At 40.4% G+C, this 72,089-nt stretch overlaps 1 non-coding gene across 1 annotated transcript; it reads left to right on the top strand.

The window, feature by feature from the left end:
* The first annotated feature begins 33,616 nt into the window (after positions 1-33,616).
* Positions 33,617-33,778, top strand: LOC123457564. Its single transcript, XR_006635049.1, has one exon. It is a non-coding gene; the product is annotated as a U1 spliceosomal RNA (small nuclear RNA).
* Positions 33,779-72,089: the final 38,311 nt, after the last annotated feature.

The raw sequence follows: 72,089 nt of genomic DNA, 5'->3' as shown, positions 1-72,089 counted from the left end.
ATGCATTTAAGAGGTATTTGGCATAATGATAATATTTCCTTGGATCTGATTCAGTTGCATTCAGAGATTTTGACTTTGCAAAATAATCATCTCACTATTGATGCAGCTAAAGCTGCTGATGACTTAATATCTCCTTTTAAGTCTGCCTTGCCTGGATGGAATTCTCTCACTTTTTGGATAGGAAGCTTTGCTGCTACAGGTATTTGTCTTTTGCTCATTCTGTGTCTGTTGCCCATACTTGTTAAATGCCTTTTGAGATCCATTATGGATATCCATGCAGAAGTACATGGGATACAGCTACAGACCCGGCCCTGGCTTCCTGAGACATTATCTTAAAGCCCCTGCAGAGGCTGGTAGTCAAAGATAGGTAATATTCTCTCGAGTTAGTTCAACCTAAGACAGGGCATGAATGATGGAATTCATGTACCAATGACGGATAAGGCCTAAATATTGTAGAGGACAACCTAAGACAGGCAGTCTTTCTGCACTGAGGCCCAGAAGGGCCTGGTTCATAAGAAATAAAAAAGGGGGAACTGTCAGGAGCCATTTGGCTGGCCTTGAATCCATAGCTCTGGGCCATTTGACAGCAAGACTTTAGCACCTACATGTAAGCAAGATTATGTGTATTCAGTGTTACTGATAAGAGCTGGCCAGTCCTTAAGATTTATGCTTGTATTACTGGGATCAAAGGATTTGTTTGCTTCCCACCTTGGGATAATCTTTTGTACTGAGAAGTGATTGAAGTGCAAAACCTCTGTAACAGAAAGGAGTTTTCTTGATAGAAACTTGTGTGAAGCTCATGGAATTGTCCATGGGCAAACTGTTTAGAAGAAGATATAAAAAGGACTGCTGAGAAATAAACGGTGCTTCCATCCTTGCTTCAGTCCTGGACTGGACATTCTTTCTCCTGTCTTTCTTTAATTCTCACTCCCCATCAGGTACAAACCCTTTCAGCTGGCAGGCTCTGGCAATGATGATCATGTCTTCCAAGGCTTCATCAGTAACACAATGATAATCATATTTCCCAAGACCTCATCTGAAACAGTCATGATCATGTCTCCCACGCTGATCTCTAATGCAATGATGATGACGTCTCCCCAGGCCTCATTTGTAACACATTGATTATCATGGCTCACCAGGCCTCATCTATCACAATGATGTTCATGTCTTCGAAGGCCTCAACTGTAACACAATGATCATTATGTCTTATATTCCTTATCTGTAAACACAGTGATGATCAAGTCATCTTCCCAAGCCTCTTCTGTAGCACAACCATGATCATGTCTCCTTAGGCCTCATCTGTAAAACAATGATGTTCATATTTTCTTAGGCCTCCCTCACCCTAGGAGTTAATGAAAGATTAGTTCAGTAACAGTTAAAACTCTTGATAAATATTTTTAAATTCCAAACTATTGGTGATTGCAGGTGAACACATGCCCAAGTTATTATTTTAAAATGATCATGACACAGGCTTCTAGTTACAGGGGCCTCAAAGATTGACCTTTGAGAACTATGAAGAGGATCAAAACTTGTGTCAAGTTTTTCTCTATCCATCAATTCCAGGACCCCTCTGCAGGCTACCTCCTCAGCTTCTGCTCTGTCCAAGAGCCTTCCTGAGCATCTTTCCACCCAGCTTAGGAAGTAGGCCTCTGTGGCTGGAGACATGGCTCAGCTGTTAAAGGCACCTGATTGCAAGGCTGATAGCCTGGGTTACATTCTCCAGTACCCATATAAAGCCAGGGTGAACAGAGTGGCCTATGCATAGGTCGTTTGCCTGCATTGGTGCACCCCCAAGCCCCACCATGATGAAGCTTCTGCTTGAAACTGTAAGCTGAAAGAAACCTTTTCCTTCCATAAGATACTTCCAGTCAAGTGTTCTGTGCCAGCAACGACAAGATAACTGCTTCACTGAGTTCCAAGAAGCCATTTCTTTGCATTATAGTAATTTGGAAAAAAAAAACAAAAAACTTGCTTTGCCATAAAACAGCATTTCCAGGATTTAGTGCCACTTAACATTGAAACAAAATGTTCAACAGATGTCAGGTGTCTCCATTTTATTCAAAATTGGTCATATGACTGTGAGTTTTCTTTGACCACCGTTTCCCATAACACGTGTATGCACCATTAATGAATAGCAAAGAAATGAGAGGCTAGAGTCCCTAGATACATGAAAATCACATATGGTGAAGATGTTTATAATGGCCTAAACCTTGGGAATCTTTAAAGCTATAGTTAAGTTTGGAAACAATCCAGCCCTCAAAAAACTGTTGAGGGCTGGAGAGATGGCTAAACATTTAAGGCTGTCTGCAAAGCCTAAAGACCCGGGTTTGATTTCCCACTACCCATGTAAGCTGGTGGCATAGGCATCTGGAGTTCATTTTCAGGGGATGGAGGCCCTGGTACACTCATTCTATCTGCCTGCCTCTCTCTAATAAGTAAATAAAATAAAATAGTTTCTTTAGATAAACTGTTAATTCCTCCTGGGAACTTGAAAGAAGGTTTTGACAAATATATTGAAACCCCCAAGCAGCTATAATGACAGTATTTGTAAACTCACTGGGGAGTGAGCTATGTGCTGAAATGTAAGTTATTAGAGTCCAGGAGACTCGGTACTCTATATGGCTTGAAAGTGTCTGAGATATAACTCTGATTAATTAATGCAGGAATGAAACATGGACTCATTGCCAGTTTGAACTCTTGGTGATTTTCATAGAGTGTCTGACTTTTATCCATTCCTCTGGATGTCTTTGACTTGGTCAGTGTCCTTCCAAATGATACATAAGCCATAGTGTGGCTAGAGATAATATATGTGTAAAGATGCCTGCCACCCCGATGTACTGGTACATGACACTTTTAACTTTCGTTTTTGAGGAGGATGGAAGACATAATATAGGCTTTGAAAAAGGACAAATCTTGAGTTTTAAGTGAATCATCAGTTCTTTGGGTTGTATTTATTTTCACAGAAGGGGGATCAAAGACAGGGCCTCAAGCATGCATGGCAACCACTCTATCACTGATCTACATCCCCAGTCTCTCTCTTTTTTTCCATATGTAGTAGAATAAACATATTAGCATTGGAAGGGTTAAATGAGAAAATGTATATAAAAACACTCAGTACAATCTATTACTGTAATAAGTAATTTTTACTTTACTTTCTGAAGGTGAGTTTCAAGGCACATGAATAGAAGTGTACATTATATACATCAGGAACCTTTGCATGAGTAGACATCCATTTTCTTCCCATAAGTTTTTGTTCAATTTTTTTTTTTACCTTCTCACTAAGGCCCACATGTTATTCCCTGTGTATACTTGTATGCTTCAATACCCTCTTCATTTTTCTCGAGTTATTCTTCACACTTAACACCTTATGGTTTCCTAGCATACTGTTCTCAGTCTGCTCTGACACAACATAGACTCCAGGAAGACCCTGGCTGATATTACATTTACACCAGAATTCAGGACCTTCCTCACTTGCCTTGCATTCCCACTGCTTTTGGCAGAATGTTCTCCTCTCTTGAACCAACTCTTCTTTCATTCCTTACCTCCTACAATGACATGGTTCTTTAGCTCCAATTCCTTTTCCTATGCAGCATTTAAAAAACATTTACCATGGAGTCCAAGTGGCTTCCTGAAGCTCTGGGCAACTCCTTGACCAGGCCAGGCCAGACTAAAGCTTTCATGTTTGAACAGTGCACCATGTTCTGAGAAAAATTGTCATGCAAAAAGGAAAATTTTCTCACAATTATCTTTATAGGGACTTAATGCAGAGCTATTTTACTACCACCATTTATCACATAACTTACTCTATTTTATATTAAGAGGTTTTATTTTTTTCATGTGTGGCCTTCTTAACATTTTGTGATTGTTCTATTCTAAAGAAAGACTACAGGAGATGGGAATATTGCTCAGTGGTTAAAGGTGCTTGCTTGCAAAGCCTGAGGGCCTGGTAGTGATTCTCCACTACTCACATAAAGCAAGATACATAAAGTGACTCATTCAACTGGAGTTCCTTTGCATCAGGAAGGGGCCCTGGAATACCCATGTTCATTCTCCACCCCCCCCACCTCATTTCTCTTTAAAATTAAATATTGTGTTGAAAAAGAAAGACTAATTCCATGTCATATACACCTTTATTTTTGCCATATAGCTAGTCTAGAAGTTTCCTCATACAGATGTGCTTTATGAACTTCATTTCTATCCAGAGTAGAAGAAAGTGGAAGGGTCATGCTGTTTTATCTCTGGCTGCCAAGTGGGCCTGCTTTATGCCACTAGTCTCGGGGAGGAAGGCTGGCTGCCAAGAGAAACCTGATGAAGGGTGGAGGGTAAAGGTCCACAGGATTACATTTCCCATGAATAAGGACTTTCAAGATGCCAATTCCACCATTATCTAGTTTTCTGGGAGTGTCTGTTTGCTATGTAGCCCTGGCTAGCCCAAACTTACTCCAGCCTGATCCCACAGTCCCTGAGGAGTCTCACTCATCTCTCCCCCTACATCCTCATCTCACCATAGAGCTCTGGAGAGAGCGTGCAGGAGCACTAGGAAGGAAGGGCAGATATGCAAGGCCAGTTTCTTCTCCATGCCTTTACCATTCCTTCCCTTTCTTTCATCATTACTGGATTCTTCTGTCTCCAGCTCCAAAAAAAGTATTGTTTCCGAAAAGTCAGTAACTTGAGGACCTCATTCACAGTATTATTCACTTACCCCCACTTCCCACATCCAAATTCCGCCTATAATACTTGGTAGCCAGCTGAATTTTTAGGTCTCCCATTTTTTTCACTTTCTTTTATGTCCTTTAACTGTGTTTGGACCCCTTCTATATTCTTATCTATTAGGTCTAGTCTAGTGATGGCAATGTCCACACGATTATCAGTCCTTTGCTGCTTTTATGCAAGTTCTACCAATAGTGTGGTCAGGGTTGCATTGCTCATAACTTCATTTTGGATTTCTGATCCTATTGTCTCTTCTATGTTTTGTTTAGAGACTTCCATGGTAGAATTGGGAGATCTTATTGGATATACTTGCATTTGATTTTTTATGTTATTTCTTTGGCCTTGTGGTATGCCCATCACATTGTGGGAACAGGGAGAATGGGAGTGTGGTTGAGATGGTTGGGAGTGCTGGTACAATTCGCCGCGGGAGGGGGGGGATGGCAAGAGGGCAGGGTAGAGCTTAGGGGCAGGTCGCGCAGGGTCTGGATAGAGAGTTGAGGGTCAAGACTCTCTTGGGGGCGGGGCGGGGTGGGGTGTGGCCAAGTTGGTCTGTATGCTCAGGTGCTGGGCCCAGCAGAGCGGAGCAGGTCTGAAGTCCAGTAGGTTGGGGGTGGAGCAGAGGGGAGGGGTCAGAAATCCTGTGAGGGCAGGGCCCAGTGGATGGATCTGAGTGGCGAGGGGGGGGCAGTAGCGTGGCAAAGCAGAGCAGGTGGAAGGAAGTTGTAGGGCAAGGCCTTTAGGTGGAAGTCTTTGGGGTGACAGGGCAAGGCGGAGAGAGCTGCAGCAGTGGACAGGGGTGGAGCGCGGGGCCGTGTCTCTTCAGGACAGACTGGGGAGGGTCAAGACTCGCCTGGGGGCCGAGCAGAGTGGAGCAGACCAGGTTTGAATTCTCAGGGGCGGGTGCCGGTCCGAGAGAGCAGGGCACAGCAGGCCTGAGGTCCAGTGGGCTGGGGTGGAGCGGAGGAACGGGGTCAGAATCCACGTGGGGGGCGGGACGAGCGCTGGTATCTGACCTACAGTGGCGGGCGGGGCCAAGCAGAGCGGGTGGGTGGAAGAAGCGGGCACGGCGGGGGGGTGGAAGTATAGGGGCGAAGGGGCAAGGTGGAGCGAGCTGCCGTGGCAGGCAGGGGTGTAGCGCGGGGCACGTCGCGTCAGGACAGAGTGGGGAGGGTCACGACTCGCCGGAGTGCGGGGCGGGGTGCAGCAGGGCAGGTCCGAATTCGCAAGGGGCGGCGGCGGGGCCCAAGCATTGCTGAGCACAGCAGCTCTGAAGTCAGGCGCTGGCGAAGTTGCATGCTCCAGAAAGGCGAGCTCGGGGTGGAGCAGGGCAGAGCGGATCAGAATTTGCATGTGGGTGGGGCTGAGTGGGTCAACCTGAAGTCCAGGGGCAGGGGCAGGCCAAGCAGAGAGGGTGGAAGTGGAGGGGTGGGCGGGGCAGAGTGGAGTGATTCCAAAGTCGGGGTGGGGTGGGGCAGGGTGGAGGGGGATGGAGTGAGGTACTGAGGGGGTTCTGAAGACACGCAGGGGGTGTGTGGGGGGAAACCTATGACCTTGCGCGGGGGGGGGGGGTGGGTAGCAGGGAGGTAGAGGGGATATGGATCCTGGAAATCGCCTGTGCCTAGGGGCACAGGTGGAACCACTGCCCTGCTTCTCCTTGTCTGCAGTTACTGCGAGAGTAGCCTGAGACTGGGACTCTGGTTAGGATGGCCTCTTGGGGTACTGGGGGTCAGGTGGGTTACCAGAGTCTGGGAAGAGGCCAATTCCCTTTTTTGCCCCTCTGCACCCTCCCACTGGTGATCTATTAGAGATTGCTCTCCCCAAAATGTCCCAGTGACCCCTTGATACCTTGCCTCTCCTTCCTGGGAGATGGGTGGATGCCATCTTGACTGGAAGACTGCCTATAACAACTTAAAATTAAAGTGAGGGCTTTGGCATTGTGTGACAAATTAGTCTATGGGTTCCAGGGCAGAATGTGGTGATAGAAATTAAAAATCTTTCCCATAGCCTCAAGTTGTAGTGACTAACCTTCCTCCTTAGTCTTCAGCTGACTGAACCTCTGGGAGGTAGCACTTTGCCTATGAAGGTGTGTCACTGTGTAGGTCATTGACAGTTGATAGTCCAGTATATTGGAATTTGCTTGCTTGCTCTTTGTCTGCTACAGATGTGTGATGCCATCTGTCAGTTACTTTTCTCAACCATGACAAAATTTCTCCTCAAAACTATAATCCTGAAATAAACTCTTTCTTTCCTTAAGCTGCTTATCATTAGGCAGTTTTTCCTCAGCAATGAAAATTAATTCCTACATAGGCAAACATATTACAACAAACTTAGGCTTCTCAGTAGAAAGTTCAATATACAGAAAAGAGGAATGCTGCATTTAAGTCGCAGGATATAAATGTTTGCTAACTAATATTATAGTATCAGCAAGATTATGATTTGATATCAGTAGAGAAATGTGGTAGTTTGAGTCAGGTATCCCCCATAAACTTAGGTGTTCTGAATGCTAGGCTCCCAGCTGATAGAGATTTGGGAATTAATGCATCCTGGAGGCAGTGTAGTGTTGGGGGTAGGCTTATGGGTATTATAGCCAGTGTCCCTTTGCCAGTGTTTGACACACTCTTCTGTTCCTGTTATCCACCTTAGGTGGGCTAAGGGAAGATGTCCAGCCTCTGCTCATGCCATCATTTTCCCCTGCCATCATGGAGCCTCCCCTTGAATCTGTAAGCCAAAATAAACCTCTTTTTCCCCCACAAGCTCTCTTGATTGGGGATTTCTACCAGCGATGTGAACCTGACTGCAACAGTCAAGTGGTACTGAGGAGTGGGATTGCTACTAGACACCTGATTGTGTGGCAGTGGCCTTTTGGAGCTGATTTTCTAGAAGAATGTGAAAGGATTTGAAACCTTGGCCTAAGAGATGCCTTGCAGTGCTGTGTGTACGCTGGATATACTATTCTGGTTAGAGTTGAAAAGCCTGAATGCAGTAAGAACTACTGGCTGTGAGGTTGGGCTTATGAGGGTGAGAAACAGCTTTGCCTGGAGTAGGCTAGTAGTTTGTGTGGGAAGCTTGCTGTTATGCCTGGGGTCTGAGAAGTTGTGCAGGGTTGCTTAGTGTAGAAATGAACTGGTATGAGCAGAGGGATATGGCACAGAAAGAAAAATCTTTGTGTGAAGCACTGCCGTTCAGCTGCAATTGAGAGATTACAACCTTTGAAATTGGACCAGCTGACCTGCATTGGAGCAACAGGAAGAATGTAGACTCTTTTGAAGGGGCCTGAGTGCTCAAGGAGTGTCCTGTTCTTCAAAGTCTGCTTTATTCCCCCTGGATTTACAAATTGACATCATACTTGGTATTGAGGAGTATACGAAGTGCAGGAAAGAGAGGGTCATTGTGTTTGCAACATGGTCTTGTGTTTTGAAAATGGCCATAGGCAATGTGAAGCAGGGTTGCTGGTTGCCTGCATGGAGACCCCAGGGGGCCATGAGGATGAACCATGGATTGCAATGGAGATGCCAAGACCATGAGATGGCTGCTAAGTAAAGCTACCAGAACAAATGAAGTTTCCCAGGACTGTGAGTAGCCTAGCTAGAGGGGTGGAATTGGAACTTCCTGAGACTTGTTGCGGGTTAGAATTATTGGACTTGGAGATTTGTCACTAGCTAGAGTTGTTGGACTTGAAGCTACAAATTTTTACGTTAGCCCTGGTGGTTTTAAATCTTGTATTGGTTGAATATTTCTTTTCTATGCCCAATGCTATCTTTTGCAGTGTGAATATTTATTCTATGCCATATTTGGGGTTTTTGAAGTTATTTTTTGGTAATATGGCTTAGTTAAAAGATCTTGGACTATGGGGATGTATGAACATCGTTGGAATTGATTTTAAAAAAAAAAACTATGGAGACTTTTAAAGTTGGATGAATGCACCGAATTTTACATCATGTATGGTTGTCAGTTTATGGGGGCCAGGGGCAGAATACGGTGGTTTGATTTAGGTGTCCCCCATAAACTTAGGTGTTCTGAATGCTAAGTTCCCAGCTGATGGAGATTTTGGAATTAATGCCACCTGGAGGCAGTGTATTGTTTGGAGCTGGCTTATGGGTATTATAGCCAGTATTCCCTTGCCAGTGTTTGGCATGCTCTTCTGTTCCTGTTGTCCACCTTAGGTGGACCAAAGGGTGATGTCCACCCTCTGATTGTGCCATCATTTTCCCTTGCCATCATGGAGCTCCCCCTTGAGTCTGTAAGCCAAAATAAACCTCTTTTTCCCACAATATGCTCTTGTTTGGATGATTTCTACCAGCAATGTGAACCTGTCTGCAACAAGAAATAAAGACAATTCAAGACCATGACATAGTAAATGAATTTTTAAGAGATGTAACACAGTCCAGAATGTGTGTCACTCAATGTGGACATAGAGGATTCATTGTCAAGTTCTTTCTCAGCATCTTACATGCCAATATGAACTCAGCTTTACACTAAGGCATGCCATCCATTCCTCCTCCTCAACATTATGACCTAAATAAAATCCTATTCCTTCCATATGTATGTTCTTGTCAAATATTTGTTCACAGCAATGAAAAACTGCTAATGTTACCAAAAACATGCATTGGAAATTATGGGTTTTTTTTAACAAATGATGATTGCCTGTGGAGATGACTTGATCATCATTGTGTTGTAGATAAGATAAGGTTTAGGGCTACTTTAATCATCATTGTATTACAGGTGAGGCCTGGGGAGACATGACCATCATTGTTTTACAGATGTGGCCTGTGGAGATGATTTGATCTTCATTGTGTTAGAGATGGGGCCTGGGGAAACATGATCATCATTATGTTAGGGTTCATGCGTGGGGTGACATCATCATCATTTTGCCTTAGATGAGGCCTAAAAGATATGATATTCACTGTGTTACAGAAGAAGCCTGGGGAGAATGATCTTTATGGTGCTGCAGATGAGGCCTGAGAAGACATGATAATCATTGTGTACACATGAGTCCTGGGGAGTCATGCTCATGATTTTATTACAGATACAGCTTGAGGAGACATGATCATCACTGTGCTACAGATGAGGCTAGAGGAGACTTGATCATCAATGTTTTTGAGAAGAGGCATGGGGAGTCATGAACATCATTGTGTTATCAATGAGGCCTGGGGGACTTGATCATCATTTTCTTATAATTTAGGCCTCTGGAGGTTATTTGATCATCATTGTGTTACAGATGAGGTCTGGAGAATCTTTATGATAATTGTTTTACAGGGGATACATGTTTTCTCACTATGTTAAGGTTGAGAACTGGGGACATTGATCATCATTGTGTTACAGATGAAACCTGAGAAGTCATGATCATCATTGTGTTACAGATGATGCCTAGAGTGTCTTAATCATCACTGTATTACAAATGAGACTTGAGGAGACATTATCTTCATTGTGTCACAGTTGAGGCCTGGGGAGACATGATGATCATTTTGTTACAGATATGACCTGGGGAGTCATAGTCATGATTGTGTTACAGTTGAGACCTTTGGAGACATGGTTAGCATTGTACTATAGATAAGACCTGAGGAGACATGATCTTAAATGTTGTAGAGAAAAGGCAGGGGGAGACATGAACATCATCTTGTTTGATATGAAGCCTGGGGAGTCTTGATCATCATATTGTTAAAGATGAGGCCTGTGGAGATGTCTTGATCATCATTGTGCTGCAGATTAGGCCTGGGAATACTTGATCATCATGGTGTTACACATGTGGTTTGGGGAAACAATAACCATTCTATTACACATGATGCCTGAGGAGACATGATCTTCTTTATGTTACACATGAGGCCTGTGGAGACATGATCATCATTTTGCTATAGAAGTGGTATGGTGAGATAGCTTTATCACCATTATTTTGCAGATGTGGTTGGGTGATATGATATTAGTGTGTTAGGGTTAAGGTCTGGGGAGACATGATCACCATTGTGCTACAGATTATGGCTGTGGAGACTAGATTATCATTTTTGTTAGAGATAGGTCCTGGGGAGACATGTTCATCACTTTGTTAGAGTTCAGGCCTGAGGCTTGATGATTATATTTTGACAGATGAAGCCTGAAGAGATATGAGCATAAATTTGTTACATATGAGGTCTGGGGCAAATGAGTTTTAAGGAGTAATCAATGAGGCCTTGGAAGACATGATTTTTCTTGTGTTACATCTGAGGCCTAGGTAATATGATCATCTTTTTGCTATAGAAAAGGCCTGGGGAGACTTGACCATCATTGTGTTACAAATGTGTTCTGGAGAGAATTTATCATCATTGTATTTCAGTGGAGGCCTGGGGAGACATGATCCTCATTGTTTTACAGATGAGGCCTGGGGAGACATGATTATGAGTGTATTACAAATGAGGCCTGATAAATATGATCTTCCCTCTGTTACAGATGAGGCCTGGGGATACATGATCATCTGGGTGCTACAGAAGTGGTATGGTGTAAAAACTTGATCATTATTATTGTACAAATGTGCCCTTGGGGACATGATCATCACAGTGTTAATGATGAGGCCTGGGAAGACATGAGCATCACTCGGTTACAGAAGAGGCCTGGGGAGACATCACTATTGGGTTACAGATGTGGCTTGGAAAGATGATCATCATTTTATTTCAGATGAGGCCTAGAGAAACATGATTACCACTGTGTTAGAGATGAGGCTTGGGAGACATGATCATCATTATGTTAGAGTTCAGGCCTGGGGAGACTTGATCATTGTTTTGTTACAGATGAGGCCTGAAGTGATATGATCACCACAGTATTAAAAATGCAGTCTAGGGAGACATGATGATTGTGGTGTTACAAATGAGTTCTGGGAAGACATGGTCATCATTGCATTACAGAAAGAGTCTGGGAAGACATGATCATCACTATGTTACAGATGAGGCCTGGTGAGAATGATCGTTATGGTGTTACAGATGAGGCCTGAAGAGGTAAGATCATCACTGTGTTAAAGATGAGGCTTGTAGAGACGTGATCTGATGGTGTTGCAGATGAGGCCTGGGGAGCAATTGTCTTCAGAGTCTTACAGCTGTGGCCTGTGAAAATATGATTGTGATTGTGTTGCAGATGAGGCCCAAGGGGATTTGATTATCTTTGTGTTACAGATAAAGCCTAGAGATATGATCTGTGTGTTACAGAAGAAGCCTGGAGACATATGATCATGATTATGCTACAACTGAGGCCTGAAGAGACATGATCAACATTGTGCTTAAGGTGAAGCCCGTGTAAATGATGGGATCATTATTAGATTGCTGATGAAGTCTGGGGAGACATGTTCAGCACTGTATTACAGATGAGGCCTGTGGAGACATGACCATTAAGGTGTTATAGATGAGTTATGAGGAAATATGATCACCACTGTGTTGCAGAATGCCTTTCAACAGAGCTCTAGGTCTGATGGTGAGAACCTTCATGGTGGGGGGATGACTTTATTTCTTTCTCATTAAATTGGCTTTGCATGACCCCTCAGCTTGCTGTGATTAAACAAACCCTACTTGTTCACTTCCATTATTTGTTTTACAACTATTTTCAAAAGGAAAACAAGAATCTTAGGGAATACAGCATTTCAGTTTGAATGTGGTCTTCTCTCTTGTTATATCCAACAGAACAAATTATCAATTTAATAAAAAGATGAAACTGCAATAATTTCTAGAAATGAATGACGATGATAACACATCGTACCAAAACTTATGGGACACAATGAAGGCAGTCCTCAGCAGAAAATTCATAGCACTCAATGCCTTCATAAAAAAGACAGAAAGATCCCAAATCAATAACCTAACCATCTACCTAAAGGCACTGGAAAAGGAAGAAAAATCCAACCCCAAGAGCTCCAGAAGGAAAGGACTAATTAAAATCAGAGCAGAAATTAATGAATTGGAAACTAAGAAAACAATTAAGACAATTGACAAAACAAAGAGCTGGTTCTTTGAAAAAAATAAACAAGATTGACAAACCCCTGGCCAATTTGATCAAGCAAAAAAACAAACAACAACAAAAAAAAGAGATGCTTCAAATTAACAAAACTCAAAATGAAAAAGGAGAAATTAAAATACAAATAAGTGAAATTGGGAGAATCATCATGACTTATTTCAAAAACCTTTACTCCACAAAACTGGATAATGTGGAGGAGATAGCCAAATTCATGGATGCATGCCATCTATCAAAGTTAAACTCAGAGCATATTAACCACTTCAGTGAACCCATCACACTCATGGAGATTGAAAAAGTAATTAAAAAAAAACCTCCCCCAAAAGAAGAGTCGAGGACCAGATGGCTTCTCAGCTGAATTCTATCAAACCTTCATGGAAGAACTCAAACCAATCTTCCTCAAACTGTGCCACACATTGAAGAACAGGGTAAGCTAACCAACTCCTTTTATGAAGCTAGTATTACCCTAATCCCAAAACCAGGCAGAGATGCCACAAGAAAAGAAAACTACTGGCCTATTTCCCTGATGAACATAGATGCAAAGATTCTGAACAAAATCCTTACAAGCCAAATCCAACAACACATCAAAAGCATTATCCACCTTGACCAAGTGGGATTCATCTCAGGAATGCAGGGTTGGTTCAACATACAGAAATCTGTCAACTAATACACCACATAAACAAGGTTAAATACAAAAACCACATGATCATTTCAATATATGCAGAAAAGGTCTTTGACAAGATACAATATCACTTCATGATCAAAACATTGGAGAGAATTGGCATGGTTGGTTCATATCTTAACATAATAAAGGCAATATACAAAGCTCTGAAGGCCCAAATAATACTTAATAGAGAGAGACTGGAGGAATTCCCATTAAGATCAGGAACAAAACAGACTTGTCCACTCTCACCACTGATCTTCAATATAGTACTGGAAGTCCTAGCCACAGCAATAAGACAGGAGAAGGAAATAAAAGGGATGCAATTTGGAAAGGAAGATGTTAAGTTAGCCCTATTCACTGATGACATGATTATATATGAGGGAGACCTGAGACTCCATCCCCAAACTCCTAAAGGTGATTAACTCCTATAGCAAAATTGCAGGATACAAAATTAATGCACAAAAATCAGTAGCCTTTCTATATGCAAATGACAAAGATACAGAGAAGGAAATAAAGGACATGATCCCATTTTCAATAACAACAACAAAACATATATCTTGGAATAACGTTAACCAAGGAAGTGAAAGGCCTATACAATGAAAACAAAAAACTCTCAAAAGAGAAATTGAGGAGGACTTGAGAAAATGGAAAGACCTCCCCTGCTCCTGGATAGGCATAATTAACATCATGAACATGACAATCCTATCAAAGGCAATATACAGATTTGATGCAATTCCAATTAAAATCCCCAGTGTTCTTCACAGACATAGAAAAAAATGATCTCAAATTACATATGGCAAGGCAGAAGGCCTTGCATATACAAACATATCCTCAGCAAAAGAAATACCTCTGGAGGCATCACCATACTTGATCTAAAACTATATTACAAAGCCATAGTAATAAAAACAGCATAGTACTGGCATAAAAACAGGAGTATAGACCAATGGAATACACTTGAGGATCCACACTATGGGTCAAGCAATTATAGCTACTTTATATTTGACAAAGGCACTGACAATATTGGTTGTTAAAAAGACAGCATCTTCAACAAATGGTACTGGACAAACTGGATAACCATATGCAAGAAATTGAAATGTGATCCACACATTTCTCCATGCACTACACTCAAGTCCAAATGGATCAAAGACCTCAATATGAGACCAGAAACTCGAGTACTACTCAAAGAAAATATAGAAAGTACTTTTCATGATACAGGAATGGAAAAAGACTTCCCGAACAAAACCCCAGTAGCTCACAATGTTAAACAGTCACTCAACCAATGGGATCCCATGAAGCTGAAGAGTTTCTTTACAGACAAGCTTGCACTAAGCAAAGCCAATAGATTACCCACATAAACTTTGACTCAGAAAAGAAACTTAGAGGAATGTTCTTTTGTTAAATTTCCATATATATACACATATATATTTATAAATGTTGTATTATCAGCATTAAAATAGGAATATGGAGACTGAATAAATGAGCTAGGTGCTGAGCAGTAAAGCTGTGTTTAGCTTGTATAACTTTCTAGGTTTCATATGTAGCACCAACAACAAAAAAAGAAGAAAAGAGAAAAGCAATCCAATAGCTGTTTCTGTATGTATTGTGCAAAAATACAAAATGAATAAAAGAAATTAGAAAAAACTATGGGCTGGAGAGATGGCTTAGTGGTTAAGTGCTTGCCTGTGAAGCCTAAGGACCCCAGTTCAAGGCTCAACTCCCCAGGACCCACATTAGCCAGATGCATAAGGGGGCACATGCATCTGGAGTTTGTCTGCAGTGGCTAGAGGCCCTGGCATGCCCATTCTCTCTCCCTCTTCCTGCCTCTTTCTCTGTCTGTCACTCTCAAATAAATAAATAAAAATAATAAACAAAAAAATTTAAAAAAATAAATGACGAAAAACTAGCTATCCCTGAAGAAATCTACAAAAAATACCTATTTTTTCACAGGGTTAATATCAATAATTCATGTTATTTCTGTGTCCCTCAACCTAATTCACAAGTAACCATATCTGTATCAAATATTTTAAAGTCAATACAGAAAGATATTTTGTGACTCAAGTTGAAGCAGAGGCTATCTCTTTGCAACTCTGCTATTTTGCCAACCAGATTGACAGTCAAGAACTCTTCTTTGCTGTGTTGTAAATATTCAAGCATTTTTTGGACAATAAATGTTCTGTGCGTTTGTAATTTTGTAAATAAATTCTGGAGTCTACTTAATAAAGAGGAATAAAAACAGTATGACAAAACTATGCATGACTCCAATGAATTTCTTTATTATACCTTCATACTACTTTTATGTAGATATTCTCACTTGATCTAATCTATATTTTCTAAAAGTGACCAAGAAATGCAATATTCCTGGAGAAGTAGTTCAGTGGTAGAAACTTTGCCTAACATGTGTGGGATCCATGCATAACACCACACACACACACACACACACACACACACACACACACACACACACACATCCCTCCTCAAAAATATTATATTTTGTATTTCATGTTTTTAATTTATTGATTGGGGTATGTGTGTGAGTGTGTGCTCACACATGCATACATGCATGTGTTTGAACATACTTATACTTCTGGGCATTACTGGGCATCTTGACACTAATATCAGTTATGTGTTCTACTTTTTGAATCTGGCTTAAGTGGGTGCTTTGGAATTGGACCTGGGCTTTGCAAGAAAGTATTTCTAATGCTGACTCATATCCCAGAACCTAAAAAAGGATTTTTAATGCCAGTCGTGGTGGCATATGCCTTTAATCCCAGCACTCAGGAGGCAGAATTAGGAGCATCGCCATGAGTTCGAGGCCACCCTGGGACTACAGTGTGAATTCCAGGTCAGCCTGTGCTAGAGTGAGACCCTACTTCAAAAAAAAAAAAAAAGCTTAAAAATATTTTAAAGGACAATAAGTGTGGTTGGGTGACATATACCTTTAGTTCCTGAAATTGTGAGGCTGGGTGTAGTGCAATTACCTAGTTCAAGGGTAGTTTAAGCTATGCAGTGAGTTCCAAGTCAGCCTGAACTAGAGTGAGAGCTTGCCTCAAAAGAAACTAGGAAAATTATTCTCAAACTGTTCATGTTTAGAATATAAAAACTTTTTGTGATAATTTATACATGTCAATGATCAATGACAGAACATGTAAAAACTAAGTAGTTAAGAAGCTTAATATAGCAGCTCCTAAATGTACATTACTTATTCATGCCTCTGGCTATGCTCACACATGTGTGCATACATCCAGATCTTTAATCTATTTCCTGAACTACCTAAAGCAGGAATTGAGAACAGGTTCTATTGGACGGACAACAGCTCAAACACGTCAAAGTGTAACAAGGCCTGAATGTTCCAAAGTTATGGACATACCTTACCAATAACATTCTCAGTGCTGAGGAATAAGCTCCTTTCTGCTCAAACAAGCTGAGAGAAGACAAGAGCTACAGGTAGTGCCCATTTGTCTATCTTTCCAAGACCTAAAGCTCTATAAAATACCTGAACACCTAAAAATTAGATTGAATCAAAGTCAAATGAGGAAAAACTAGCATATGCTAGTGTTTTGTGATCAAAGACTATCCACTTAAAGCCAGCAGTGGTGATGCACATTCTAGCACTCAGATGTAAAGTGATCAGGCATTCACAAGACCAGCCCCAACAACATAGTGAGTTCAAGGCCAGCTTGGCTATATGAGGTCATGTCTCAAAACAATCAGTCAGTCAGTCAGTCAGTCAGACAAACAAAGCAAAAAAAAAAAAAAAAAACAACTAATAGATTTGTTAAATATGTTTAAGATCTCTATGGTTTTTCAAATTTTGCAATCTTTTCAGCCAGAGCTTAAAGTACAAATAAAGTATTTTGGAATATTACATATGTAATTTCTTGTATGTATATATTTTATGTGCATGTGTGTATGTCATGTGTGTGTGAGCATATGCATGTGTGTGGTTGATGTGTAACTTCAATTGTTTCTCCATCTTTTTTATTTGAAACTCGATCTCTCTCACTGAACTAGGAGCTCACTGATCTGGCTGCACTAGTAGCCAGTAAGCTCCAGGGATCACCTGTCTCCTCCCCAGGCACTATGCTTGGCATTATTACATGGGTGCTGGTAATATGAACTCAGGACCTCATACACTTTAGTCACAAAACTATCCTTCATCCAAAAATAAGTTATGTTATAAAGTGACCTGGTTAATGCTTGATTTAAATTCTGTAAGTATAGAAGTCTCTTCCATCAGTTCTGTGTTTATGGAGCTGTTTCAGACATGTTGTTTGTAAACTCAAAAATACATGTTATGTAAGCTATACTAAGTTTAATCTATGCTATATATCACATATATGATATATATTCTACACTAAATTTAGTCATTACTTGAAAACCTTGAATGTGGCATTTATAGAAATGAGAGGAATATTGTGTTGAAAATTACATGGCCAGGGGTCTTTTCTGTTTAGCTTTGATGTCTCCTCTCCTTCTCTCTTCCTGCATGTATTAACAAAGCCATATAAAAGAAACTCCCACCTCAATCAATATGACAAAATTCTTGCTATGCCATTACACTGAGGTTAAAAGAAACAAGGTAGATGCAGAGATGGCTTAGTAGTTAAGGAGCTTGCCTGTGAAGCCTAAGATCCAGGTCTGATTCCCCCATATCAACCTAAGCCAGATGTAATGGGAGTGGGAGGTGGGAACATGTGTCTGGAGTTTGTTTGCAGGGGCTAGAGGCCCTGGCATGCCCATTCTCTTCTCTTCTCTTCTCTTCTCTTCTCTTTCTTTCATTCTTTCTTTCTTTCTTCCTATTTCTCTCTCTTGCCCTCTTTCTCTGTCTCTTTCAAGTAAATAAATAAATATTTGTAAAGTAACAATGGCCTTGAGGAGACCATACTGTAGTATCTTCTGTGGGTACCTCTGAAACTTGTTGCCATCTCCTAAAACTTCAAGTACTTTTCTCAATGCACAACCAGACGAGTATTGGAAAGTTTTAAAGACACTGATTCTCTAGGACTCTCATTTACAAATCAGAGACTAATAATTACAAATAGTTACAAGAAAACTAAGTCAACTTTGTTCAACTTACTCTTTTCATAGTTAAACACACAAACACATATCCTATAGCTGATTAAGAGGAAGGGCAGTGTAATTACTTGTTACTGTCTCTTGGAGCCTTCTCATTTTCTTTTTTTTATGATGCCTACACACACAAATTTTTATACAAGCAAACTCACTCAATACAGGTGGAAGATAAAAATATTTCACCTCATATGCATATGAATAAATGAATAAAGTTATGAATAAATGAATATGAATAAGTGAATATGAAGTTTACATATATATATATATATATATATATATATATGATTTTTTTTTTTAGGTAGGGTCTCACTCTAGCCCAGGCTGAGCTGGAATACACTATGTAGTCTCAGAGTGGCCTCAAACTCAAGGTGTCCTCCTACTTCTGTCTCCTGAGTGTGGGATTAAAGGTGTATATCATCAGGCCTGACTCAATGTTTGTATTTGAAATGCTTTTATATAAAAATTCGTAATATTTTAAAAAATACAATTGTTTTAAGTTTAGTACCTCTAGTTTGTCTGATAATGACTAATATAAAAATGATAGATAGACTTGATGGTACACACCTTTAATCTCAGCATACAAAAGCAAGATGTAAGAGGATAGCTATGATTTTTATGCTAGCTTGGGACTACAGAGTGACATCCAAGTCAGCCTGGGGTAGAGTGAGGCCCTACTTCAAAAAAAAAAAATCAAGATAAAATGTTCTTTTATAATCTCCAATGGAAAAAAAAAAAAAGGTGGACTTCCAGCCAAGATGGCGACCACCTAACTGTGCTGTACATCCCCAGGAAAGAAAGGCAAGACATTAAGGGTTCACTGGGTATTTTAGGGGAGAGAAATCTCCAATAGATTGCCAGTGGGAGGGCACAGAGGGGAAGAAACAGGGAATCACTGATTCCCTCGCGGGCTGGCAGATAGTCCACCCCTCCCCCCAACCAACCTCCATACCACAGTCCCAGCTTCAGGACACTCCCACACTTACTGTAGGAAAAGAGCCCCAGGCCAACATACTTCCACTTGCCTCACTGCACAGGGGTGATCACCCTGCTACTCTTGTCCATGAATGACCTTGGCCAGGCTACACCTGCTGGCCCATTGGAGCTCAGGCTCCCTTGATCAAGTTAAATGGCGCCCGCCACCACTCAGATCCTGCTTATGGAAGTTTAGTCTGCCACGCCCACTTTCCCACTTATTGTTCCGGCCACTTCATATTCATGTATGCGAGCCCAGGCCAATTTCCAACTCCACACATGAGCTCAGACTGTGTCTGTCACTTATGGTAGTTCAAGTGCCATCCCCTCCCTGTCTCTCACACTGGCCAACCACCATTGTCCTGTTGTGGGGGAGCACAGACCACTTCCGGGTCGCAGTGTTCTGCCACACCAGAGTTTGGGCCACTTCAATGCTTGGTGCCTCTGTGTCCCTCCTAGCATGAGCAGAGGCAGCTTCAGCACATTACCTCATGATGGCTCAGACAATTTTGGCACCTGGGCCAGGCAGGAACTGAGATGGTTTTGGCAAGTGACAGCCAAAGCCCAGGCTGCTTGACAACAGCCTCAGTCTGCTTCAGATCTCATTGTGCTTGACCCCAGGCTGGTCTACCCACCTACATACCCATACACTGTGATGGGCAGACCACAGCACAAAAGAAATAACACAAAAAATCAAATGAAAGAAAATCCAGTTAGATCATCCAGTCCCAAAATGAACATCTCTAATCAAAACATAGAAGAGTCATTAGGACCTGAACATCAAGATGAAGCTATGAGCAATGCAACCCTGACCAAGCTACTGGTAGAACTTGCATAAAAGCAACAAAGGACCAATAATCATGTGGATGTTGACATCACTAGACTAGACCTAATAGATAAGAAAATGGAAGGAGTTCAAAGACCATTAACAGATATGAGGGAGAGTGAAAAAAAAGAGGACCTCAAAAATCACCTGGCGATACTAAATGAAGACATAAAGAAATGGAAGAATGAATTCCAAGAAGCATCAAGAAAATCCAAAAATGATATGAAAGGGGATCTTGACAGAGGAATGGAAATCAATCATAGAAAGGTAGTAGAAAATGCAAACCTAATTGAACAAGTCCAAAACTCTCTAGAAGCCCTCAAGAATAGAGTCTGCCATGTGGAGGATAGAAACTCTGATCTGGAAGACAAGATGGAAGAAACAGATCAAGAGTTCAAAAATTTCAGTAAGTTCAAAAGTTCCTGAGAACAGAACATGAGAGAATTATAGGCACACTTAAACATCCAAATATTAGGATCATTAGAATACAAGAAGGAGAAGAAATTCAGAGCAGATGCAAAGAGAACCTATTTAACAAAATGATCAAAGAAAACTTCCCCAGTCTCTTAAGAGAAAGGCCCTGAAAGATACAAAAAGCCAACAGAGCTCTGAAGAGACTGGACCAAAGAATAAACTCTGCACCACATAATGTCATTAAGGCTCTAAACATTCACACCAAAGAGAAAATCCTAAAAGCAGCTAGGGAAAAACAGCACACCACTTTCAAATGTAACCCTATGTAACCCTATCCGAATTAATCCAGTCTTCTCAATGGAAACCTGAAAGCCAGATGGGCTTGGAATGAAACAATTCAAAGTCTAAGAATCCTTGGCTTCCAAACCAAACTACTCTACCCAGCAAAAGTATCCCTTATAATAGATGGTGAAAGAAAAACTTTCCATGACAAAACTCAGCTTCACAATTATGTGAACACAAAACGAAACCACAGAGAAGAATCAAATAATCAAACTCAAATGCCTACAAGAAGCAGATCACAATAACCGAACATGGAGTAGGCACAAAAATCCTCAAAGTCCACGAAAACACCAACCCACATATATCATCACAATATGGCAGGGATCAAATCAAATCTCACAGTCATTACCCTAAACATTAATGGCCTTAATTCACCCATCAAGAGACACAAGCTAACAGGATGCATCAAAAAAATTAGACGCCTCAATTTACTGTCTTCAAGAAACCCACCTCACCACTAAAGACAGAACCTCCTCAGGATGGTAGGGTATAAAACAATATGCCAAGCAAGCAGGAATAAGAAAAAAGCAGGTGCAGCTAAATTAATATCAGATAAAACAGACTTCAAACAAAAAATAGTCAAAAAAGACAAAGAAGGCCACTTCCTTCTTATAAAGGGAATGATCCATCAAGAGGATATTACAATCATAAATCAGTATGCATCAAATACACAGTTCATAAACTAAAACCTACTTGACAATGAAACAGAAGTAAGCACCAACAACATCATAGTTGGGGACTTCAATGCACCATTATCAGTAATAGACAGATCATCCAAACAGAAACTCAACAGGGAAGTAAGAGCTCAACAAAACCACAAATCACTTAGACCTAACAGGCATCTACAGAACTATCCATCCCAAATCCACATACTACACATTCTTCTCAGCAGCCCATGGATATTCTCTAAAGTAGACCATATTCTGGCTCACAAAAACTGCCTCCACATATTTAGGAAGACTGACATAATTCCCTGCATGATATCAGATCACAATGTTATATTGCTAGAAATCAACAACAAAAGACCCACCAAAAATCTCAACGGTACCTGGAAGCCTAACAGCACACTTTTAAACAATAAATGGATAGTGGTGATATAAAAAATGAAATTGTAAAATATCTGGAATTGAATGACGATGAGATCACATTGTACCAAAACTTATGGGACACAATGAAGGTGGTCCTCAGGGGAAAATTCATAGCACTCAATGCCTTCATAAAAAAGACAGAAAGATCCCAAATCAATAACCTAACCATCCACCTAAAGGCACTAGAAAAACAAGAAAAATCCAACCACAAGAGCTCCAGAAGGAAAGAAAAATTAAAATCAGAGCAGAAATTAATGAATTGGAAACCAAGGAAACAATTACTACAATTGACAAAAAAAGAGCTGGATCTTTGAAAAAATAAACAAGCTTGACAAACCCTTGGCCAATTTGAACAAGCAAAAAAAGGAGAAGCTTCAAATTATCAAAATTCAAAATGAAAAAGGAGAGATCACAACAGACATAAGTGAAATTGGGAGAATCATCAGGACTTATTTCAAAAACCTCTACTCCACAAATTGGATAATGTGGAAGAGATGGATAAATTACTGGATGCATACCATCTACCAAAGCTAAACTCAGAGCAGATTAATCACCTCAATGAACCCATCACACTCATGGAGATTGAAAAAGTTATAAAAAAAAAAAAAAAACTCCCCCCAAAACAGAGTCCAGGACCAGATGGCTTATCACCTGAATTCTGTCTTCATGGAAGAACGCAAACCAATCTTCCTCAAACTGTGCCACACAATTGGAGAACAGGGAAAGCTAACCAACTCCTGTTATGAAGCTAGTATCACCCTAATTCCAAAACCAGGCAGAGATGCCACAAGATAAGAAAACTACTGGCCTATTTCCCTAATGAACTTAGATGCAAAGATCCTGAACAAAATCCTCGCAAACCGAATCCAAGAACACATCAAAAGCATCCACCTTGACCAAGTGGGATTCATCCCAGGAACACAAGGGTGGTTCAACATACGGAAATCTGTCAATGTAATACACTACATAAACAAGGTTAAACATAAAAACCACGTGATCATTTTGATAGATGCAGAAAAGGTCTTTGACAAGATACAACATCACTTCATGATCAATACATTGGAGAGAATTGGCATGGTTGGTTCATATCTTAACATAATAAAGGCAATATACAAAGCTCCGATGGGCCAAATAGTACTTAATGGAGAGAGACGGGAGGAATTCCCATTAAGATCAGGAACAAGACAGGGTTGTCCTCTCTCACCTCTGCTTTTCAATATAGTACTGGGAGTCCTAGCTCAAGCAATAAGACAGGAGAAGGAAATAAAGGGGATACAATTTGGAAAGGAAGAAGTTAAGTTAGGTCTATTTGCTGATGACATGTTTATATATGTAAGAGACCTGAAAGACTCCATCCCAAAACTCCTGAAGGTGATTAACTCCTATAACAAGGTAGCAGGATACAAAAATTCAATCTCAACAAGAACACATTGGAGGGAAGCAAATAGACCTGTTATTTCAACCTAAGCTTCTTTCAGAACTACTGGTACCCCGGAGAAAGGCATTATACCTGATAAGACCCCTTAGACACATTAAAGACTATGTGTATGTAAGACAGAGAGAGAAACAGACAGAAAACAGACAGTATGGTTGCACCAGGGCCTCTCATACCTGCAAACATATTCCAGTCACATTTAATATCTTGTGGATGTAGTTTTATGTGGGCATTGGGGAATTTAACACAGACTGGCAGACTTTGCAAGCAAGTATCTTTAACTCCAGAGCCATTTTCCCAGACCCCATTGGGATATTCTTGTCTTATTTTGTATGTTTGAGAAACCTTAACTTTCCATGCATTTTCCAGAACTTGCAGTTTTAAAATTTATTTTATGTATTTGAGAGAAATAAATGAAGAGACAGACAGGGAGGGGGGGGGAGGGAGGGAGAATACAACCCCTCTATGTCCTCTAGCCACTGAAAATGAAATTCTGATGCCTGCACCACCAGAAAGAATCTTTGTAATCATACATACATGTTGAGGTAAAATTATGCAATGAAAAATAAAATACATATACATGAATATCTATAGAAAAATACTCAGAAATGGAGAAAAAATTTAACTATATTTTTTACTATGAATGTTGTACTGTCTGAAATTTCATTATATACATGCATTAATCTACTAGCAAGAAAAATTAATAAAAGTTTAATTACCTATTATGAAAATTTCATGCAACCACATTTTGAGCATCTCTGTCTTGAAATTTCAAAACTTCACATAAGATGTTTAATCTTTGTGTCTTCCTGATCATTGTATCTACCAAACACCTTCTATTGTTATAAAGAATCCAGCATCTTTACAGTTTAGCCATGAAAAAAATCTAATCCATAAAAGTTCACAAACAACCAATTAAATCTTCAGTGAGTAACTTTCTATTGTATGTTTGTGTGTGTGTGTATATATATATATATATAGTTTTTCGAGGTAGGTTTTCACTCTATCTCAAGCTGACCTGGAGTTAACTATGTAGTCTCAGAGTGGCCTTGAACTCATGGCGATTCTGCTACCTCTGCCTCCCAAGTGCTGAGATTAAAGGCGTGGACCACTATGCCTAGCATGTATATGCTATTTTTATAAACATTATTTGTTTATTTGCAAGAGAGAAAGAGAGAGAGAGAGAGAGAGAGAGAGAGAACATGTCAGGGCCTCTTGCCACTGGAAACTCCAGTTGCATGTCGCTTTATGTGAGTACTGGGGAATCATACTCAGGTTGATAGGCTTTTGCAAGCAAGTACCTTTAATCACTGAGCCATTTCTACAGCCCTGTGTATACTATTATTTTCATCAGTTAAATAATAACATTAGCTTTTGAGAAACTAATATTCCCATGACTGAATACTGATAATTATGATGAAAGGTAAATTCTATGACTTTTTTTCATCTCCTCCAAACAAAGCTATATATCATGCATGTATCATTCCAAAAATTATGTGAATATTTATTGAGTAATTGAATAAGCAACTTCTTTTTATTTTTTGAGATATCTTATATACTTATTTGAGAGAGACAAGAAAATATAGAGAGGGAGGAAGATAATGGGCATGCCAGAGCCTCAGGCCACTGCAAATGAAATCCAGACATATGTGCCACCTTGTGCCTCTGGCATACATGAGTACTGGAGAATAAAACCTAGGTCCTTAGGTTTTACAGGAAACCATCTTAACCAGTAAGTCATCATTCCAACTGCAGCAGTTCCTTAAATTTAGTGTTTACACCATGCACCTTTCTATGCACAGGGAATAAGGACTCAACTAACCTTATTAAGTTAATATGTTGGTGGAAGGACTTCAGTGTGAGAACACAAACTAGTTTTCATATGTTATTTCTTTAAGTTATAAGCACGTTTGGAAACAAGAACACAGAATCAGAAGTAACAGGTTATCTTGTGGAGAGAAAGGGAGCACTGAGAAGGTCATATCTGAGCAGAGGCCAGAATCCCAGGACACAGGGTACCAGGAGTGTCTGGGTGAGAACCTTCCTGCCAGAAAGACCAACCAGTGTGCAGACTTTGAAAGGGAACTAGTGTAGGATTCAAGAATCTTCCAGAGTCCCATATGGCCGGAGTGGAGAGAACAAAAGGGAGAGTGGTAGGAGGTAAGGTCTCATGGAAAATCAGGTGACTGCAGGAATAGCTCCGTGGTACAGCCATGAACTTTGGATTTCCATGGCTCTGCCTCCCATTCTCATAGGAGGCCAGGGATCACAGATGTATGCACCACTTTTAGTTTGGCTTAACATGGATGCTTGGAGAGTCAAGCTCATGTTAGTACACCGTGCACGCAAGTATCTTTAACCAGTGAGACATCTCTCCAACCCTTTTAGGATTTTTTAAATATTCTATTTATTTATTTACTTATGTATTTATTGCAGATGAACTTCAGATGCATGTGCCGCCTTGTGCATCTGGCTTTATTCTGGTATTGGGGAATTAAACCTAGGTGTTAGGCTTTCTGCGAAGTGCCTTAACTGCTCAGCCATCTCTCCAGCCCCCAGTTTGTTCCTGTTTTGATTTTTTTCTTGTTGTTTTGTGTGTGTTGGGGTTTGAATTTTTTCCCTTGGCATATGTGTATGATATGTGTCTATGTGTTCATGTGTGAGTGCAGTATGCATATGCTATGGTGCATGTCAAAGGGCAACTTCAGATGTCAATGCTCACCATCCACGTTACATGACACAGAGTCACTTGTTCACCATTACATTCATAAAAGATGGCCCATGAACATCCAGGGGATTAACTTATCTTTACTTCTCTTCTTGCTCCCTTCTCAATATAGGAACACACTGAGATTACAAACATTGGCACTATAGCTTCTGACTATTACATGGGTATTGAGGCCCTGAACTCACATACTCACTTCTTGTAAGCACGTTGTCTACTGAGCAGTTTCATCAAAGTATACTTTGGGTATTATACTGAAAGAAATCTGTGAAACAGGAAAGATGCCACTGAGTGTTCTGAAAGTGACATGATCTGATTTACATTTTTTTAGAAGATTATTCTTTTCTTTTTCATGGTGGGGTTTTGTTCTAGCACTGGAAGACCAAAGATTATTCAATTTTTTACAATGCACTTGCAGTGGGGATAAAAATTATGGTAGATAGAGGACCAGATATATAGCATAAGTTGACAAAACTGGTCATATTGTTTATTATTCTCTACAGCCTTAAGATAATTTTTGGGTATGTTAATATAAACCTTGACTGAAACCTTGAGTTTGCGAGCCAGCAAACCTTGTGAGTGCAGCAGTGAACAATGAGAGATGAAATGAGGTGGAAGGTGACAAAGGACACCTACAGTGGGTCCTCTAAGTGAAAATAGAGGTTGAGCTGCTGCCCATCATGACACCAGTTTGCAGTCTCTATAACTGGAAGAGTGGACTTGCCATCAACCAATAGGCTGAAAACACCTGTGCATGCAGGTTTTCAGAAGATTGTTGCTGTACAGTGAATCTGAAATGTGCCCCAGAGGTTCATATTTCAAATGTTGTTACCTGAGTGGGGGCACTGCTTTGGGAAACTTACGGAACCTCTATGAAGTGGAACTGGCTTGCAGATGGGTTCCAGCCTCACTCTCTGCTTCCTGGTGTGTTGTGATGTGAGGAGCCTCTGCAGCACAGACTTACCCCATGATGTACCAAGACATTCTGAACCTGTGAGTAAAAATAAATCTTTCTTCCCATAAGTTGTTTCTGTTGAGTATTTTGTAACATTACATAAGACAACACCACTACAAATTTGGCTCAGATATTTTAAGTTCACAATAGCTACAAAGATAATGATAGACAATGATAGATAATAATATTTCAGACTGTTTGTTAGAACAGGTGAAAATGATGGTGCCAGGCATAGTAGTAGTAAAGGAAGAGACTGGATCTCTACACACATAGAAAGATCTTCAAAGTTTATCTACTTGCAACCTAAAAGACAGGTATGTAGGCACAAGTGCAAGTGGGTAAGTAAATAAAGTGATAGAAAGCAGTGTGAGGTCTCTTTCTGTGAAAAGGTAACCCCTCCTTCTCCTGAAATCCCTCTCATCTCCTGAGACTTTGAATGATCACATGTGGCATCTGCCTGTTCATAGGCTCCTCCCCCTCAGCTAATATATGCAATGTCTGCTCACATTAATTAGCTGAACACACCCATTTAGACTTTACTAGAGCAGATGAAAATTACACAGACTAGAGAAAAAAATATTATAGTACACATTAACCTTCCCTTTAATCAACATATCGAGGAATTAAAGTTATAAAGAGAAAGAAGTTGTTTAGACTAATAGTTTTGGAGGTTTTAGTCCATGGCTGCTTGGGCCTGCAGCAAAGATGGAAGAAATCAACGGAGAAAGCATTAACCTCATGGTGGCGAAGAGGAGATTATATGTATGTATGTATGTATGTATGTATGTATGTATGTATGTATGTATGGAGAGAGAGAGAAAAAAAAGGGAAGGAAAAAGAAAGGATTACTGAGATAAAGAGAGAAAGAAACAGAGAGAGAGAAGGCTAAAATACCAGTATCCTATTCAAGAGTATACTCCCAGTCACCTAACTTCCTTTCCACCTAGATCCAAACTCTTTCCTCTTCATAGGTTGGTTCGCCTTAAATGTACTATTACTTCCCAATGGTAATACTGTCATAGGATGTCAATCAATCCTCCAAACATAGTCCAAAATGTAGTCTAATTCACAGCTGGCTAACCAGTTCTCAAATGAGCAGGTTTATTTTTATTTACTGTTCAAAGCCATTAATTAGATTCGTATTTAATATATTTCTTAAAGTATTTTAATCTATTTAAAAGTACAGAGAATGAGTGTGAATGAGTGTGGGTGTGCCAGGACCACTTGCTTCTGCATATGAACTCCAGATAGATGTACTACTTTAGACATCTGGCTTTCTGTGGGCATCAAAGAATAAAACCCTGGATCAGCAGGCATTGCAAGCAAATGCCTTTAACCAAAGAGCTATCTCCACATCCCCTACCTAGGTTGTTGTTGAGGTATGGTCTCACTATAGCCCAAGTTGTCCTGGAATTCATTATGTAATAAAGCACTTTGACCACAGAGCCAGCTCTCTAGCCCAAATTCATTATATGGTCTCAGGGTGGTGATCCTAGCTACCACTGCCTCACAAGTACTGGGAATAAATGTATATGTCAGCATCCCTCAACCTAGGTTATTTTCTTTTAAGTTAAAACTATTTCATATTTGCATGGTAAAATTGACAATTATAAATAGCATCCAGTGAAAGATCCATTATCTCAGACTTTTGCAGAAAAATTAAGTATACCCCACCAGTGATCATGCATGCACATGCAGGCATATAAATATCATATAGAAAAGTGAAATCTTATCTTTCTGTGCTTACAATTTTGCACCTTGGGTTTCTTTCAGTTGATGATACATCTTGAATCACTTTCTGGAACACACAGGATCATACTTTTGAAAGCCTAGTATTCCACTGCATATGAATAACATCGCATTTAATGTGGCTCTAGTTATTTGTTTTTGTAGACTGGTGAAACCAGTGTGCTTGTGTTGAATATATGTATAAGCACATGTTTTCAAATACACTAGTCATATTTTTTATATTTCATTTATTTGCACAAGGAGAGATAGAGAATAGGTGTTCTAGGGCTTCTTGTCACTGCAGATAAACACTGCATATGTATGTGCCACTTTGTGCACATGGCTTTATGTGGGTACTGGAGCATTGAACACAGGCTGTTAGGCTTTGCAGGCAAGCATCTGCTTAGCCATCTCTCTAGTCCTAGGTACAAATTTTTGTAGAATTGTTGGCATAAGAATCAGATGACTCAAGTTTGGTTCCTTACAGCTGGAATTACAGTACACAAGAAGCTTGGGCCAGAGAATCTCCACAAGTTTAAAGCAGCCAGGACAAAATAATGAGTTACAGGTCCCAGTCTAGGGCTATATAGTGAAACTGTCTCAAACCTCCACCCAACAAGTAAAATGTATAAATCCTCATTAATTTCATGATATTGGCAAATGACATTTCAAATTCATTTATTAAAGGTGCACTGTGTCTTTTTTTTTTCTTACTGCTGTATAGAATTCCATTGTGTAGATATACCACATCTTCATTATCCATTCTTCTAATGATGGACATCTGGGTTGATTCCAGCTTTTAGCTATTACAAATTGAGCCACTACAAACATGGTTGAGCAAATCTCTCTGGCCTGTGGTTTGAAGGTTTTAGGATAGATGCCCAGCAAGGGTATAACTGGGGTCTGTTGGTATTTCTATATTTAGCTTTTTAAGGAGTCTCCATATTGCTTTCCAAAGTGGTGATAACATCCTACATTCCCACCAACAGTGAATGATTGTTCCTGTTTCTCCACATCCTCGCCAGAATTTATTTTCATTTGATTTTTTGATGTTGGCTATCCTTATTGGGGGTAAGGTGGAATCTCATAGTTGTTTTAATTTGCATTTCTCTGATAATTAGGGATGATGAACATTTTTTTAAGTGTGTGTTTGCCATTTGTATATCTTCCTCTGTGAACTGCCTATTCAACTCTGCGCCCCATTTTGTGAGTGCGGTATTTGTCTTCTTATTGTTTAGACTTTTTAGTTCTTTGTAGATTCTAGAGATTAGGCCTCTATCAGTTGGACAACCCGCAAATATTTCCTCCCATTCTGTGGGTATTCTATTGACTTTGCTTACTATATGCTTGTTTGTAAAGAAACTCTTCAGCTTCATATGATCCCATTGGTTGAGTGACTGTTTAAGAACTTGAGCCACTGGGGTTTTGTTCAGGAAGTCTTTTTCCATTCAATTTGGCTAACTGATCCCCTCAGTGGTACGAGTCCCATAGCTGGAGCTGGGAAACAAGTCAGAACCATATCCAAACATAAGCCTACTCTCCAATATCAAGCTACCATCAACCATGGGGTACAAGAGGGCCTACACCTATCAAACTCTCTATCAAAAAAGTAATTGTTATCTCAATTTTCCAGGTGCTAACTTACTCTCCGTTGGAGAATCTGCTTCTCTTTTTCAGATAGATGCAGATCCTAAGGAGAGAGCTGCCCCAACATACCTCAAAAGGGGCCCAACTGAAACTAAGGACAATTGGCGAAACAAGCAAGGGTGATGTTTTCCTGATGAACCGCATACCAGCACAAAGGGGAAGGAGACCAACACAGAGAAAAATCAACTCCTACCAAATCAGAGAGCCAGATCCTCAGAGGCCCCCAACACCTCAGCACTGAAGCAGACCAAAAATGAACCCAACATGGCTCAGGGAAATTTTGTGGAAGAGGGGGCAGAAAGAATGTCAGAGTCACATGTTGGGTCATGATTTGCAGAGACATTTATCGGACCAATAACTGTGGGCTAACTCCACAATGCTTGACCCATTTACATCAACAAGGAGGATCCAATGGGAGGGGGTAGATCATGGATGAGTCTAAACAATGGTACCAAACTGCCTGTATTTGCTGAAAAGAAAACTAATAAAATAAAATAAAATAAAATAAAGGTTCACTGTGGGAGTTCTTTGAATAATCAGAACTTTTTAATAAGTTATATTGTTTGAAGAGGGAAAGTGTGTGTGTGTGTGTGTGTGTGTGTGTGTATGGTGTGCATTTGAGGTAGGGTCTTAGTCTAGACCAGTGTGACCTGAGTCTCATTCTATAGTCCCATAATGGCCTGGAACTCACATCAATTCTCCTACCTCTGCCTCCAAGGGGTTGGATTAAATGAGTGCACCACCACTGCTGCCATTTGTTTCTGTTTTGAGACATTCTGTTGTGTCCTAGGCTAGCCTGAACTCTTGATCTTCGTGCCCCCAACATGAAAGCAAAATAAATAATGCTTGTGGCTCTAAGTTCATCAACAAAATGACTAGTAGTAGTAATAAGGGACCTGATAGCACTTTCCTGTGATGCATATTGAAGACAAAGGCAAACTAAACATGTTTTGTAATAGAGTTTAAATAGAATCACTTTTCTCTTCAGCTAAATAGCGGTTTCCATACATGACCAAATGTGATTTCTCAGTCTTTGATCATGCTTTTTCCTAAGGCAGTCTCTGAGGAACTCAATCATTGGAAATAGAATTTAGAAAAAGAACAAGAAAACATTCTAAACACAATCCAAAGGAATAAGCCTTTGGACTTTGCAGAACATAATAGTGTGTTTCAAATCTTGTCTTGTATTTAAGTTAACTCCCTCTGAAGATTGCAAGGTCTTGGGCTGGAGAGATGGCTTAGCGGTTAAGCGCTTGCCTGTGAAGCCTAAGGACCCCGGTTCGAGGCTCGGTTCCCCAGGTCCCACGTTAGCCAGATGCACAAGGGGGCGCATGCGTCTGGAGTTCGTTTGCAGAGGCTGGAAGCCCTGGCGCGCCCATTCTCTCTCTCCCCCTCTATCTTTCTCTCTGTGTCTGTCGCTCTTAAATAAATAAATAAATAAAATTTAAAAAAAAAGATTGCAAGGGTAGGCATGTAGGGTATGGTAGATATGTAGCAGAAAGGCTGAATATTGGGGGTAAAATGTTCCAAGTGGGGTCTGGGTATGGGATGGAGGAGAGGAGAGGAGGGAGGAGGGTTAAGCAAAGTTTAAGATGATATGAATAAGTCATGTGGAAACCTACTTCTTCTTTAGGTAATAACAAATATGTTAAAGCGAGAAAGAGAGAGAGAGGGTTTGTGTGTGTGGGGGGTGTGGGTGTGTGTATGTTTGGGCAGAATTACCCTGGGGAGGTGGACAATATTATATGCAGAAGCCAGGTATCATTACTAAAATATCTAAGTGCTGGGATAGAGAAGGGGAAAAGAAGTTGTGGTAGGAAGGAGGTGGTTTTTCAGTAGCTTTCAACCAATACTAAGTATTCCACCAATGACTGGACAACCACCCCTGTGAGTTCCTTTGAGCCCTTCTCCACACTGCACCCTCCCTTATGCAATCATGGACTGCTCTGGCCTCCCCTGCACCATATGGAGATGGAATGGCCCGTGACATCACAATGCTGCAGCTAAACCAGAGAGTCACTAGGGAAATTGTGAACTTCATGTGTGGGAGTCCCTTGTGGTGAGAAAGGAGCAGTGGAGTTCATTTTCCTGTGCCTGTATCCAGCAGGATAGCAGAGGAGGCGCCCTTGGCAGTCTGCTTGTGAGTGAGACCTCTCAGCAGCAGGTGGGGGGAGTGGAAAGGCGTGAAGGTCTGCAGGAGGTTCCTGGACATCACTGAGATGACCCCTAGCTACTGGCTTTGCCAACACTCACAGCCAGCTCCAGGGTGCTGCCCACAAGTGTCAGCTACTCTCCATGCTGATTTTCTAATCACAGTGTGTTGTGCTTACAGACATTGCCCTCACTGTTCTGTGGATGGTGACAGAAAGTAAAAACTGGTACTGGCAGTTGCTAAATGCTAAATTAATTAAGTAATGTAAAAAAACAATAGGAAGGAGAGTAGATGCAGTGTTGGCTTTCTAGCATCTTGTCTTAACTCTAAATGCTGAAAGTTTTGGGTGTGTGGGGAGGTTTCCAATGTAGGGGCTCACTCTAATTCATGCTGACCTGGAACTTACTCTGTAGTCCCAGGCAGGCCTCAAACTCACAGCAGTCCTCTGCCCCTTGAATACTGTAACTAAAGGTGTACACCGCCATGCTCAGCTTGGGCCAATTTTTAAGTGCATGTTGACATCAGACATTGAATTTGACCACAGTGAAATGTGTGTACATGGCAGAAAAAAATGGAGTTTAAGAAAAAAAAGGGGCCATTTCTATATTTTGTTACATAAACACTTTTTACATCTAAGGATAATATGATACCCATTTCAGTATCATTAAATACATGGAAAATTTCTATTTTCTTCCTACTTTGAATTTTTTCTACCAAATAGTCTTTTAAGGGGGCAGAGACAATGAAGTGAAGAGGAATGGTGGATTATTCTGGAATATTTGTTCTCTTCAGGAATAATTCTGAGGGTTGGAGAAATGCTACCAGGCAGATCTTAAGCACATATGTATAACGCTTTTTAAATTGAATTTTATAATTGAAAGTATTCTAAATGGTATTCTCCTCTTTAAAAAAGACCATTAGAGATACTTACCTGGCAAGAGATACCATGATCAAGAAGGTGGCTCTCCCAGGGCGAGGCTTATCCATTGCACTCCAGAGGTGCTGACCCCTGCGATTTCCCCAAATGCGGGAAACTGGACTGCATAATTTGTGGTAGTGGGGGACTGCGTTTGCGCTCTCCCCTGGTATTTTGGTTCTGGATGGAAGGAAGCGCTTATGTCTGAACTCCTCCCACTCTGCATCTTGCGTGCCTCGTCTGAGTGTGCGTTCACTGAGTTCTTGCCAGGCCGCTCTAGGTGGCAGGGTCTTAAAGCAGGCCAGCCGACTTTTAAACCCCCACCTCTGTGCCTAATCCCACTTTGGTCCTCCTACCTACGAGTTCAAGACCACTTCACTGCAGCACTGGGGAAGCAGAGGCAGGAGGATTGTGTTTAGTGAGTTCCAGCCAACCCTGAGACTACATAATGAATTTCCACCCAGGCTGGCCTAGAACAAAACCCCTACCGAGGGGAGGGGGGGAGTTCAGGGAGAAAAAAGTAAAATAAAATAAAAAGACCATTAGAGGTGGATGTAACAGAGCACACCTTTAATCCAAGCACTTGGGAGGCAGAGGTAGGAGGATAGCCATGAGTTCAAGGCTACCCTGAGACTACATAGTGAATTTCAGGTCAGCCTACCTTGAACAAATGAAAGAAGAAAAAGACAAATTAGAATAATCTTGAAGGTCAGCACACCAATTGTGGCTCAGGGACCACTCCCACTGGAGAATGCTAACATAGTTTACATAGATTTAACATAGATTTATAAATCAGTTACTTTTCTCACAATTCCATAATAACTACCATTTCTATTCAAAATAATCTTGACAACCAAATTCTATATTATGCCACATTATAGTTTTCCAAGTCTGTAGATTATTTAACATTGAAATTTTAAGTCAGTGCTGCCTAGTGACATCTAGATAGATATGATAGTCATATTTCCAATATCTCCACATTGCACTGTGGATATGTAGCCATGACTGTAACACAAATAATTTTTAGTGGGGTCAGAGTAGTCACTAGGTTGGGGGTGAATTACTAAAAATTATACCTTAGGAGATCAGAAGATCTTACCCAAAGCTATTCCACTATGCTCTTATTAAATGAAGGTGGCTATGCACAACAAGTACAATAATGGGTGTGACTGTATTCCAATTAACTTTTTAAACCAAGTACAGGGGTCCTTGCTCTAATTACAGATTTGACATATAAAATGATCATGAAGAAAAAGGCTGTAAGGTCATGGAGATGGTTCAGTGGCTAAGAATGTTTGCTGTATAAACATAAGGACTTCAATTCAAACACCAGGCCCAAGATCAATGCCAGGTTTGGCTCTGTAACTCCATAACTGAGGTGATCATTGACAGGAACATCATTGAGCTTTGATGGTCAGCCCTAGCCAAAACCCAGCAAACTCCAAGTTCAGCGAGAGATCTTGTCTCAAGGAACAAACACAAAGTGAATTATTTATTTCAAAGTTTCTTAATAAGTATTTATATTACCTAAAATCATAGAATCCAAAAAAAGGATGGTTTTCAGGTAAATAAAGAGACTAACCTATACATTTTCCTTTTTAGTATTATGAGGTTTAAAGAACAAATGATCATGAAAGGAGAGGAGTAACATCTTTTTATGACAAGCATGTTCCTGTGTGCTTCCCTGTCCTCAGAATATTTATAGCATGTTTTCCCATGATGGAAAAAAAAAAGATTTTAACATAATATTAGGAGTTGAAGAATTGTCTATTACTGATGTCAACTTTTGATTCTTTCCAATTTTTCTAGCAATACTATGTGTGTGTGTGTGTGTGTGTGTGTGTGTTGATGGAATCAAGTAATTACAGCCAGGTGTGATGGTACACACCTTTAATCCCAGCACGTTGGAAGGAGTGGTGGAGAATGCCCCTGAATTTGAGGCTCCCTGATACTACATAGTGAATTCCAGGCCAGCCTGGGCTAGAGCAAGACCCTACTTCAAGAGGAAAAAAAAAAGTGAATTACAAATTTGTTTTAGCTGATTGCAAAAGTTATGCTTAATATTAAAAAGTATATCATGTGTGCAATTAGAGGTTCTTGAGTTGGGCACAGCCATCCATTCCTGTGATCCTAGCATTTGCAAGGGTGAGGCAGGTGATTCATGAGTTAGACATAATTCAAAGATATCAGGTGAGTTCATCTCAGAAAACCAAAATCAAGCTGTGCTTGGATGGCTAATGCCTGTCATCGAGTACTTGGTAGGTTGAGGCCACCATATTGCCATCACTTGAAGGCAAGCCTGGTCTGGTATACATAGTAAGGTCAAGACATCCTGGGCTACAGAGTGAGATACTGTTTCAATACAACAACCCCAAACCCTCACAAAAAGACCCAAGTCACATCAAAATAATCCAACCTAAACAAAATAAAAAACTCACTTGAGATCATACTTCCTAGTGATATTTTGGTGCATTAGAATAAAGTTAGCAAGGCATGGCAGCCTTTTAACTCTGCACTCTGAAAACCAAGTGGGAGAATTGCTGTGATTTAGAGGCCAGCATGAGAATACATATTGAATTCCAGGTCAGCCTGGGCTAGAGCAAGACCCTCCATCAGGGGCAATAAAAAGGATGGAAGAAAATAGTAATAGATTCTTGATGAACCAGATTCATTAATTTCACTTTAAAAATAATTTATTTATTTATGTGAGAGAAGAAAATAGATAAACAGGGACAGAGAAAGAGAGAATGGTAACATCAGGATCTAGTCACTACAAAGGAACTCTAGATGCATGTACCACCATCTACCTTGATGTGGATACTGGGAAATTGACTGTGTGTTCTTTGCCTTTGCTGGCAAGCACCTTAGCCACTAAGCAATATCTTCAGCCCTCAGCCCTCATTTTTTATCCTTAGGGAGATTTTATGAACAACAAATGTTCTAGTGATTTTACAAGTTCCATCTCATTGCTCCTAATCAAGTACAATGCAGCCATACTATGTTTTGCAAAGAACTTTGTCACAGGGTTGTTAAGGACATGGCACATTCTTTGCACATATACCTTAAGATGATTAAGGTAAGTTGGCAATTTCAGCAAGTGACAAAAATGTAGTTATGGAATTAAAATTCTAATGTTTTAATAAAATATGAGAGAATTAAGTTATTTTGAATGCTGCAGTTTTATACGGGAAAATGGTAGCTATGGAAAGTGATTTACGTTTGAAGGTTCTTGAGTTATTTGAGCATTGGTCCTCTTTTACAGAGCTTCCTGAGGTGAATAACAGATTTTGGGAAAAAATATATATATATTCTATATAACACACATGGTGAGTTGTGTGTAATATATGCACATGTATGAATTGTTCCCCGTCCATCACTCATCGGTGTGTTTCCTTGAGATGGAGTTTCTCTTTGTACATACAGCTACCATTACTATGAGTGCCAGATTCTCAAGTTTCTGTTCCCTATAGGACTTAGGTCACAGGTATATGTTTTCATGCCTCGCTGTTTATGTGAGCTCTACGGAATTGTGCCCAGATGGTTTCAGTTCCACTCAGATCTTCATTGCTTGTCTGGGAAACTCTCTTACCAGATGAGCATCTCTCCAGTCTTGATAAAGCATTATTACCCCAGGTGTGGTGGTGCATGCCTGTACTCTCAGTGCTCAGAAGGTGAAGGGATGCAGGAAGAACATGAGTTCAAGGGCTACATGAGACTCTATATCAAAGAACAAAAGGCAAAGACAAAGGACTTCCTTGTTAGCAGAAAGTTTCTTTGTTAAAGTGGGGAAATTCATCTGGATATGAATTCTGCCACTTGCCTGTGAGTTTTGTAATAATTTGGAAGCAAGTAGTTGAGGAAATCTCTCTGTAGAATTCAACTGTCACAGAGTTCCAGTACCATGGTTATAAGTTCAGCTCCTGAAAATACTAGGACTTCTAGAAAAAGATGGTCACATGTAAACGATGCTAAGTAAATAACTTAAAACCTCCCTACTATAAAATAGCTTTAGGATGTAGTTACATAGAGGATTCATGAAACACTTCATACTGCCAATGCTTAATTGACTCAACAGTGAGAATGAATCTATTTAAGGGTCATAACTTCTTTGTGGTTGATGGGACCAATTGACTCAGCTTGTCCAAATACTCTCCATATGAAAGGTATCTGAAGTGCAGACTCCTTAGTGAAAAATTCTTAATCATTACATTAGAGGCTGGGAAGGCTCAGATCAATCGTTCAGGCTGAGCAGGGCCAAGTGTTTTCAGTTGCCTCTTCTTCTGTTGTGGATTGAAAACAACCATAAATACTGTGTAAACTAATAATCTGTCTGTGTTCCAAAGGCACTTCTTTTAAACATTAAAATCTGAATTTTATCTAATAACCACATTCATGAAATACTATTCTATTTTCCCCAGCATGTTGAAAAAGTTCATATCCTACAGCCATAAAGAAACAGGTATCTAGCCATGTTAGGCCTATGGCAATAGTTTGCAACTCTTGTGCCACTTGGAGATAGGCGTTATCAATCTTCTATTTAACTATCAATGTATCTGTCTTCCATCTGTTGCCTACCATCTCCAGATTTAGTAACTATAAATCTTGACATATTTTCAAATGCATAAACCTAAAGTTTCCAAAAATAGTATGGGACCACCTTGCTATATCATCAATTATTCATACTTGTTTTTATCACTCTTGTGCTTTCTATGTTTATAAGCATCATTTTTCCCTTCTCCTTCCTTGATCTCTCTCCATCCTTCCCTTTATTCCTCCCACTCTACCTTCCTTCCTATCTCCCTCTTTCCAACCCTCTCTGTTCTGTTCTCCCTCCTCTCTCTTTTCTATCCTGCCTCTCCCCTCTCTTTTCCTCTTCTCTTTCCCCTCCTCCACTGTCTCCCCTTTCTCTCCCTTCTCCCCTCTCTCCTCATGTAGTACAGCCTGGCCTGGAACTTACTATATATGCAAGGATGATCTTCAACTTCTAATCTTCCCATCTCTACCCCCTGAATGCTGGGCTTACATATGTGTGCCACCAAGCCTTGCTTACATACTATTTTATTTAATTAAAGAAAGATTGAACTGTTTGAGAGCACTTCCAACCACACTTCAGTTTCTCAGAGTAAAAGAACCCTTTCTAACGTAGGAAAATATGTGCTAATTCATGTTCTGTCATTGGTGGCATGCAGTGAATACATTTTATTCCATTCGTTAGCCTGGCTCTGTGGAGTCCCATCCTTCAGGCTATTGGTCCTAGCAGTGCCTCCTCAGCTGGCTTTCAGCAACCCTCCCCCTGTCAGTTCCTCATAGTGCTAACTCTGCTAGATCTCTGTTCACCATCACATTTTCTGTGCTCATGAATCTCATCCCCTGATGGAAACCTGGAGTGATAGAGCAAATAAACATTCAAAATGTTTCTCCTAGTTATGTTTCATTTTATCCTCCTTCACTCTATTCTCATGTGCAGCTTTAGGTAGAGGGTACTAGAGTTCTGTTTGAAAACCTTTCATTGCATGTCAATGTATTATTAGTACAAATCATCTTAAATATCTGCATAAGTTGTCAGGAAGTGAATTTATGTAATAAATTCATTAAGCCATTATCTTTCTTCATGGATGAATTTGTAATGTGTGTATATAAATTTATACATTATATCAATTGAATAGCATTAGACTTCTCTAAATGAGTTGAATAAAATTTTTTTGGTAAAAATGTAAGAAATTGGATTTTTTTTCTTTTGTGTCCCAACTTTAATGTAATTTTATGCTAACATATCTTTTAATTCAAAAGTTATGATTAGCTTAATGAAACCAAGTAAAAATGTTATTTCATGTCTAGATTTTAAAGAATTAACTGACACAAATGTTTAGAAAATTATTTTATATCTTTTGTTGTTTGAATATTTTCTTGGATTTTATAATATCATGTTGCTTAGATTACTTATATTTAGCTCAATTGTGTTCATACATGTTTCCACCTTTCATGAGGTTAATGATGACTCTATGTCAGACATTGACCTTTAAAGTTGAGAAGCTAGACTCTAATCTAGATATAGTATAACTGAATTTTGAGGGTGGATCATTCTTGCATGATAAAACGAGGGGTTTAATGATGTTCTGATTCTCATTACTGAATGTATTTCACCAGGGAGAATAATAGCAAATGCAATTCAGCTGGAATTTTCCATTTATATTTGCAAAAATAAGAGAACTCACTTGTAAAAGATGTAAATATTCATTACATTGAATTTTGTACAGCCCCAGATGCCTTTGATATTTTGGTTTGCTCTTTGGCATGGTTTCTCATCATCTCTGTTATTTTTTTTACACTGCTGACTTTGTAACATATATTAAAAGGCCAGCTGAAGAGCAGTAGTTTTAACATTGGCTACTTGGCTGGTACATTTTTTTTTCCTGGGGGCTTGAAAGCAGAGTGCTAGGCCTTCATAAGCAATGCACTATTTTAAAATTTTTATTTTTATTTAGTTATTTGAGAGACAGAGAGAGAGAGAGAGAGAGAGAGAGAGAGATTAGGTGTTCCATGGACTCTAGCCACTGCAGATGAACTCCAGACATATGTGCCACATTCTGCATTTGGCTTTTGTGGGTGTTCTGGAGAATCAAGCCTGAGTTCTTAGATGCTGCAGGCAAGCGCCTTAACCACTAAGCCATATCTCCAGCCTGCAATGTATTTTCAAATTGAATCTTTATAAAAACATTTTATTAATTTATTTGAGAGAGAGGCAGATAGATTAGAGAAAGAGAGCTTATAGGCATGCCAGGGCCTCCAGTCACTGCAAAAGAACTCCAGATGCTCCACTTTGTGCATCTGGTTTACATGAACACTGGAGTATTGAACCTGAGTCTTTAGACATTGCAGGCAAGTGTGTTAACTGCTAATCCATGTCTCCACCCAATTTATTTTTAATATATTTACTTCAATCCAGTTCCACTTACTATTTCTAGTGACAATACAGACATATGAATGGTGCAAATCTATTAATTTCACAAAGCATTTATTTATTTATTTTTATTACTTTAGCCAGAGAGGATAAGAGAGAGAGAGAGAGGAGAGACAGACATTTGGTATGCCAGGTCCTCAGCCACTGCAATCAAACTCCAGACATGTACACCACCTATTGGGTACGTGTAACCATGCACTTGCCTCACCTTTGTGCTCTGGCTAACATGGGATTTGGAAAACAGTACATGGGTTCTTAGGTTTCACAGGCAAGAACCTTATCTGCTAAGCCATCTGTCCAGCCCAATTTATATTTTATTCTTTTTTTTTATTAGTTTAGAGAGAGAGAGATTGAGAATTGGCATGCTAGTGTCTCAGCCACTACAATTGAACTCCAGACACTTGAGCCACCTAGGGGAATTGTGCAATCTTTTGCTGGTTTAAACTTTATGTGTCTGGCTTGTGTGTGATCTGGAGAGTCAAACATGGCTCATTAGGCTTCACAGGAACCACTAATCCATGTATACAGCCCTATATATTTTTAATATAAATGAAAGCATTTTTTTTAACTAAGGAACTTCATTCTTTAGGAATAGACTAGAACTTGAATGTTTCCAAAACAACAAATATTATACTGTCTAGAATAATCTAGACATATGTAGTATTATGTGTAGTGACTTGAAACTGGTAAAAGCATTTGTTGCAAAGAAAACTATAACAGATGATGTATCCAATCAAATGACCATGTTTTAAACTAAGATCCTGTGGGCAAGAACTGATTTTCCTCTGTGTATGTCCTCACTGCCTAATTATTAACCTTTGGTGAAGCAGACTATTCATCTCATTGAAAAGAACAAGTGATATCTTTTGGAATGAAATTCATACAACTTCCCTGTAAAATAAATTTCTTTTACTTCTCTTCTGTAGTTTTTTAAAGAGAGAAGCTTTAAAAGTATGCTTAATTGGGTTAGAATACTATTTCTCCTGCAAATAAAATAATTTTTAAATAGGAAAAGTGAATTAATGTATTATATTCTTGATGAATCCTTGTGAAGAGTCAAGTAAGATCAGTATCATTTATGGTAGGTAACCTGGACATTATTTTTTAATGACTAATGATGGCTTTAGTGTTGTAGCTAAGACTATGTTAGAATGTCATCCATTCCAAGAAAATTTTATATATTAATTTAAATATTGTGATGGATTAATGTAAATACTGAATAATAATAGACTAATAATTTGAAATAGTAACATTTTGTAAATATAGACTTACAACCATTACTATATTGTCGACATTTACAACCTTTATCAAAGTATCTAATCTTGAAGAATGCTCAATATATATGTCTGTATCATATTTTTAAGAGTTTGTTTAATGTTCTTAACATAGTCTACGTGTTGAGAGGTACTATTAAATTTACTTGTCAGTCCTTGTGCAATGTTTTTGGTATGATGTGTGTGTGTGCATGTGTGTATATGCATGCATATATGTATCGGCTTGTGTATGCCACCAAGCATGTTTAGAAGTCAGAAAACAATCTTTGTGTGTTAGTGTTTTCCTTCTACTTTGAGGCAAAGTCTCTTTTTAAATAATAATGTTTTATGACAATTTTATACATGTAAATATTATATAATATTTTGATTAAACTTCACTGGTGGTCAGTTTCTTGTCCCTTCTCCTTTGTACTCCATATTTCCGATAAATAACTTCCTCTCTTCAACCAGTTCCTCTAAAATTTTGATTTTTTTTTCTTGCTTAATTTTGCCGACCTCTTTTCCTTCCCTCATTATCTAAGATGACATAATGACAGGCCCAATATTGTGTGGGTAACTATAACTACTGTGAGGTAATTAATGCATTGGTCACCACATGTCCAGAATACAATGTTCTAAACACTCCTCCCCATCTTCTGGCTCTTATATTTTTCCAACACCTCTCCCAAAATGATCCTTGAGCACTGGTAGGTATGGTCTTCTTATTTGATCCTTGGAAGGCCAGACTAGCTAGTCCACAAGCTTGGGGATTCTCTGGACTCCACCTCCCATTGCCTCTGGAGAATTGGAATTACACATGCATGTGCCACTTTGCTTCTGACTTTACAAGAGTTCTTGGTATCCAGACTTGGTCAGTAGCCTTGGGGAGCAAGCACCTTTAAACACTGAGTCATATCCCCAGCCTGTATTTATTTTCATCTTATTTTCTATTTTACACTATTTTAAACTTGTATAAAATGTCTTGTGATTCATCACTTTCTATTACACAACTTTTCCTTACTGAATGCCATTCTCCTCCCTGTTACTCTCCTACTTTCATTGTCTACCCGTCCCTCCCACTTTTTCTTGTTTTTGTTATGTCTTCTGTGAGTGGTCACAGCCACTGTGCATTTATGATTGCAACAGCCTTTGGCATTTAGAAGACAGTATTTTATAGTACTCTCCTTGTCCTCTGGTTCTTACATTCTTTGCAGCCCCTTCTATGATGATTTCTGAGCTTGAAGGGGTGATATAGATGTTCTGCTTATGGCTGAGTACTCAGCAGTCACTTTGACCAGTTATGGGTCTCTTGCTTTGGCTGTCACCTGTGGAGAGCCCCTCGGGCCAAGCCCTAAAGATGGCGCCTGACGGAAAGTTCTATGCTTGGGACAAACAAGTCCATATTTGGAGGAGCTCACCCTCACTGCTGCTCATTGGCTTCTGATGCTTCCATATTTGGAGGAGCTCGCCCTCACCACTGCTCATTGGCTTCTGATGTTTGCCTGGAGAGGTTGTTGACTGGAGAGGTTGCGTTGCCTGGGGTGATTGGGCAGAGTGAGTGCACTTATAAGGAAACCCCGCCCGAGGCTCGGGGAAGATGAAGCTAGAAGTTGCCTGAATAAACTGCTGTAAGAAGAACTGGTGGACGGGACAGTCACCCACTGCCAAAAGATGACTCGTGGGCTGGAGCGATGGCTAGGTGGTTAAGGCATTTGCCTGCAAAGCCAAAGGATCTTGTTTCAATTCCCCAGGACCCACATAAGGCAGATGCAAAACAGAGTGCATGCATCTGGAGTTCATTTGCAGTGGTTGGATGCCCTGACGCCCTCATTCTCTCTCTCTTTTTCTCTCCTTGCCTATTTCTGTATCTCTCTCTCTCTCTCAAATTAATAAATAAAAAAAATATTTTTTAAAAGATGACTCTCTGATCAAGGCCGAGAGCTACACTAGATTATAAATAAAAGCACAAATATTTAGAATGCAGTTTAATTACAAGTAAACTGAGCAAATTGTCAGTGGTAAGCTCCCGCATGAGGCCTATGACCTCCTTATCTATAGACTTTGGAGTGAATTTACAATACCAGGCATAAATTCCTTGCAATGAAACAGATGTCAAATCCAATGAGGAGGCAGTTCCTCCGCCCCCCCCCCCACGAAGAGTCATGCCAGTGGTGAATCAGTGGTTACATCTTATATTCAGTTTTATAGCATCCAGTGTCCACAACAGGGCAAGACTGGTGGTTTGATTCAGGTGTCCACCATAAACTTATGTGTTCTGAATGGCAGGCACCCATCTGGTGGCAATTTGGAAATTACAGCCTCCTGCAGGTGATGCATTGTTGAGGGCTAGCTTATGGATGTTATAGCCAGCTTCACCTTGGCAGTGCTTTGCACACTCTCCTGCTGCTGTTGTCCACATTATGTTGGCCAGGAGGTGATGTCCATTCTCTGTCATCATTTTCACCTGGAGCTTCCCCTCAGCTCCACAAGTCAAAATAAACCCTTACCTCCCACAAGATGCTCTTTGTAGGATGTCTTCTGCCAGCAACTCAAAGGTAACTGCAACAGAGAATACTGATTCTGTTTTTTTTTTTGTTCCACCAACTTGCATAGCACCTTATGTCATTATGTTACCTAGCAACAAGATAGCTTCCAGCTCAGTTCCAACTTAATTTTTCTGTAACCTATATCCAAATTATGTGCTGGCTGCAGTAATAGACCTTGTGTTTAGTTCTGGTGTTACAATTCAGGTCTGTGATGTCACAGTGGAACATTATGATAAGATAGTAGAGCATTGTGATGTCATTGTCGACCAAGGTGATATCATAGTGTGGAATTGTGATGTCACAGAGGGTCTTTATGATAAACAAGGGAGCATTGTGTTATCACAGTGGGGCACTGTCAAATCACAGTGGGGAATTTTTATGTCACATTAGGGTACTGTGTTGTCACAGTTGAGCATTTTTATATCACAGAGAGGGAGAATGGGCATGCCAGGACCTCCAACCAATGCAAATAAACTCCAAATGTGTGCACCCACTTGTGCATCTGGCTTACATGGGTTTTGGGGAGTAACACCTGGCTTGTCAGTGGGGAATTGTGATGTCACAATGGGACATCTTGATGTCATAGTTCAGCTCTGTTATGTCACAGTTAGACATTTTAATGAGAGATTGGGAAATTGTGATACCACAGTGGACCTCTGTGATATCACAGTAGGGAATTTTAATGTCACAGTGGGGCACTGTGATGTCACAGTGAGGCATTGTGATGTTGTGGTGGGGCATTTTGATGAACAAGTACATTTTGTTTTGTCATATGGGATCATTGTGATGTCACAGTAGAGCACTGTGGTAAAACAAGCAGACATTTTGAAACCTCAGTTGGGCTTTTTGATGTCACAACATGGCATTGTGATGTTACACTGGGACATTATGCTGACAGATTGGGGCAGTGTCATGTCACAGTAGACCATTTGATATCACCGTGGAGAATTGTGATGTCACAGAGGGGTTTTATGATGAACGTTGCAGCATTGTGGTATCACCGTGGGGCATTGTGAAATCAAACTGAGACTTTGTGATGTCACATAAGGGTATTGTGACAGCACAGTGGAGCTTTGTATATGACAGTGGGACATTGTGATGTCACAGTGGGACATTATGATGATAGTGGGGCTTTGTGATGTCCCGATAGCCCACTGTGATTCCAGAATGGGGAATTGTGATGTTACCGTGTGGCTTTGTGATGTACACTGGCACATTGTGATATCACAGTGGGGAATTGTGAAATCACAGTGGGGATTTGTTATGTCACATTAGAATATGGTGATATCACAGTGGAGCATTGGTATATCATAGTGGACTATTTTTTTAAACTTTAATTTATTAGTTTTCTTTTCAGCAAATACAGGCAGTTTGGTACCATTGTTTAGGCTCATCCATGATCTACCACCTCCCAATGGACCCTCCTTGTTGATGTAAATGGGTCATGCATTGTGGAGTTAGCCCACAGTTATTGGTATGATAAATGTCTCTGCATATCATGACCCAACATGTGACTCTGACATTGTTTCCACCCCCTCTTCCTCAAAATTTCCCTGAGCTATGTTGGGTTCATTTTTGGTCTGCTTCAGTGCTGAGGTGTTGGGGGCCTCTGAGGCTCTGGCTCTCTGATTTGATAGGAGTTGATTTTTCTCTGTGTTGGTCTCCTTCCCCTTTGTGTTGGTATCTGGTTCATCAGGAAAACAGCATCCTTACTTGTTGCCCAATTTTCCTTAGTTTCAGTCAGGCCCCTTTTGAGGTTTGTTGGGGCAGCTCTCTCCTTAGGATCTGTGTCTATCTGAAAAAGAGAAGCAGACTCTCCAATGGAGAGTAAGTTAGCACCCGGAAAATTGAGATAACACTTACTTTTTTGATAGAGAGTTTAATAGGTGTAAGCCTTCTTGTAGCCCATGATTGATGGTATCTTGTTATTGTAGAGTGGGCTTATGTTTGGATATGGTTCTGACTTGTTTCCCAGCTCCAGCTATGGGTCCTGTACCACTGAGGGGATCAGTTAGACTAATCAAGAGCAGTTGGTTCCCCACCATGGCTGTGTGCCACTATTGCACTTGTGTGGGCATCACACCAGGTTATTTGTTGCTAAGTAGGTTAGACCATGAGTTGCTTGGACAGATATTGGTCATTTTCCCCAGTCACCCATGTAGCACCTTCTGGCACTAGACACACTGACTGTCTGGGGACTGACTCTCTCCTGGCTTCCAGCCATGCTGTTCCACTGACCTTTGGTGGGTCATCAAGTGATGTACAGTGGGGCATTGTGATATCACAGTGGGGAATTGTGAAATCACAGTGGGGATTTGTTATTAGAATATGGTGATGTCACAGTGGAGCATTGGTATATCATAGTGGACTATTTTTAAAAAACATTTTTTGTTAATTTTTATTTATTTTTTTAGAGTGACAGAGAAAGAGGCAGGCAGAGAGAGAGAGAATGGGCACTCCAGGTCCTCCAGCCACTGTGAACGAATTCCAGATGCATGCACACCTTTTGCATCTGGCTAACATGGGTCCTGGGGAGTTGAGCCTTGAACCGGGGTCCTTAGGCTTCACAGGCAAGCGCTTAACCGCTAAGCCATCTCTCCAGCCCCATAGTGGACTATTTTAATGTCACAGTTGGGCACTATAAATTTACAATGGGGCTTTGTGGTGTCATGCTGCAGCATTGTGAAATTAAAGTTGAGCTTGTTGATGTCTCAATAGGGTATTATGACTTCATAGCTGACAATTGTGATGTGACATTGGGTATTGTGATGTCACAGTGGAGCATTATAATATCAAAGTTGGAAACTGTGATGTTAGAGTGGGGCAATGTGATGTCACAGTGGAGCATTGACATGAACAAGTTTGTTTTATTTTATCATATGGGAGCACTGTGATGTCCTAGCTGGGCATTATCATAATACAATGAGTAATTATGATTTCAGAGGAGGATTGTGATATCAGAGTGGGGCATTGTGACATCACAATGAGATTTTGTGATGTCACAATGAAAGTTTGTTATGTCACAGTAGGGCATTGGGATGTCACGGTGGGTCCCTCTGGTGTCACCATGGGACTTTGTGGTGTCACAGTGGGTCATCACAAAGTCAGATTGGGGCTTTGTGATGTCACAATACTTTTTTGTGATATCACAGTTGAGCATTGTGATGCAAAATTAAGTATTATGAAATCACAGTGGAGGATTATTATATCACAATGGGATACTGTGATGTCACAGTGAGACATTGTTATGTTACAGTGGTGATACATTGTGATTAACAAGTTGGTTTTATTATGTCATATGGTAGCATTGTGATGTCATAGCTTGGCATTATCATGAGTCAGTGAGACAATGTAATATCACATGGAGCATTATGAAATCTCACTGTGGATTTTTGATGTCACAACAGGGTATTGTGATGTCACAGTGAGATACTATGATTTTAGAGTTCAGCTCTGTGATGTCACAATGTGGCATTATGATGAGAGAATGGGGCATTGTGATGTTACAGTGGACAATGGGGAATTGTGATATCACAGATGGTCTTCTTGATGAACACTGGAGCATTGTGTTATCACAGTGGGACATCCTGAAATCAAAGTGGGGCTTTGTGATCTCATACTTTGGTATTCTGATGTCACACTGGAGCATTGTTATATCAAAGTGGGGCATTGTGATGTCAGAGTGGTTTACAATAACTTCATAATTGTGCTTTCTGTTGTCACACTGCAGCATTGTGAAACAAGAGTAGGGCTTGGTGATGTCAAAATAGGTAATTATGATATGACAGTTGACCATTGTGATGTGACATAGGGTATTGTAATGTCACAGTAGAGCATTGTTATATCAGTGGGATACCGTGGTGTCACAGTGGGGCATTTTGATATCATACTGTGGCATTCTGATGAAAAGTTTGGTTTTATTATGTCATGTGACAGAATTGTTACTTAACAGAAGGGCATTATCTTGAGACAGGGATTCATTGTGATGTCACAGAGGGGCACTGTGAAATCCCAGTGGGGCTTTGTGATGTCAAAATAGGGAATTGTGATGCCACAGTGGGACAGTATGATGTTACAGTTCAGCTCTGTAATGTCACAATGAGACAATAGAATGAGGAATTGGGGCATTGTAATGTCCAAGTAGACCACTGTGGTATCACAGTGGAGAATACTGATGTCACATAGTAGCTTTGTGATATACAGTGGAGCACTGTGATAACATAAGGGAGTATTCTGAAATCACACAGTGGGGATTTGTAATGTCACGTAAGAGTACTGTGATGTCACAGTGTAGCATTGTGTTATCACAGTGGGGCACTGTGATGTCACAATGGGGTTTTTTTGTTACAGTGCGGCATTGTGAAATCAGGTTGCAGGTTATGAGGTCACAATAGGCTAATGACATCACAGCTGAGCATGTGATATAACATTGGTTTTGTGATTTCTCACTGGAGCATTATTACATCAATGTGAGACTGTAGTGTCACATTTGGGCAATGTGATGTCACAGTGGGGCATTTTGATGTTAAATGGGACTTTATGATGTTACCATTCAGCTTAGTCATGCCACAGTGGGACATTACGATGAGCGAGTGGGGCATTGTGATGTCACAGTGGGGCTTTTGGATGACTATTAGAGAATAGTGATAATCACAGTAGGACAGTGTGGAATCAGTGAGGATTTCTAATATCATATTAGAGTACTGCGATGTCACAGTTGAGTGTTTTATAGCATGGTGTGGCATTGTAATATCAGAGAGGCACTGTAATATCACAATGGGGCTTTGGGCTATAACAGTGCAGCATTGTGAAATCAGAGTGGGGCTTTTTGATATCATATTAGGATATTGTGATGTCACAGTGGAGCATTGTTATATCATAGTTGGGCATTGCGATGTCATAGTGGGGCACTGTGTTGTCACAGTGGAGCTTTTTGGTGTCACAGTGTGGCATTGTGAAATCAGAATGGGGCTTTGGGGTGTCAAAATAGGGCATTGAAATGTCACAGTTGATGTTTGCTATTGTGATGTCAAAGTGGACCATTGTTATATCACAATGTGGCACAATGATGTCACAGTGAGGCATTGTGCTACAGTGTAGTATTTTGATGAACAAGTTAGTTTTATTATGTCATATTATGTAAGGGAGCATTGTAATGTCAAAGCTCGGCATTATCCTGAAAGAGTGAGTAATAGTGATATCACAGTGGGACATATTGAAATCAGTGGGGCTTTGTAATGCCATGATAGGGCATTGTGATGTCACACTGGGACATTATGAAGTTACAGTTCAGCTCTGTGATGTCACAGTGGGATATTATGAGAATGGAGTATTTTTTTAAATATTTTATTTTTATTTCTTTATTTCAGAGAGAGATATACAGATATAGGCAGGTAGACAGAGAGAATGGGCATGCCAGGGCTTCCAGCCACTGCAAACGAACTCCAGATGCATGCGCCCCCTTGTGCATCTGGCTAATGTGGGTCCTGGGAAATCAAGCCTCGAACCAGGGTCCTTAGGCTTCACAGGCAAGTACTTAACCACTAAGCCATCTCTCCAGCCCGAGAATGGAGTATTTTGATGTCATAGTAGAACACTGTAATATCACAGTAGGGAGCTGTGATGTCACACAGGGGTTTTGTGATGAACAGTGGAGCACTGGAATAATATACTGGGGCAATTTGTAAAGTGGGGCTTTTTTGTAACATTAGGGTATTGTGATGTCACATTGGATTATTGTTATATCATAGTAGGGCATTGATGTCACAGTGGAATATTGTGTTATCACAGTGGGGCATTGTGAAACCACCGTGAGACCTTGTGATGTTATAATATGTATTGTGATGTCACAGTGGAGCATTGTTATATCACATTGGGGCTTTGTGATTTCACATTAGACTATTGTGATGTTACAGAAGATCACTGTGATATCGCATTGGAGAATTGTGATGTCACACAGGGGCTTTGTGCTAAGTACAGGAGCACTGTGATATCATAATGGGGCATTGTAAAATCACAGTGGGACTTTGTGATGTCACAGGGAAGCATTGTTATATCACTGTGGGCACTGTGATGTCATGGGGGGCACTGTGATGTCACAGTAGGTTATGTGGTATCACAGTGAGGCCTTGTGAAATCAAAGTGGGGCTTTGTGGTGTCACAATGGGTGTTTTGATGTGACAGCTGAATATTGTGATGGGGTATTGGGTATTGTGATGTCAGTGGGGCCATGTGATGTCATTGTGGGACATTGTTATCTGGGGCACTATGATGAACAAGTTTGTTTTATTATGTCATATGGTAGCATTGTGATTTCACAGCTGGGTATTATCATGAGACAGTGAGTCACTGGGAGTTCACCATAGGGCATTGTGATTTCACAGCTGGGTATTATCATGAGACAGTGAGTCACTGGGAGTTCACCATAGGGCATTGTGATGTCACAGTGGGGCATTGTGAAATAACAGTGGGACTTTTTGATTCCACATAGGTCATTGTTATCTCACACAGGGAAATTATGAAGTTATAGTTCATCTCTCTAATGCCACAGTGAGGTATTATGATGAGAGAGTGGGGCATTGTGATGTCACAGTAGACCACCAAGATATCAAAGTTGGGAATCATGATGTCACAAAGGGACTTTGTGATGAACAGTGGAACGTTGGAATATCACAGTAGCTCATTGTGAAATCACAGTGGGGATTTGTGGTTTCTCAGTGCAGCGTTGTGAAATCAGAGTGGAATTTTTGATGTCAAATTAGCGTATTGTTGCATCACAGATTACCATTATGATGGGACATTGGGTATTGTGATGTCACTGTGAATTATTGTTATATCACAGTAGGACACTTTGATATGTCAATAGAACATTGTTATGTCACAGTGGGGCATTTTGAGGAACAAGTTGGTTTTATGTCATATCAGAGCATTGTGAGGTCACAGCTGGACATTATTATGAGAGAGTGAGTCACTGTTATTTCACACTGGAGCATTGCGATATCCCATTTGGGCATTGTGAAATTAGTGTGTCTTTGAGATGTCACATTACAGTATTGTGTTGCCACATTTGAGCATTGGCATATCATAGTGGGGTCTTGTGATGACACAGTGAGGCACTGTGATGTCACAATGTGGCTCTGAGGTGCCACAGTTCAGCATTGTGAAATCAGACTGGGGCTTTGTGATGTCACAATAGGGTATTGTGACCTTACAGTTGAGTATTGCGATGTGATAATAAGTATTTTAATCTCAGAGTGGAGGACTTTTATATCACATTTGGACACTGAGATTTCACAGTGGGTCGTTGTAAAGTCAGAGTGGGGCTTTGTGATGTCACAGTAGAGTTGAGCATTTTGATGTGACCATAGGGCAATGTGATATCACAGTGGGGTATGGTGATGTTGATGTGGGGCATTTGATGAACAAGTTAGTTTTATTATGTTATATCGGAGCATTATGATGCTATATCTGGGAATTATTATGAGAAATTTTGCCAATGTACAGTGGAACATTGTGAAATCACGGTGGGGCTTTGTGATGTCACAATAGGGCATTGTGATGTCACACTAGGACATTATGATGTTACAGTTCAGCTCTGTAATGTCACAGTGGGATATTATAATGAGTGAATGGAGCATTTCTATCAGAGTGGGTAACTTTGACATCACAGAGGGGCTTTGTGATGAACAGTGGAGCATTTTGGTATTCCAGTGGGGCATTATGAAATCACAGTGGGGCTTTGTGATGTTACAGTGGAAAACTGATGACACAGTGGGGCCATGTGATGTCACAGTGGGACATTTGATGTCACAGTGAGGTTATGTACATTTGTACTAAAGCACCATGTTTACATCGTGAGACACTGTGAAATATAAGAGGGGATTTGTGATGTCACCATGGTGCAATTTGATCAGACACTGAGCATTGTTATGTGACAGTTGGGCATTGGAGTTTCACAGTTGGTATTGTGATGAAACAAAGGGGCATTGTGATGATAGAGTGGGTCACTGTGATATCACAGATGAGGATTCTGATATCACAGTGGGACACTGTGATGTCACAGTGGGGGCAATGTAATGTCAGGAAAGGGCTTTGTGTTTTCTAGTGGGACATTGTGAAATCAGAATGGAGCTTTGTGATGTCAGAGTATTGTATAGTGATTTCACAGTTGAGCATGGTGATTTGAAAGTGCAGTATTGTGATGTCACAGTGGGGTATTGTGATGACCAAGTTAGTTTTATTATGTCATATGGGAGCATTGGGATGTCATATCTGCACATTATCATGAGACAGTAACTCAAAGTAATGTCACAGTGGAGCACTGTGAAATCTCATTGGGGCTTTCTCATGTCACAACAGGGCAACTTTCTGTCACAGTGGGACATTATGATATTACAGTTTATCTCTGTTATGTCACAGGAAGACATTATGATATGACAGTGGAGTATTGTGATATCATAGTAGAATGCTGTGAGATCACAGTGGGGAACTGTCACAGAGGGGCTTTGTAATGAATAATGGAGCACTTTGGCGTCACCATCGGGCATTGTGAACTCACAGTGGTGGCTTTGTGATATCACAGTGGATCGTTGTGAAATCAGAGTGGAGGTTATGTGATGTCATAATAGGGTATTGTGATGTCACAGAGGAGCATTGCTATATCACAGTGCAACACTATGATTGCACAGTTGGCAATGTGATGTTTCATTGTGTCATTTTAATGAACAAGTTGGTTTTGTTATGACATATGGCTTGGAATTAGCATGAGACAAGTCATTGTGATATCATGATGGATCATTCTGATATCACAGTGTATCTTTCTGATGTCATATTTGGGTATTGTGATGTCAGAGTTGAGCATTGTTATATCACAGTGGGACATTGTGATGTCACAATGGGGCATTGTGTAATCATAATGGAGCTTTGTGATGTCACCATAAGGCATATGGAGATCACAATTGAGCATAATGATGTGACAGTGGGGTAATGTGATGTCACAATAATTATAGTGGGACTTGGTGATGTCAAGGTAGGGCTTTTTTTTTTTTTTTTTTTTGGTTTTTCGAGGTAGGGTCTCACTCTAGCCCATGCTGACCTGGAATTCACTGTGGAGTCTCAGGGTGGCCTCGAACTCATGGCGATCCTCCTACCTCTGCCTCCCGAGTGCTGGGATTAAAGGCGTGCGCCACCATGCCTGGCTAAGGTAGGGCATTTTAATGTCACACTGGGGTTATGTAAAATCATACTGGAGCATTATGATTTCAACTTGGAGCATTGTGAAGTAAAGTGGGGCTTCCTGATGTCCCTATTGTGAATTTTGATCAGACTATGAGCATTGTGGTGCAATAGTTGGGCTTTGTGATTTCACTGTTGAGTATTGTGTTGAGACAGTGAGTTATTGTGATGATACAGTGGGAGATTGTGATGTCACAGCTGAGCACTCTGTTGTCCCAGTGGGGCATTGTGATATCACAGTTTGGCACTGTGATGTCACAATGGGGCTTTGTGATGTCACTGTGATACAATGTGAAAATAGAGTGGGGCTTTGTGATGTCACAACAAGGTATTGTGACATCACTGTTGAGCATGGTGATGTGACAGTGCTATATTGTGATGAAAAAGATAGTTTTATTATGTCATATGAGAGAATTGTGATGAAATATCTAGGCATTATCCTGAGGAAGTGAGTCAATGAGATGTCACAGTGGAATATTGTGAAATCTCAGTGGGGATTTTGATATCACAATAAGGTATTGTGACATGGCAATGGGAGATTATGTTATTAGAGTTCAGCTGTGTCATATCACAGTGGGACATTATGATGAGAGAGGGAAGCATTGTGATATCACAGTGAGCATCTGTGATATCAGAGTGGGGAACTGTGATGTCACAGAGGGTCTTTGTGATGAACAGTTAAGCATTTCAATATCACAGTGGGGCTCTGTGAAATCATATTGGGGTTTTTGATATCACATTAGGGTATTGTGATGTCACAGAGAAGCATTGTTATATCTCAGTGCACCATTTTGTTATTACAGTGATGTCATAATGGGCCTTTGTGTTGTCGCAGTGGGTCATTGTGAAATTAGAATGGAGCTTTGTGATGTGACAATAGGGTATGTGATGTCACAGTTGAGCATTGGGATGTGACAGTGGGATATTTTGATGTTACAGTGGAGCACTGTAATGTCACAGTGAAGTTATGAAAATTCATAGTATGGTACTGTGATTTCATCATGGAATGTAGTGAAGTAAAAGTAGGGAATTGTGATGTCACTATGGTGCATTTCAATCAGGCATTAAGCATTGTGATACAACAGTTGGGGGTTGGGATTTCACTGTTGGGTATTGGGATGAGACAGTAAGGCATTGTGATCGGACCATGGGCTTTGTGATGATACAGTTGGTTGTTGTGATGTCAGAGATGAACATTGTGATATCACAGTTGGGTATTGTGATGTAACAGTGGGGCACTGTCATGTCACAAAGGGGCTTTGTGTTTTAAAAGTGGCTCGCTGTGATGTCACAACAAGTTTTTGTGGTGTCACAGTGGGGCATTGTGAAATAAGAAAAGGGATTTGTCTTGTATTTTGATGTTACAGTTGAGCATGGTGATGGGACAGTGGGTTACTGTGATGTCACAGTGGAGCATTGTTATATCCCAGTGGGGCATTTTGATGTCACCATGGTGCAATGTGATGTCACAATGGGGTTTCTGGTATCAACCGTTGACATTGTGAAATTAGAGTGAGCCTTTACAATGTCACAATATGGTATTTGTACATCATGAGCATGGTTGAGCATGGTGATGTGACATTGGGGATTGTGTTGTCACATTGGAGCACCATTATATCACAATGGGAAACTGTAATATTACAGTGGGGCAATGTGACATCACAATGAGGCATGGTGATGTCACTGTTGGGCATAGTTATGAAAAAGTTTATTATGTCACATGTGAGCATTGTGATATCATATCTGGGTATTATCATGAGAAAGTGAGTCATTACAATGTCACAGTGGAGCATTTTGATGTAAGAGTAGGACATTGTGAATTCACAGAAGGGATTTGTTATTGTCACATTATTGTACTGTGATGTCACCATTGATCATTTTTATATGAGATTGGGTCATTGTGATGTCACTGTGGAGCATTGCGATATCACTATGGGGGTTTGGTGTGACCCTGGGCCACTATGAATTCAAAGTCAGGGTTTGCCATGTCATAATATAGCATAGTGATGTCATATTTGAACATGGATGTGATAGTGGATTGTAATGTCACAGTGGAGGATTGTTATATCAAACTGGGACACTGTGTATCACATTGGGGAATTGTGATGTCATAGAGGGGTTTGGGCTGAACAGTGGAACATTTTGATATAACAGTGGAGATTGTGATGTCACAGTAGTGCTTTGTGATGTCACATTAGGGCATTGTAATGTCATAGTCAAACATTGTTATATTACAGAACATAATTTCACAATGGGACACTGTGATGTCACAATGGGTCTTTGTGGTGTCACAGTGGTGATTTTGAATTCGGATTTGGGGTTTGTCATGTCACAATATTGTATAGTTATGTTACACTGAGTACGGTTATATGATAGGTACTGTGATGTCACAGTGGGATTTTGTAATATCATAGTGAGGTTATATAAATTTATTGTGGAGCACTATGATTTGATCATGGGGCTTTGTGAAGTGAAGTGGGATTTGTGTTGTCATTATACTACATTTTGATGAGACATTGAGCATTGTTATAGGACAGTTGGGCATTGGGGTTTCATTTTGCCTACTGTGATAAGACAGTGAGGCATTATGAGGATGCTGTGAGTCATTGTGATGTCATAGATGAGCATGCTGATGTCAAGGTTGGGCATTGTGATACCACAGTGGGGGCGTTATAATGTCCCAATGGGCTTTAGGATGTCACAATGAGAGATTGTTATAGGATAGTGGGGCTTTGTGATGTCACAATTGGGTATTGTGACATCACAGCTGAGCATAGTGATGTTAGAGTTAAGCTATGTGATGTCACATTGACATTATGATGAGTTAGTGGGGCATTATGATGTTACAGTGTACCTCAGTAATATCACAATTGTGAATTTTGAAGTCCCAGAGTGGCTTTTTGATTAACAGTGGAGCATTGTAATATCAGTGAGGCTTTATAATGCCATGATAGGGCATTGTGATGTCACACTGGGACATTATGAAGTTACAGTTCAGCTCTGTGATGTCACAGTGGGATATTATCTTGAGAGTGGGGTATTGTGATGACATAGTAGAACACTGTAATGTCACAGTGGGGCATTGTGATGGCACACAGGGGTTTTGTGATGAACAGTGAAGCATTGGAGTAATATACTGGGACAATGCATAAAGTAGGGCTTTTTTGTCACATTAGGGTATTGTGATGTCACATTGGATTATTGTTATATTACAGTAGGGCATTGATGTCACAGTGGAATATTGTGTTATCACAATGGGGCATTGTGAAACCACTGTGGGACCTTGTGATGTTATAATATGTATTGTGATGTCACAGTGGAGTATTGTTATATCACACTGGGGCTTTGTGACTTCACATTATAATATTGTGATATCACTGTGATATCACATTGGAGAGTTGTGATGTCACACAGGGGCTTTGTACTAAGTACTGGAGCACTGTGATATCATAACGGGGCATTGTGAAATCACAGTGGGACTTTGTGGTGTCACAGGGAAGCATTGTTATATCACTGTGGGTACTGTGATGTCATGGGGGCACTGTGATGTCATAGTGGGTTTTGTGGTATCACAGTGAGGCATTGTGAAATCAGAGTGGGGCTTTGTGGTGTCACAATGGGTATTTTGATGTCATAGCTGAATATTGTGATGGGACATTGGGTATTGTAACAGTGGAGCATTGTAATATAACTGTGGGGTATTGTAATGTTACATTAGGGTTTACTGTGGAGCATTGTCATATAAGAATGGGGCATTGTGATGTCACAGTGTGGAGCTGTGGTGACATAATTGGGTGTTTTGTTGTAACAGTGTTGCATTATGAAATCAGAGCAGGGTTTTGTGATGTCACAACATGGTATAGTGGTGTCAGAGTTGAGCATGTAATGTGTCAGTGGAGTATTGTGATGTCACAGTGGAGCATTGTTATACCACAGTGGGACACTTTGGTGTCACAGTTGTGCAATGTGAAGTCACAGTAAGGCTTTTTAATGTTACAGTAAGGTTATGTAAATTCATAGTGGAGCACTGTGATTTCTTTGTGGGGCACTATGAAGCAAAGTGGCTATTTGTGATGTCACTCTTTTTTTTTTTTTAATTTTGATCATCCAGTGAGGGTAATGATGGCAAAGTTGGTCTTTGGGATTTCAATGTTGGGTATTGTGATGATAGAGCAAGGCATTATGATACTACAGGGAGTCACTGAGATGTCTCATGTTGCTGGATCCCTCCCCAAACAGCCCTTGAGGGTGGGGATAAGAAGGCACAGAGTCAATGACACAGACTCCGGGGGTCAGGTAAGAAGCTGAAAGACTCGTTTATTGAGGAAAGCAGACATCTCTATATACCCCTTCCCTGATTCCCATTTATAGCAGACAGATTCAGGTTCGCTGAGATAAACTTCCAGACCAGAAAGAGTGATGGAGGAAGGGATATTTATTGAAGCTTACAGATCCAGGGGAAGCTCCATATGGCAGAAGAAGCTGGCCTGACTTCACAGGCCCAAGTAGAGAGAGAGAGAAAAAGCACAAGCCTAAAGCCAAAAGCCACACATCACACTTTGCATATCTTTAGATTGAAATCTGAAACCCAATGCCACACCTAAAGATCCACCCAGTGACATTGCCTCCAGCTAGGTGGCTTCAGAATGCAAACTACAAACAAAGAACTGAATATATTTGGGGCCATCTATTCAAACTACCACACCATTGGTTCTTTCATGTACCCTTCCCCACTTCCCATTGGTCATTTCATTGTTTGGCATTGTATTGTCCCTTTATCATTGTCTTGTTTCCATGTCAGCAGTGTCCAGGTGTTTAGGTAGGGTTTATGTTGGCTCACAGGGGAAGTAGTCATGCATGTTCTGTAAGTTCAGGGCCTTGTCCCAGGGCACCCTGGGTAGGCGTCTCCTACAGTCACAGATGAGCATTATAATGTACCAGTGGGGTGCTATGACATCACAATGGGCCCTTGTGATGTCAGAATGGGACATTGTAAAATCACAGTGAGGCTTTGTCATGTCACAATAGGGCATTGTGATGTCAGAGACATTATGTTGATAGAGTGGGGCATTATAATGTCACAGTGTACCTCTCTGATATCACAGTGGGAATTATGATTCCATAGAGAGGTTTTGTGATGATCAATGTAGCATTGTAATATCCCAGTGGAGCATTGGGAAATAATAGTGGGCTTTGTGATACAACATTAGGGTATTGTGATGTCATAGAGAAACATTGTTAACTCACAGTGGGGCATTATGAAGTCACAGTGGGGCACTGTGAGGACAGTGTGGCATTGTGGAGTCACAGTGGGGCATTGTAAATTCAGAGGCAGGCTTTCTCATATCACAATATTGTATCATTATGTCACAGTTGAGCATGATGTGATAGTGGGATATTGTGATGTCACAGTGAGGCATTTTTTTTTTAATTTTTTATTTATTTATTTGAGAGCGACAGACACAGAGAGAAAGACAGATAGAGGGAGAGAGAGAGAATGGGCGCGCCAGGGCTTCCAGCCTCTGCAAACGAACTCCAGACGCGTGCGCCCCCTTGTGCATCTGGCTAACGTGGGACCTGGGGAACCGAGCCTCGAACCGGAGTCCTTAGGCTTCACAGGCAAGCGCTTAACCGCTAAGCCATCTCTCCAGCCCGACAGTGAGGCATTTTAATGTCACAGTGAGGCTATGTAAATTCATAGCGGAGCTCTGTGATTTCATAGTGGGGCACTGTGAAATAAAGTGAGGATTTGTGATGCCACTATAGTGCATTTTTTTGTTTTGGGGGGTCTTGTTTGTTTGTTTGTTTTTAAGTAGGGAATAACTCTGGCCCAGGCTGACCTGAAATTAACTATGTAGTATCAGGGTGGCCTCGAACTCACCACTATCCACCTATCTCTGCCTTCCGAGTGCTGGGATTAAAGGTGTGTGCCACCACACACAGCTACTATAGTACATTTTGATGAGACAATATTATGATACAAGAGTTGGACACTGGGATTTCATTTTGGGTATTGTGAAGAGACAGTGAAACATTGTGAGAATACAGTGAGTCATTGTGATATCACAGATGAGCACTCTGATGTGATATCACAGTGGGGAAATGTCATGCCATAATGGGGCTTTGGGATATCACAGTGGGACAATGTGAAATAAGAGTGGGAATTTGTGATGTTATAATCAGGTATTCTGACATCACAGATGACCATGGAGATGTGACAGTGTTGTATTGTCATTAAACAATGGATCATTGTTATATCACAGTGGGACACTGTGATGTCACAGGAGGACAATGTGATGTCACAGTGGGGTGTTGTGAAAACACAGTGGGGTTTTGTGATATCACAATAGGAGATTGTGTAATCACAGTGTGACACTATGATGTTACAGTTCAGCTCTGTGGTGTCACAGTGGGACATAAGAGAGTGGGGGGTTGTGATATAGTGGTGCTCTGTGATGAACACTGGAGCATTGTGATATTATAGTGGGGAATTTTAAAAACAATATGGGGCTTTGTGATGTCATGCTTGGGTATTGTGATGTGACAGTTGGACATATTTATATCAGAGTGGGGCATTGTGATGTCATAGTGGGGCACTGTGATGTCACAATAGTGTTTTGTGACATCACAGTGAGCCTTGTGAAATCAGAGTGGGGCCTTATGATGTCAAAATAAGGTATTGTGATTCACAGTTGATTATTGTGATGAAACACTGGAGTTTTTGACGTCCCAGTGGAGCATTATATCACAGTAGGGCATTGTGAGATCACAGTGGTACTTTGGATGTCACATTAGTTTACTTCAATATCATAGTAAAGCATTGTTATAAAACAGTGGGATATTGAGATGTCACAGTGGGGCACCAAATGTCACAATGGGGCTTTGTCATGTCACAAAGTGGCATTGTAAAAACAGAGTAAAGCTTTGTGATGTCACAATAGGATGTTTTGACAACACAGTTGAGTATTGCCATGTGACATTGATTATAGTTATGTCAAAATCGAGCATTGTTTTATCACAGTGGGACATTGTGATGTCTCAGTGGGGCAATGTGATGTCATTGTGGGGCATTGTTTTGTCACAGTGGATCATTGTGATGAACAAGTTGGTTTTATTGTGTCATACTGGAGCATTTTGATGTCATAGCTGGGTATTATCTTGAGAAAGTGAGCCACTGTGATGTCGCAGTAGAGCATTGTGAAATCACAGTGGGGTTTTTAAATGTCACAATATGGCATTGTGATGTTACAGTTGAATATTATGATGTTATAGTTAAGCTCTGTGATTCTGAGTGAAACATCATGATGAAAGAGTGGGGCATTGTAATGTCACAGGGGGATTTTATGATGAATAGTGGAGCATTGTAATATCACAATGGGGCATTGTGAAATCACAGTGAGGCTTTGTTATGTCATAATAGGATATTGTGATATCACAGCGGAGCACTGTTATATCACAGTGGGGCAATGTGATGTCACAATAGGTGTCACTTTGTGGTGTCACAGTGAGGCATTTCAGAATCAGAGTGGGGCTTTGTGATGTTAAAATAGGGTATTGTAGCATCACAGTTGAGCATTGGGTTGTGACATTGCATAATGTGATGTCACAATGGAGAATTATATCACAGTGAAAAATTGTGATGTCACTGTGGGGCATCGTGATGTCACAGTGTGGCATTGTGATTAAAAAGTTGGCTTTATTTTGCCATATGGGAGCATTATGATATTATACCTGGGCATTATTATGAGACACTGAGACCCTGTGATTCACAGTGGAACATTGTGATATCACAGGTCAGCATTGTGAAATTTTCAGGGGGCTTTCTGATGTTAAAATAGGGCCTTGTGGGACAAATGATGTTACAGTTCAGCTCTGTGGTGTCACAGTGGGACATTACAGTGATGCAGTGTATTTATGTGATGTCAAAATAAACATTGTGATGTCTCAGTGAGGCTCTGTGATTACCAATTTGATATTATTATGTCATATGGGAGCATTAAAATGTCATACCTGGGCATTAACATGAGACAGTGAATCATTGTGATATCACAGTGTGGCGTTGTGAAATCACAATGGGAATTTGCGATGTCCTGTTATAGTCATGTGATGTCACAGTGGAGTATTGTTATATCAAAGTGAAACATTGGAATGTCACAATGGAAAAATATATTGTCACAATGGGGCTTTGTGGTGTCATTGGGCTTCATTGTGAAATCAGAGTGATGCTTTGTGATGTCACCGACAGTTATCGTGACATCACAGCTGAGAATTGTGATGTTAAATTAGGTATTGTGATGTCACATTAGGTATTGTGATGTCACAATTGAGCATTAATATATCACAGTGAAACACTGTTATGTTTCAGTGGGGAAATATGATATCACCATGGGGCAGTGTGTTGTTACATTGGGGTGTTTTGATGAACAAATTGTTTTACTATGTTATATGGGAACATTGTGATGTCATAGCTAGGTATTATCATAAGACAGGGAGTCACTGTGATGTCACAGTAGGCATTGTGAAATCTCAATGGGGATTTTTATTTTTATTTTTATTTGAGAGTGACAGACACAGAGAGAGAGGGAGAGAGAGAGAATGGGCACACCAGGACTTCCAGCCTCTGCAAACGAACTCCAGACGCGTGCGCCCCCTTGTGCATCTGGCTAACTTGGGACCTGAGGAACTGAGCCTCGAACCAGGGTCCTTAGGCTTCACAGGCAAGCGCTTAACTGCTAAGCCATCTCTCCAGCCCTCAATGGGGATTTTTAATGTCACAGTATGGCACTGTGATGTCACAGTGTGACATTATGGTATTACAGTTCAGCTCTGTGATGTCAGAATAGAACATTATGATGAGAGAGTGGATCATTACAGTTGCACATTGGAGAATTGTGATTTCACAGAGTCACTTCATGATGAGCAGTGCAGCATTGTTATGTCACAGTTTTGTGATATCACATTGTTGAACATTGTTATATAAACGTTGGGCATTGTGATGTCACAGGGGTCACTGTGATGCCATAGTGAGTCATTGTGATGTCACAATGAGGCTTTTTGGTGTCACTATGGGCACTGTGAAATCAGAGTGGGGCTTTGTGATGTCACAATCAGATCAGGTTGAGCATTGTGATGTGACAGTTTGGCATTTGGATGTCACAGTGGACTATTGTTATATCACAGGGTGAGCTTGTGATATCACTGTGGGGCAATGTAATGTTATATTGAAGTATTGTGTTGTCACAGTGGGACATTATGATGAAAAAGTTGGTTTTGTTATGTCATATGGGAACATTGTGATGTCATAGCTGGGAATTATCATTAGACAATGAGTCACTGTGATGTCACAATGGGCCATTGTGAAATTACAGTGGGGCTTTGTGATGTCACATTATGGTACTGTGACATCACATTGAAGCATTGGTATAAACATTGGGTCATTGGGATGTCACAGTAGTGTTTTTGATGACACAATTGAGAATTGTAATTCAATATTGGGTATTGTTTTGTCACAGTGGAGCATTGTTATATCACAGTGGATAATGTGATGTCACGTTGGGCATATTGCAGTGGGCCATTGTAATGAACATGTTAGTTTAATTATGTCATAACAAAAGATTTTTATGTCATAGCTGAGCATTGTCATGGAAAATGAGTCATTTTGATATCACAATGGAGCATTGTGACTTCACAGTGGTGCTTTGTGATGTCACATTGTGACATTATGATGTTACAGATCAGCTCTATGATGTCACAGTGGAACATTATGATGAGAGAGTAGGACATTGTGATGTCACATTAGATCTTTGTGATATCACAGTTGAACATTGTTATGTGGCAGTGGCATATTGTAATAGCACGTGCAACACTGTAGTAGGACAGTGGGGCATTATGATGTCACAGTGGGGTATTTTGATGTCATAGTGTGGCTTTGTGATATCACAGTGGAGCACCGTGACATTACAGTGAGGCATTGTCATATCATACTGGGGCTTTGAGGTGTCACAATACAGCATTGTGATTTCACAGTGGCACATTATAATGTTACAGTGGGGCTCTGTGATATCATAGTTGGATAGTATAACGAGGGAGTGGGGTATTCTGATGTCACAATGTGCCATTATGATAACACAGTGGGGAACTGTTATGTCACATTGGGATTTTATGAAGAAACAGTTGAACATTGTGTTATCATAATGTGGTATTGTGAAATCACAGTGGGGCTTTGTGATGTCATTAGGGTATTGTGATGTCACTGTGGGCATCATGTTGTAACACTAGGTTATTGCAATGTGCGAATTGGGCACAATGATGTCACAGTGGAAAAATTGTGATGTGTCAATGGAGCACTGCGATATCAACATGGAATCTTTTGAAGAGACTGGCACTTGTTAACATCACAGTAGGGAATCGTAAGGTTACAGTGGGACATTGTGGTGCAACAATGGGGAATTGTGATATGATAGTTGTGTATGATAATATCACATTCTCGCATTGTGATGTGATAGTTGGCCATTGCAATATCACAGTCAGGTATTGTGATGAGACAATGGGGCACTGTGATGTCACAGTTAGCCATTGTGATGTGACAAAAGTGTATACTAGTGTAACAGTGATGCATTGTGATGTAAGAGAGAGGCATGGTGATGTCACAGTGGATCATTATGGGACCACAGTGGGGTATTGTGAAATCACACTGGTGCTTTCTGATGTAACAATAAGGCATTGTGATATAATGGTGTGGAAGTATGATGATCCAGTAGGGCTTTGTGATGTCACATTGGACTTTGATGTCAAAGTGGAGTTTTAAAAAATATTTTATTTATTTATTTTTATTTGACAGAGAAATAGAGAGAGAATGGGTGCACCAGGGCCTTAAGCTACTGCAAATGATCTCCAGAGGTGTGTGCCCCCTTGTGCATCTGGATATCTGGCTTATGTGGGTCCTGGGGAATCGAACCTGGCTCCTTTGGTTTTGCAGGCAAACACCTTAACTGCTAAGCCATTCCTCCAGCCCAAAGTGAGTTTTGTGAAATCCCAGCTGGGCTTTATGATATCACAGTTGGTTATTGTGATTTCACAGTGTGTCATTTTGAGGAGATAGTGATGTATTGTGTTAAAAACGTCTGGCATTGTGACATCACAGTTGGGCATTGTGATGTGATTGATGGGCATTGTGATGTCACAGTGTGATATCAGAATATCACAGTTCAAATTGTGGTATAAAAGTTGGTAATTATAAGGTTATAGTGGAAATTTGTGATGTGACAGTGTGACTTAGTGATGTCACTGTGAAGCATTGGGTTATGGCAGTTGGGTGTTGAAATATTACAGCTGAATATTGTGATGGCAAAATGGTATATCATTTTATCATAGTTTGACATTGTTATTTCAAACTTGGGCATTATGATGTCTTAAGGGAGTGTTGTGATATGACAGTATAGTATTATGTATTGCAGAGGGGTACTGTGATACCACAGTGAGGCATTGTGATGTCACAGTTGAGCATTGTGATGTGACAGTGGGCCTTGTGATGTCACAGTTGTGTGCCATATTGTCACAGTGGGGCTTTGTGATTTCACACTGGCACATTGTGATCTCACAATTGAGCATTGTGTTGTGACAGTGTGGTATTTTGATGTCACAGTGGAGTATTTATATTAGGGTGGTGCATTGTGATGTCACACTGAGGCACTGTGTTGTCACAATGGGGCTTTGTGGTGTCACAGTGGGGCCTTGTGAAATCAGAGTTGGGCTTTGTAATGTCAAAACAAGTTATTGTAATGTCACAGTTGAGTATTGTGATGTGACAGGATATTGTGATTTCAGTGGCAGTTATGTAACGTCACAGTGGTGCACTGTGATTTCAGAGTGAGGCATTGTGAAGTAAAAGTGGGATTTTTGATGTCACTATCAGGCATTTTCATTAGATAGTGGGCATTGTCATGTGACGATTGGGCATTGGTATTTCACTGTCAGGTATTGTGATAAGACAGTGTGGTATTGTGATTAAATATTGAGGTTTGTAATGATAGTGGGTCATTGTGATGTCACAGTTGAGTTTTTTTGATGTGACAGTGGGGCATTGTAATGTCACAGTAGGGCATTGTGATGAACACATTTGGTCTTCTTATATCACATCAGAACATTGTGATGTCGTAGCTGGATATTGTCATGAGACAATGAGTCACTGTGATATCACAGTTGGACATTGTGATGTTGCAATGGGGTAGTGTGATGTCACATGCAACATTGTGGTAGGAGAGTGGGGCATTATAATGTCACAGTGGAGCATTGTCATATCATAGTGAGGCATTGTGATATCACAGTAGGGCATTGTGAAGTCATAGTGAGGCTTTGTGATGTCACAATAGCACATTATGTTGTCACAATGGGACATTATGATGTTACAGTGGGGCTGTGTGATGCCACAGTGGGACATTATGAAGAGAGAGTGTGGCACTTTTATGTCACTGTGGACCATTGTGATATCATAGTGAGGTATTATGATGACACACAGGGGCTTTGAGATGAAACAGTGAAGCACTGTGGTATCACAGTGGTGCCCTGTGAAATCACACCGGGGCTTTGTGATGCTACATTAGGGTACTGTGATGTCACAGTGGGCATTGTATTGTAACTCTGGGTTATTGTGATGTGACAGTTGGGCAGGATGATGTCACAGTGGAACATTGTGATGTGTCAGTGAAGTATTGTGATATCAACATGGGGCATTTTCAAGTGACTGTACTGCTTGCTGATGTCACATAGGGTACTGTTATGTCACAGAGGAACATTGTGATGTGACAATGGGTAATTGTGTTGTGATAGGTGTGTATGGTGATATCACATTTGTGCACTGTGATTTGATAGTGGGCATTGTGATGTCACAGTCTGTCATTTTGCTCTGACAGAAGTGTAGAGTGGTTTCACAGTGTTTCATTGTGATGCAACAATTGAAGCATTATGATTACACAGTAGGGCACTGTGATATGAGAGTGGGATATTGTGAGATGTCAGATGGGCTTTGTGATGTCAAAGTATGGTATTGGCATTGTGATATAACAGTTGGGGATTGTGATCTTATTGTGGGGAATTTGGGTGTGACATATGACCTTTGTGTTGCCAAACTGGGGCTTTGTGGTGCCACAATGAAGTATTATGATGCCACAGTGGGGTATTGTGATGTGACAGTGGGGGTTTTGAGATATTAGATTTGAGATATTACAGTGGAGTATTGTGATATCGCAGAGGGGCATTATGATGTTACTTGGGGTATTTTGATGTCACATGTGGTATTGTTATGTCAAAGTGGGACACTATGATGTCACTGTACTACATTTTTTTCACATATACATTCCCTGTATTATATTTTACTTCTTTATTAGTTTTGTATTCAGCAAATACAGGCAGTTTGGAACCATTATTAGGCTCATCCGTCGCCTACCCCCTCGCCATTGGCCCCTCCTTGTTGAGGTAAATGGGTCGTGCATTGTGGGGTTAGCCCACAGTTATTGGTACAATAAATGTCTCTGCACATCACGACCCAACATGTGGTTCTGACATTCTTTCCGCCCCCTCTTCCGCAAAATTTCCCTGAGCCCTGTTGTGTTAATTTTTAGTCTGCTTCAGTGATAAGGTGTTGGGGGCCTCTGAGGCTCTGGCTCTCTGATTTGGTAGGAGTTGATTTTTCTCTGTGTTGGTCTCCTCTCCCCTGTGCTGGTATCCAGTTCATCAGGAAAACAGCACCCTTGCTTGTTTCACCAATTTTCCTTAGTTTCAACCAGGACCCTTTTGAGGTATGATGGGATGGCTCTCTCCTTAGGATCTGAATCTATCTGAAAAAGAGAAACAGATTCTCCAACAGAAAGTACGTTAGCACCAGGACAAATGAGATAACCTTTACTTTTTTACAGAGAGTTTAATACTTGCAGGCCCTCTTGTAGCCCACGATTGCTGGTAGCTTGATATTGGAGAGTGGGGTTATGTTTGGATATGGTTCTGACTTGTTTCCCAGCTCTAGCTATGGGTCCCGTATCACTGAGGGGATCAGTTAGACAAATAAACAGCAGTTGGTTCCTCCCCCCATGGCTGTAAGCCACTATTGCACTTGTGTGGGCATCACAAAAGGTTATTTGCTGCTAAGTAGGTTAGACCATGAGTTGCTTGGACAGATATTGGTCATTTCCCTCAGTCGCCCATGTAGCACCTTCTGGCACTAGACACGCTGACTGTCTGTGGACTGACTCTCTCCTGGCTTCCAGCCATGCCATTCTATTTTATGTGTCAGCTGTATATGGTGTCTTCAGCAATAGGGTCTTACCACTAACCTTTGGTAGGTTATCAAGTACTCTGACAAAAATCTATCATTCTTTTAGGAAACTGTGTAGGTTTCTCTGATCAAAAGCTCATTGTGGATGATAGATTCCCCATGCTTGTAGTGGGGGTTACAGGTCAGTGCCCATTAAGAAAACGAGGAAAAAGATAACTAATATACGAGAGTGAGAGAGAGGAGAGAGAGAGGGAGAGGGAGGGAGGGAAGATGAAGAAGATTTAGGGTAGACTTGATCCTACCCTCTCCAGTGTCTTGTGGTTCAGGTGTTTCCTGTAAGGGCCTGGTGAAGGTTCAGCCCTTTGGTCTGCCTTTTAGGAAGTAAAATTATATGGTACCATTGCCGTTTGTGTCTAGATTAGTGTTTCCCACCCATTCGATGCCTTCCCTTACCTCCCCATCCATCCTAGTTTCTAGTCCATTAAATGCGTGCTGGGTATGTAAAGTATCTTGGGTAGATTCAGGTTAGGTGCTGTAGATAAGTGAGACTATGTGGCGATTTTATTTTTTATTTTTTCTGTGATTGGGTAAGTTCACTGAGAATGATCTGTTCAAGGTCCAACCATTTTTCCTCAAATTTCTTTGTGTCACTTTTTCTCACTGCTGTATAGAATCCCATTGTGTAGATTTACCACATCTTAGTTATCCATTCTTCTAGTGATGGACATCTGGCTTGATTCCAGCTCTTACCTATTATGAATTGAGCCGCTACAAACATGGTTGAGCAGATCTCTCTGGCTTGTGATTTGAAGGTTTTAGGGTAGATGCCCAGCAAGGGAATAACTGGGTCTGTTGGTATCTCTATAGTCAGCCATTTCAGGAGTCTACATATTGCTTTCCAAAGTGGTTGTACCATCCTACATTCCATCCAACAGTGGATGAATGTTCATACTTCTCCACGGCCTCACCAGCATTTATTTTCATTGCATTTTTTGATGTTTGCTATCCTTATTGGGTTGAGGTGGAATCTCATAGTTGTTTTAATTTGCATTTCTCTTAGGATCAGGGATGATGAACATTTTCTTAAGTGTGTTTTTGCCACTTGTATTTCTTCCTCTGTGAACTGCCTGTTCAGATCTTTGCCTAATTTGTGAGTGGGGTATTTGACTTCTTACTGTTTGGATTTTTGAGTGCTTTGTTGATTCTAGAGATTAGGCCTCTGTCAGTTGGATACCCCACAAATATTTTCTCCCAGTCTGTGGATAATATATTCGTTTGCTTATTGTATGCTTGTCTGTAAGGAAACTTTTCAGCTTCATGTGATCCCATTGGTTGAGTGACTGTTTAAGATCATGAACTACTGGAGTTTTGCTCAGGAAGTCTTTTTCCATTCCTATATCATGGAAAGTACTTCCTAAATTTTCTTCCAGTAGTATTTGAGTTTCTGGACTGATATTGAGGTTTTTGATCCATTTCGATTTGAGTGTAGTGCATGGTGAAATGTGTGGATCAAGTTTCAGTTTCCTGCATGTGGATATCCAGTTTGTCCAGCACCATTTGTTGAAGATGCTGTCTTTTTCCAGCCTATATTGTTAGGGTCTTTGTAGCTATAGCTGCTTGACCCAAAATCCGGGTCCTCAAGTCTATTCCATTGGTCTATACTCCTGTTTTAATGCCAGTAACATGCTGTTTTTATTACTATGGCTTTGTAATATAGCTTTAGATCAGGCATGGTGATGCCTAAAGAGGTATTTCTTCTACTGATGATATGTTTGTATATGCAAGAACTTCTGTCTTTCCATATGAAATTTGAGGTCATATTTCTATGTCTGTGAAGAACACTGTAGGGATATTAATTGGAATTGCATTAAATCTGTATATTGATTTTGGTAGGATTGTCATCTTCACAATATTAATTATGCCTATCCAGGACAATGGGAAGTCTTTCCATAGTCTCAAGTCCTCCTCAATTTCTTTTTTGACTGCTTTTATGTTTTCATTGTATATATCTTTCACTTCCTTGGTTAACGTTATTCCAAGGTATTTTTATTGTTGTTGTTGCTATTGAAAATGGGACTATGTCCCTTATTTCTTTTCTGTATCTTGGTGATTTGCATATTGAAATGCTACTGATTTTTGTGCATTGATTTTGGATCCTGCTGCTTTGCTATAGGAGTTATTCACCTTCAGATGTTCTGGAATGCAGTCTCCTGGGTCTCTTACATATACAATCATGTATCAGCAAATAGAGCTAACTGAACTTCTTCTTTTCCATTTTGTATCCCTTTTATTTCCTTCTCCTGTCTTATTGCTTGAGCTACGACTTCCAGTACTATATTGAAAAGCACAGGTGAGAGAGGACAACCTTGTCTTGTTCCTGATCTTAATGGGAATTCCTCCAGTCTGTCTCCATTAAGTATTATTTGGACCTTCGGATCTTTGTATATTGCCTTTATTATGTTAAGATATGAACCAACCATGCCAATTCTCTCCAATGTTTTGATCATGAAGTGATATTGTATCTTGTCAAAGGCCTTTTCTGCATCTATCAAGATGATCATGTTTTTTTTTTTATGTTTAACCTTGTTTATGTGGTGTATTGCATTCATAGATTTCCATATGTTGAACGACCCCTGTGTTCCTGGGATGAATCCCACTTGGTCAATGTGGATAATGTTTTTGATGTGTTGTTGGATTCCGTTTGCGAGGATTTTGTTCAGAATCTTTGCATCTAAGTTCTTTTGGGAAATAGGCCAGTAGTTTTCTTTTCTTGTGGCATCTCTGCCTGGTTTTGGAATTAGGGTGATATTAGCTTCATAAAAGGAGTTGGTAGCTTTCCCTGTTCTTTAATTGTGTGGCACAGCTTGCGGAAGATTTGTTTGAGTTCTTCCATGAAGGTTTGATAGAATTCATCTGAGAAGCCATCTGGTCCTGGACTCTTATTTTCGGGGAGGTTTTTATTACTTTTTCAATCTCCATGAGTGTGATGGGTTCATTGAGGTGATTAATATGCTCTGAGTTTAGCCTTGATAGATGGCATGCATCCAGGTATTTATCCATCTCCTCTACATTATCCTGCTTTGTGGTGTAGAAGTTTTTGAAATAAGTCCTGATGATTCTCCCAATTACACTTATATGTGTTGTGATCTCTCCTTTTTCATTTGGAGTTTTGTTTATTTGAAGCATCTCTCTCTCTCTCTCTCTCTCTCTCTCTCTCTTTTTTTTTTTGCTTGATCAAATTGGCCAGTGGTTGGTCAATCTTGTTTATTTTTTCAAAGAACCAGCACTTTGTTTTGTCAATTGTCTAAATTGTTTCCTTTGTTTCCAATTAATTAATTTCTGCTCTGATTTTAATTATTTCTTTCCTTCTGGAGCTCCTTGGGTTGGATTTTTCTTGTTTTTCCATTGTCTTTAGGTGGATGGTTAGGTTATTGATCTGGGATCTTTCTGTCTTTTCTTTGAAGGCCTTGTGTGCTATGAATTTTCCCCCTGAGGACTGCCTTTATTGTGTCCCATAACTTTTGGTGTGATGTGTTCTCATTGTCATTCAATTCCAGGAATTTTGCAATTTCATTTTTTATTTCATCCACTATCCATTTATTGTTTAAAAGTGTGCTGTTCAGTTTCCAGGTGCCATTGGGATTCTAGGTGGGTCTTTTGTTGTTGATTTCTAGAATTATAGCATTGTGATCTGATATCATGCAGGGAATTATGTCAATTTTCCTAAATATGTGGAGGCAGTCTTTGTGACCCAGTATCTGGTCTATTTTAGAGAATGTTCCATGGGATGCTGAGAAGAATGTGTATTCTGTGGATTTGGGATGGAAAGTTCTGTATATGTCCGTTAGTGATCTATGGTTTTGTTGAGCTCTCTTTCTTCCCTGTTGAATTTGTGTTTGGATAATATGTCTAGTACTGGTAATGGTGTATTGAAGTCCCCAGCTATGATGGTGTTGGTGGTTATTTATGTTTTATTGTCAAGTACGTTTTGTTTTATGAACTGTGGTGCCCCAGTGTTTGGTGCATACAGATTTATGATTGTAATATCCTCTTGATGGATCATTCCCTTGATAAGTAGTAAGTGTCCTTCTTTGTCTTTTTTGATTATTTTTGGTTTGAAGTCTATTTTATCTGATATTAATATAGCTACACCTGCTTGTTTCTTATTCCCATTTTCCTTGGAATATTGTTTTCCACCCTTTCACCCTGAGGAGGTG

Source organism: Jaculus jaculus, unplaced genomic scaffold (assembly GCF_020740685.1).
Source record: "Jaculus jaculus isolate mJacJac1 unplaced genomic scaffold, mJacJac1.mat.Y.cur u25, whole genome shotgun sequence".
NCBI classification, from domain to species: Eukaryota; Metazoa; Chordata; class Mammalia; order Rodentia; family Dipodidae; genus Jaculus; species Jaculus jaculus.
This window is presented reverse-complemented; position numbering and strand designations above follow the sequence as displayed.